Source organism: Oncorhynchus clarkii, chromosome 6 (assembly GCF_045791955.1).
Source record: "Oncorhynchus clarkii lewisi isolate Uvic-CL-2024 chromosome 6, UVic_Ocla_1.0, whole genome shotgun sequence".
NCBI classification, from domain to species: Eukaryota; Metazoa; Chordata; class Actinopteri; order Salmoniformes; family Salmonidae; genus Oncorhynchus; species Oncorhynchus clarkii.
Genome location: NC_092152.1, coordinates 20,586,344 through 20,647,291, shown reverse-complemented (window position 1 = coordinate 20,647,291; position 60,948 = coordinate 20,586,344). Strand labels below are relative to the sequence as shown.

Genomic DNA, 60,948 nt, shown 5'->3' with positions numbered 1-60,948 from the left:
TGATAAATATTTTTTATTAACAAACCATTATTAAATAGTTATAATAAATAACATATTCACAACTTAATATTAACCAACATAGTTTACAAAAAATAAATAATCACAATAGCCTTGACAAATGATGGTTAAATAATAATCTTTGGTTACATGACATGCTTATTGTACAAAAAGAGCAAGATTAATGAACACTTGAATGGACAGACAACAAAAACTATTCCTGTTATCTGTTCACACAATACAGTCCTACAATTGGAACATATTTCAGAGGATTGTCAGTTGTGTTATCATGCAGCTCAATCCTGTCGTCCCAATAAATAGTCAATTAATGTCACGTTCTGACCTTTATTTCCTTTGTTTTGTATTTATTTAGTATGGTCAGGGTGTGAGTTGGGTGGGCAGTCTATGTTTGTTTTTCTATGTTTTGGGGTATTTCTATGTTTCGGCCTAGTATGGTTCTCAATCAGAGGCAGGTGTCATTAGTTGTCTCTGATTGAGAATCATACTTAGGTAGCCTGGGTTTCACTGTGTGTTTGTGGGTGATTGTTCCTGTCTCTGTGTTTTGCACAAGATAGGGCTGTTTTTGGTTTTCCACTTTTATTGTTTTGTAGTGTTCGTGTTTATCTTTTTGCTATTAAACATGAATCAAAGAAACCACGCTGCATTTTGGTCCGCCTCTCCTTCACCACTAGAGAACCGTTACAATTAATGCGTATAACAGCAATGTGTCAATCAATGAATGTGGTCATATTGCAGGATTTTGATAATAATGATTGATTTGCAAATAAGCAAGGTCATAATCAGTCTCGTCATAAAATCGTCATTTGAACAAAAGAAAGTGCCCTTTGCATTTTGTAATTAGATTGCAGTCCTTGGTGAATTGGACAAGACTTTATCTTTCCTGAAATGTCTTTCCCAAATAAATTCCCTTAAATTATAATTTATGGCCTTAATGCATCCTTATTTCTTATTTCAAAACATTCTTTGTTGTTGATGTGGACATCTTTCCCCACCGACAAGATAAAAATACATGTCTGACATGAAGGGGGGAATACATCCAAGCTACATCCATGCAGATTACAGATTACATTTCACAAGGCTCCCATCCTCCCGTGTCATAATGTCAACATCAAGAGTGTAGCTAAATAAATTCATCTCAATCTATTTAATTCAGCAGGAAGGGCATCATCCACAAATATCGTCTGCTTGCCATCACAACCAACACTGTACTCCTCAAGTGCCACAGAACCCAAATGGAGTCTATGAATGGGGGCCTTGTGACAGACCGTTTCACCCAGGGAGTTGTAGATGATCACCCTTCAGAGGAAACTGCAGCAGGAACACTACCAGGCCTCGGTGCTGTCACAGCTTGATCCAGGGGAGAGGGCGTCAGTGTCGCTGGCCAGGCCCCAGGTCTGGGAGGAGGAGTGGAGACGTTCCACGTTGCCCCTGAGGAAGGTGAGCAGGGCTGTGGGGGAGTGTGAGGCAGGCTGTCCACTCTGGCTCTCCAGCAGCTGCACCAGGAAGTTGATGTAACGCATTGCCAGCCGCAGGATCTCGTTCTTGCTCAGCTTCTTCTCTGGTGGGTGGGTGGGGATGAGCTTGCGGAGCTCAGCGAAGGCAGTGTTGACGTTGTGCTGCCGCCAGCGCTCCCGTGTGTTGGTGAACACCTTTCTGGTCATGGTGCGGCTCTCCTGGAGGGAGGAGAAGAGGAGAGTGTTTTAGAGAGAAATGTACACACAATTCAAACTCCCATGGGGCTGTTCTAATAGAAGGCAGGTGTTGTTCAGTAGGGTGCCATTTCTGGCGCAGACCCTAGACAGAAACACTATATGGTGGTATCACATAAAATGTGGCACCAGAGAATCTAAATCTCAACGATAACTGAAATATGACGCATTAACACTGTAATGGAAAGTAATAGATGTAAAATATAGTTTAAGTATGACAAATACAATGCATTTGACATTGGAATTCAGTTTCATCTTTAGAAGATGAAAAATACCATAATGAAAATAGATGTTTGTGGAAAATGTCTGACCTTCAGTCAATGCATAGAGGATGCTTGTGCTATTGTGTTACGGCATTATTAGCGTACATACAAGTAATTACACTTTGGCTGTATTGAAGAACTATCTATTTCTAATATGGTACACTCATGAATACAAACTGATAATCATTTATTTTATCTTAACAACAATTAGGTTTCTTAACATTTCATGAGAATTGTAATTCCACCAGTTCCTTACTCCAACAATTCCACAACATGAAATTCAACAGAGGAAAAAAACCGAATCCACTTATTGTCCGTGATCTCACCTGTTAAGTGCTTTAGCGTGCAGACAGAGGTATCAGGTAGTAGAAGTGTGTACTCCTGCTGCAGTAACCCAGTCCTGTGTATAGTCCGTCCAGTCAGTCCAGCCTTCTCATACACTCTGATGACTGTGTGTGAGAGGGAGGGATGGAGAGAGGGGAAAGGCTAGCGCACGCTTCTCACATTTTATAGCAGAGTGAGCCCCTATTGTGTGACGTGTGCTGTCGTTGAGCCTCTCCTTCAGTCTGCTGCATTGTGTGAGGTGTTCAACTCAAGAGAGATGTTTCCAGTCACAGACCGCTGTGTTGGATGTTCTATTCTGTCTGTAAACAAATAGATGACCAATGGGTTAGAAAAATGAGGTTAGGGGTAAACAAACAAATACATAATATCATACAATAATGTTTAACAATTTGAAAGAGTATTTGGAAACTTTGCTTTCATATCATCCACAACTTTTTGTTGAGTCATTTCTAGGGTTGCAAAGCTACCGGTAATTTACCAAAGCTACCAGAATCTTCAGTAATTTTGGTAATCAACAGAAAATCTATGGCAATCAATCGTAACTTTGGTAATTTGTACTTGAATCATTTAAAAAAAAAGATATCGATATATAGTATTAATTTTTTATATGAGTTTCTATTAGATAGACCATATGGTTCAAGAGAAAATAGCCTAATTAATGACAAAGCATCAAATCAACAATGCCATTTAAAAAAAAAAAACTCTTCCAACGATTTACATTTTTCACAACTGCCACCAGTCCTACACCAAAACATTGACAACAAACACATATTGATATAGTAAAATTAATAAAACGGTGTAAAAAAAATGGAAAGCATATTTCATGCTGAAAACTTAGCATTCACTAAATTGATGGTTTATATTTAGGATGTTCACAGCTTTCTCATTCTATTTTCTATTTTAAAATCATCTTATTCAATTATTTCATATATTTTACATGTGATAAGGCCACACAGAGGACAATAGATAATTACAGACACCTGTGATAATCTGAGGTACCCAAAAGTGCCATTAGATGTCTTGTGATAGATTATATAAAATCCTTGAAAGATACCAACATTCTGGTAGTTAACTGGTAAACTCTGAAAGTTTCCAATAATATAACCTAACTTTGCAACCCTGGTCATTTCATTAAATTATTAATAATTTTAACACATAACGTGACTATTAAAGGTTACATTTACACTTACAAATAAATTCCTATTGAGATGAAACTGAGATGTTTCCCTGCCTGATCCTACCCTTACAATTCTCGACACTTGTTACGGTTGGTTAAGCATCAACCATGGGTAGCCAGTTCAGTAAAACTTTGATATCGCCAGTCCTGCTGCCATTTAATTCACTCTGATTGGGCCAGAAATACCATATCCAGATTGACAGTTTAACAATGTGGGTTTTGTTATGACTATGGTAATCTTGTTGATCCATTCCAGGGGCCACACATAAATTACAAAAGGGAGCATGGGGAACGAGCCAGGCGGGTGAAAGTAGAGTCCTTCCCTGGGTCACAAGCATGAGCGCATGCCAAACCATCTCTCTAAAACCATTCTTCCTCGCCACTCCTCTTCCATATCCCCTCTCTCTGCCTCCCACTTTCAACCTCAGTTTCAGATGTTTTTTTATTTAACGATGTCTAGTTTAACCAATTGCTGCTGTTCTTTTTACATCCTTCAAGTGTTTTTTCAAAGATGCAGCTTTCCATAAAAGTATCTCTGTGTGGAGTAGAAATTTACATAATCCGATTAGGGCCTGGGATTAGCGCTGGGTCCTGGAGAACAGGCCCAATGGGGCTGGCCCTGAATTGCTGCCATTCATGGGCCTTGCTGCACTTCCAAGGGGCTGCACCTGCAGTGGTGGGTCCCCACTCCCCTGCTCTCTGCACTCTACTTGGCCTCAGGTCTGCAGACACACTCACAGCAGGCAGCAGGCCCCTTCAGCCAGCCCCTTCCCTCCATCCCCTTCTCATACACACACCAGGGCCGCATTCAGCAGGGCCAGATCGTTTTGAACTTGTTTTTTCCTGTCACAGAGGGTAGTGTGTGGGGGCATAGAGCCGAGCAGCTTGACAACCCTGACGAAAACAACAACATAAAGAACCTATGGAGAAGCGAGGAAAAATACCTTAGTCAGTACAGCAAATGAAGTAAGAGAGCCATACTGTAGTGCTGTCAACATTATAAAAACATCTGTGTAGCTAAAGAAACAACTATGCAGAGACTACAATTACAAAGGTACATTTTAACGTCTCTTTTCAACTGATGTCCCCATCGAGAGCTTGTCCAATCAAAGTATTGAATCTTGTTGAACAGAGTGATATAAAAAATAACAGTAGTAGCCTGACCTTTGAAGCAGTGGTAAGGAAATAATTCTGCTCTAAAGGTTGGGTTTGAACAGCCTGTTAATTTTCACAATATGTCTGCTATTCACTCAAGGGCTAAAGTATGGCAGGCAGGACCAATTACTGGACCATTACACAGATGTTGATTTAGCCACCACGTGTTGGACTTTTTTAACAATTTTCTCACTCAGCTTTTGTTTCGCCTGCCATTAAAAACACACCCTTTTGGCTCTTTTGTTAGGCTTGTTGTTAAGGCAATGTGGCAGGAGACATATAACCGAAACAAAAGGTTAGCTAGGTGGTTATTTATGGTGTGTGTGCGTGTGTGTCATTGTGTTAGCTTATGGACATAGTAGGTTTGCTGCTGGCAGGAACCTATGCCCTGGGGGGCTCCTTGTCTGAGGCTAATTCCTGCGGGAGAAAGCTTCAGACTGCTGGCTCGTGAAGATAGGCACTCTCTCCACACTCTGAGAGACTGTGATAAGGGGATTGCTGCGCTAAATGAAAAACAACCTTTTGAGCTCTGAAATGGAGGGAGACTATCCGTTTTAGCTGGAAAAATAAAACCTCCATAAATTTTTTACAGTTTGATTATGAAATATTGAGAGTGTTCTATGTAAAATGTTGTATTCGTTAATAATAATGTATCTGGGTTTTTCCATCTACCCTTGCTCGTAAACAGACACATTTTAGACTGTAAAATTATTGATGTATCAAGGACTAAATTGCAGGTCAATTACAGAGTAAAGGGTATACTTTTTTTCATTGCAGGGACAATCCAAATCAACCTGAATTCCCAGCAAAAGCAAAAACAAAGCATGTTTTGCTTTACCATTGGTTACTTCACTCACATCTTCCAAATGTTTAAGATATCAAAACCAAATGTTATTTTTTAAGTCTAAATATTTATTTGTATGTAATATTTATTTTCGGCATTCTCGCTCTAACCCTGCGAAACGTTTCTCTCAGCACCCATTCTGCATTGGAATGCAGTGTCGGTAGGACTACGTAATAGAGCCTTTTTAGAAGTTGTAACTGAGGTATTTGGGACCACTATAGTCTTAGGGAAATGTCCCTCATTGTTGGTAAACACAGTGGCCATGATTGTGAATGGAGCTTTTACTGCAGTCCTGATGTTCAGTCTACCTGCTGTTTCTCACACAGCACAGACACACTAACATGGAGACACAGGACTGCTAGGTCACAGGATGATAGCATTAGACTAGACCAGGGGGTGTTAAACGTACCGCCAGGGTCCAATAGGGCCAGCGTGAGGTTTGAGTAAAAAAAAAAATATACATTTAAAACTCAATATACTTAATATGACTAACACCAAATCGAAACTGTGTATAAATGACAATGGAACTACATTAATACAGTTCCTACACCTGGCTTCACCAGCATTGCAGTCCGCAGGTGGTTTTATTTGTTTATTTAAAATGTTAATTGTTGTATATAAGATCGTTTAAACACCAGGAAATCAGATCCAATTGGAAATCTGTTACCAAGTTTTCCCACGCATAAATATTATATCTGTTTGGGATTCTTGTGGTCAATTTGCAGTCTACAAATGATTTGAAATGATGTTCCGCCCCCGACCATCCACTCAAGAAAATAAATTGTCCCGTGGCTGAATAGTTGCTGATCCCTGTTCTAGACTGTGTCTGACTCTCTAATGATCACCGAAATGAAAGTTAGACAGTCAGCGAGGATCATAATTTCAAAAAAATATTTTTTTGATAGGCGGGAATTATAACACAGTTTAAGTGTGGCCCTCTGGACCTCTTTGAAGACCGAATGTGGCCCCCGGGGAAAAAGGAATGAGTTTGACACCGCTGGACTAGTCGGAAGAAGATATGCACTAAGTGAACATTTGAATTCATGGAAATTACTGTCATTCATTCATTTGAGTTCAGAAATATGAATCCTGTCTGATACAATTCCTAACACATTCTGGCAAAAGCTACAAAAGATGGACAACATTTCAGATTGGCTTTAATTTAAAAAGTATTTGTCCTAGCATAACTTACAATTATTTATCTTTAGAATTATGTGTTTTATATGAAGTCAAAACCGTCTATTTAGTCTTATCCTTCCTGGAAAAATATTAACAAAAATAATTATTTTAAAAAACCTTAACACACATAAATTGACAAATATTTTCCCAACAACAGTTAAACATTAATAGTGTCTTTCAAACACTCAATAACCTATGGCATACTGCATGTATTTCTTACATACCAAATATCTGTAGTTGTTGACAGGGCAAGGGACTGACAGGATACTGTTCACTTTTCAGGCAAATCTTAATATCTCAGTATTTCACAGATATGAGACATTTTAGAAAAAGGTTAGTCTCATCTGTCCATCCCTTCAGCCTAACACCTTCTCATAACTAAGCTTTCCCCTCTTCAATGGCCTTTAAAACTGAAAAGAATACATGAAAACAGAACAATATAATCTCGTAATTGCTCACATTTACCTCAATAATGATATAATTTCCACACTAGAAGCTATACTGGAACTTTCCCAAACCACTAAAGGAGATCTCTAAAAAATATATTTAAATGAAAACTTGCTTCATCAGCAGTCTAACATGTTACTCTCATTGTTCATCTTTGGGGCCTCTGCTCTCCTCTTTCTCTCTATGCCCGTCGTGTAACTGGTCCCATAGTCCGGTGTCTCACTCATGTCACCCCTCCCCTGAGTTGTGCTGTAGGGGCCACTGCCACTGCTACTGCCCCCCATGGCAGAGCTCCTCTAGGCGAGGCCCGGCTGCCATCAGGGTACTGCTGCTGTTTACTGTAGCCTACTGTAGAGAACGAGTACATCTGGTTGTCGGAGTACGCTGGTCTCTGTGTGTTGGTGCTGTAGCTGAATGATAACAAGGGGTCTGTCTGAACAGGGTTCTCTGGCGTGTAGTCTCTGGGGGAGCCACGGGGCTCCTGGTGTAGGGATGATCTGGATGTCCACTCCTCTCCTCGTCCTCCTCTATTCCAGCCTACAAATTTCACCTCATCTGTCTCCCATGGGTTGTGGCTCCAGGTGTGCTGGAAAGGGGCCTGACTCAAGTCTACCTGGAAGTCTGCACTGTCCTCATTGGTAATGAGAGAGCTCTCTACATATAAACTCCTAGCGAAAAAACTCTCAGCACTGGGGGAGCCAGCGAGGCAGCTGTTGGGGATAGGCTTGAATGGTTCTCATCGCAGTGTGTGTGTGGGTCGCGGTGTGTGGGTGTTGGTTGTCTCTGCTGTGGCACAAGGGTCGGTGGAGCTACTGTGGTCTTTCTGATGAGTGGACTCAGTGTGAGACTCTGGAGAGTAGGCTGCTGCAGTCAGCTTGTACAGAGACCTGGTGTCACTGAAGAGCTGGAATAAAAACAAGATATTGTATTACTGCAAGTATTATCAATATAGCACCACCAGAGTTTGACTGATAAACAAAGTTGGCAAATTTCGTAATGAAGAGGATGCAGCTGCTCTAGTGTATATGGAAACACAACACAATATACAACCCCATATTGTCTTCCCAGTGAAGGCAAGGTGTATGACAAGACCAGGACACTAAATTGAGAAGAGGTGACTGGCCAGGTCACCTTGATGACTTTGTGAGGGACCTCAGAGAGCAGCTCCTGCAGCTGGGAGAGGGAGGTCCCCAGGAGCCAGTCGCGAGAGGGGCCCCTCCTCAACATCAGCTGAGCCGCTAGAGGGTTCATGGGGGGAAGACAGGGGGAGAGCAAGGGGTGAAACCTAACAAACAAACATATACACACATGTATGCACATACACACTCACATATACAAATATACATTTGCAAATACACATGCAAACACACACGCACATACACACGCACAAACCATCCACTGGGACAACTCATTCTCTCTGTGTAACCTGTATCCTTCCATCAGTAATGAATTTAATGATGACACTGCTACTATTACACAATAGATAATGAAATTAAAGGGAAGGTTCACCCATTTTGAATGTTTTTGTGCATCTCTGAGTGATGTTCTATCGATTCCCTGGGTAATTTCATGTTTATCTGAGTTATTGGCATTCCAGCAGGCAGAAATCCGTCTGGTATTACGTAGCACCGTGATAAAGTCACTCACTACACCGGAAGCTAATAGGAATATGATTTTAAGATTGCCGAAAACATCTATCATACATGTCAGTTTTAAAATCTGGCCGATGTCATAACTCGGGAGGATGTCTTCTCTCGAATGAGCCATTGATCATATTTTTTGCTGTATTCCTACCTCGAGAAATGCGTAATTTAACGGAGGGTCTAGCACACAAATCAAATCAAATTGTATTAGTCACATGCGTCGAAACCAACAATAGCGAGACTATACACAGGAGGCTACCGGTATTTAGACCTTACAGTGAAATGCTAACGAGCCCCTAACCAGCAATGCAGCTAAAAAAAATGAGTAAGAATAAGAAAGAAAAGTAACAAGTAATCAAAGAGCAGCAGTAAAATAACAATAGCGAGACATACACAGGAGGCTACCGGTACGGAGTCAATGTGCGGGGGCACCGGTTAGTTAGTAATATGTACATGTATGTAGAGTTATTAAAGTGACTATGCATAGATGATAACTATAGCTATTTATAGCCATCAAATGGCCATTTGATTAGATGCTCCGGAGTCTTATGGCTTGGGGGTAGAAGCTGTTTGTTTATTTATTTATTTATTTATTTTTATTTTTTTTTACCCCTTTTTCTCCCCAATTTCGTAGTATCCAATTGTTGTAGTAGCTACTATCTTGTCTCATCGCTACAACTCCCGTACGGGCTCGGGAGAGACGAAGGTTGAAAGTCATGCGTCCTCCGATACACAACCAACCAAGCCGCTGCTTCTTTAACACAGCGCACATCCAACCCGGAAGCCAGCCGCACCAATGCGCCGGAGGAAACACCGTGCACCTGGCCACCTTGGCTAGCGTACACTGCGCCCAGCCCGCCACAGGAGTCGCTGGTGCGCGATGAGACAAGGACACCCCTACCGACCAAGCCCTCCCTAACCCGGGCGACGCTAGGCCAATTGTGCGTCGCCCCACGGACCTCCCGGTCGCGGCCGGTTACGACAGAGCCTGGGCGCGAACCCAGGACTCTGATGGCACAGCTGGCGCTGCAGTACAGCGCCCTTAACCACTTCGCCACCCGGGAGGCCCAGAAGCTGTTTAGAAGCCTCTTGGACCTAGACATTGCGCTCCGGTAACGCTTGCCGTGCGGCAGCAGGGAGAATGGTCTATGACTAGGGTGGCTGGAGTCTTAACTAGGGTGGCTGGAGTCTTAACTAGGGTGGCTGGAGTCTGACAATGTTTAGGACCTTCCTCTGACACCGCCTGGTATAGAGGTCCTGGATGGCAGGAAGCTTGGCCCCAGTGATGTACTGGGCCGTACGCACTACCCTCTGTAGTGCCTTGCGGTCGGAGGCCGAGCAGTTGCCATACCAGGCAGTGATGTAACCATGCTCTCGATGGTGCAGCTGTAGAACCTTTTGAGGATCTGAGGACCCATGCCAAATCTTTTCAGTCTCCAGAGGGGGAATAGGTTTTGTTGTGCCTTCTTCAAGACTGTCTTGGTGTGCTTGGACCATGTTAGTTTGTTGGTGATGTGGACACAAAGGAACTTGATGCTCTCAACCTGCTCCACTGCAGCCCCATCAATGAGAATGGGGGCGTGCTCAGTCCTCCTTTTCCTGTAGTCCACAATCATCTCCTTTGTCTTGATCCCGTTGAGGGAGAGGTTGTTGTCCTGGCACCACACGGCCAGGTCTCTGACCTCTGACCTCCTCCCTAAAGGCTGCATCGTCATTGTCGGTGATCAGGCCTACAACTGTTGTGTCATCTGCAAACTTAATGATGGTGTTGGAGTCGTGCCTGGCCGTGCAGTCATGAGTGAACAGGGAGTACAAGAGAGGACTGAGCACGTACCCCTGAGGGGCCCTGTGTTGAGGATCAGCGTGGCGAATGTGTTGTTACCTACCCTTACCACCTGGGGGAAGCCTGTCAGGAAGTCCAGGATCCAGTTGCAGAGGGAGGTGTTTAGTCCCAGGGCCCTTTGCTTATTGATGAGTTCAGTGCGGATGTTGCCTGTAATACATGGCTTCTGGTTGGGGTATGTACGTACTGTCACTGTGGGGACGACACCATCGATGCACTAATTGATGAAGCCAATGACTGATATGGTATACTCCTCAATGCCATCGGAGGAATCCCGGAACATATTCCAGTCTGTGTTAGCAAAACGGTCCTGTAGCTTAGAATCTGCTTCATCTGACCACTTTTTTATTGATCGAGCCACTGGTGCTTCCTGCTTTAATTTATGTTTGTAAGCAGGAATCAGGAGGATAGAATTATGGTCAGATTTGCCAAATGGAGAGCGAGGGACAGTTTTGTACACGTCTCTGTGTGCGAAGTAAAGGTGGTCCAGAGTTTTTTCCCTCTGGTTGCACATTTAACATGCTGATAGAAATTTGGTAAGATGGATTTAAGTTTCCCTGTATTAAGGTCCCTGGCTACTAGGAGCGTCACCTCTGGGTGAGCGTTTTCCTGTTTGCTTATAGCGGAATCCAGCTCATTCAGTGCTATCTTAGTGCCAGCATCAGTCTGTGGTGCTCTGTAGACAGCTATGGAAAATACAGATGAAGACTTTCTAGGTAGATAGTGTGGTCTACAGCTTATCATGAGATACTCTACCTCAGACGAACAAAACCTCGAGACTTCCTTAGATATCGTGCACTAGCTGTTATTTATAAAAATACATAGTCTGCCGCCCGTTGTCTTACCTGACGTCGCTGTTCTGTCCTGCCGATACAGTCTATAACCAGCCAGTATGCTGATAATGTCATCGTTCAGCCACGACTCCATGAAGCACAAGATATTACAGTTTTGAATATCCCGTTGATTATCTATTCTTCAGCGTAGGTCATCTATTTTATTTCCCAAAGATTACACGTTTGCTAGCAGAATGGAAGGAAGTGGGGGTTTATATTCGATCGCCTATGAATTCTCAGAAGCCAGCCCGCCCTCTGGCCCCTTTTTCTCTGCCTTCTCTTCATGCAAATCACGGGGATCTGGGCCTGTTCCCGGGGAAGCAGTATATCATTCACGTTGGGCTTGTCGGACTCGTTAAAGGAAAAAAAAAATGCTGTGTAAGGGTCCTGTGTGTAGCTGGTGTAGAGAGTCAGGTGCAGGGCAGCAGATATGAGTAATCAACGTACTTTACTCAAAAGACAAATATACAAAGTAACATCACAAGCCCACAAAGACGGACCGAATTACAATTAACAATCACTCACAAACACAACATGGGAAACAGAGGGTTAAATAATAAACATGTAATTGGTTGAGTGAATCCAGGTGTGTAAGACAAAGACAGAACAAATGGAAAATTAAAAGTGGATCGGGGGTGGCTAGAAAGCCGGTGACGTCGACCGCACAATGCCGCCCGAACAAGGAGGGACCTACTTTGGCGGAAGTCGTGACATTCTGCTAGTCCGTGGTGAGTAATCGCAGTTATGATGCCCAGAAGTTATTTTCAGTCATAAGAGACAGTAGCAGCAACATTACGTACAAAATACGTTAAAAAAAAGAAGTTACAAACAAAGCAAAGAAACAAACAAAAAATTGGTTAGGAATATGTAAAACGTCAGCCTTGTTCTCCGGCGCCATCTTATCTGGCAGATCCATTTGGCAATGTACACAACTTCTGATACAATCAGCAATTGGTATTGAGAGACGTAGGTCAGCAAAAAAAACATTTGTTAACATTTCGTATCAGAGTGAATTGAAAGACTCAGTTTTATTTTGAAGAGAGCTGAAATGTATGTTACCTTGACATCCAGATCTTCACTCTTGAAGCCAAACAGAACCAGAGAGGAGTAGACTAACAACAAGTTGTTGAAACCCTCACTGGTCAAACTGCACCCACCGAGACAACCACAAGGACGGTTCAAACATGTAATCTGGGGGAAATGTGTGTGTGTGTGTGATGAGTACTAACCCTGAGTCCTGCAGGTAGTGCAGGATGAGTCAGCAGCAGTTGTACCACAGAGAGAGTGGTCAATCTCATCACTATACTCCCACAGGCCCTCTCCTGGCACAGCTCCTTCTGCAGTTATTGGGACACAACTAGGGTTACAAAATTCTGGGAACTGTCAATAAATTCCCTAGTTTTCCAGAAATCCTGGTTGGAGGGTTCCGGATGTCCTGCTTATTTCCTCCTGGTTCTGGGATCCTTCAACTGGAAAACCATGGAATTTATTTAAAGTTCTTGTAATGTTGCAACCCTAGACACAACTAGACGAAGGATAAGATCCTTCTAAAGACAAACAGAGCAAGGCCCTCTCCTCACTGTGACTGACTATGACCTACCTGAAAGACAAGTGACTATGACCTACCTGAATGATGACTGGCTAGGAGGACCTACCTGCATGATGACTGGCTAGGAGGACCTACCTCACTGATGACTGGCTAGGAGGACCTACCTGCATGATGACTGATTATGAGGACTTACCTGAATGATGACAGGCTAGAATCTACCTGAATGATGACTGACCATGAGGACCTACCTAAACGATGACTGGCTAGGAGGACTTACCTGACTGATCATTGACTATGGCCTACCTAAATGATTACTGACTATGGCCTACCTGAATGAAGACTGACTAGGATGACCTACCTGAACGATAACTGGCTAGGAGGACCTACCTGAATGATGACTGGCTAGGAGGACCTACCTGAATGATGACTGGCTAGGACCTACCTGAGAGATGACTGACTAGGAGGACCTACCTGAATGATGACTTGCTAGGAATACCAGAATGATGACTGATTAGGGTCCACCTGAAATATGACTGACTAAGACCTACCTTAATGATGACTGACTAGGAAGACCTACCTGAATGATGAATGACTAGGAGGACCTACCTGAATGATGACTGACTAGGGCCTACCTGAATGATGACTGACTAGGAACTACCTGAATGCTGACTGACTAAGAGGACCTACCTGAATGATGACTGACTAGGAGGACCTACCTGAATGATGACTTACTAGGAGGACCTAACAAAATGATGACTTACTAGGAGGACCTACCTAAATGATTGACTAGGAGGACCTACCTGAATGATGACTGACTAGGAGAACTTACCTGAATGATGACTGGTCGAATGATGACTGGCTAGGACCTACCTGAATGATGACTGACTATGAGGAACTATCAAAATGATGACTGACTTGGAGGACCTACCTGAATGATGACTGACTAGGAGGACCTACCTGAATGATGACTGGTTGACTGACTAGGAGGACCTACCTGAATGATGACTGACAAATGTTCTACTTTTAACCTAGGACAAAACAGAGATCCTTGTTCTAGGTCCCAAGAAACAAAGAGATCTTCTGTTGAATCTGACAATTAATCTTGATGGTTGTACAGTCGTCTCAAATAAAACTGTGAAGGACCATGGAGTTACTCTGGACCCTGATCTCTCTTTGACAAATTGCAAAAACCAGAAACTTTCTGTCCAAAACGGATGCAGAAAAATTAATCCATGCTTTTCTGACTTCTAGGTTAGACTACTGCAATGCTCTACATTCAGGTTACCTGAATAAAGCACTAAATAAACTTCTGTTAGTGCTAAACACGCTTGCTAGAATCTTGACTATAACCAAAAAAATTATAATATTACTCCAGTGCTAGCCTCCCTACACTGGCTTCCTGTTAAGGCAAGGACTGATTTCAAGATTTTACTGCTAACCTACAAAGCATTACATGGGCTTGCTCCTACCTATCTTTCTGATTTGGTCCTGCCGTACATACCTACATGTACGCTACGGTCACAAGACACACGCTACGGTCACAAGTTGATGGTTGAAGATAACCCTCTAGTGGTGTGGGGGCTGTGCTTTGGCAAAGTGGGTGGGGTTATATCCTGCCTGTTTGGCCCTGTCCGGGGGTATCATGGGACGGGGCCACAGTGTCTCTCGACCCCTTCTATCTCAGTCTCCAGTATTTATGCTGCAGTAGTTTATGTGTCGGGGGGCTAGGGTCAGTCTGTTATATCTGGAGTGTTTGTCCTGTCTTATCTGGTGTCCTGTGTGAATTTAAGTATGCTCTCTCTAATTCTCTCTCTCTTTCTCACCTTTTCTCTCTTTCTCTCTTCCTCTCTTCCCCTCTTTCTTTCTTTCTTTCTTTCTTTCTTTCTTTCTTTCTTTCTTTCTTTCTTTCTCTCTCTCTCTCTCGGAGGAACTGAGCCCTAGGACCATGCCTCAGGACTACTTGGCATGATGACTCCTTGCTGTCCCCAGTCCACCTGGCTGTGCTGCTGCTCCAGTTTCAACTGTTCTGCCTGCGGCTATGGAACCCAGACCTGTTCACCGGACGTGCTACCTGTCCCAGACCTGCTGCTTTCAACTCTCTAAAGACAGCAGGAGCGGTAGAAATACTCTGAATGATCGGCTATGAAAAGCCAACTGACATTTACTCTTGAGGTGTTGACCTGTTGCACCCTCGACAACCACTGTGATTATTATTATTTGACCCTGCTGGTCATCTATGAACATTTGAACATCTTGGCCATGTTCTGTTATAATCTCCACCCGGCACAGCCAGAAGAGGACTGGCCACCCCTCAGAGCCTGGTTCCTCTCTAGGTTTCTTCCTAGGTTCTGGCCTTTCTAGGGAGTTTTTCCTAGCCACCATGCTTCTACACCTGCATTGCTTGCTGTTTGGGGTTTTAGGCTAGGTTTCTCTACAGCACTTTGTGACATCAGCTGATGTAATAAGGGCTTTATAAATAAAATTGATTGATCGATTGACCATGAGGAACTACCAAAATGATGACTGACTAGGAGGACCTAACTAAATAATTGAATAGGAGGACCTACCTGAATGATGATTGACTAGGAGGACCTACCTGAATGATGACAGCAGTGTTCTCGTCTACTGTAATCACAGCATTGTGGTAAGTCCCTCTAAGCATCTGTAAGGACTGAGAGTGGCTTTGTCACGCCCTGACCTTAGAGATCCTTTTTATTTCTCTATTTGGTTAGGTCAGGGTGTGATTTGGGTGGGCATTCTAGTTTGTCTGTTTCTTTGTTGGCCGGGTATGGTTCCCAATCAGAGGCAGCTGTCTATCGTTGTCTCTGATTGGGAATCATACTTAGGCAGCCTTTTCCCATGTGTTTGTGGGTAATTATTTATTTTTCGTGAGTGTTTGTGTGAAGGTTTCCCTTCAATTAAAGATGTGGAATTACATGCACGCTGCGCCTTGGCTCATTTATGACAGGGAGTTTGAAGACAGTGAACGTGACAGGCTTCTCTCAAGTAAAGTCATATTATACAGTTACAGTCAAAAGTTTGGACATAGCATTTTTGTATGTTCTCTATAGTTATGCAATTGACCAATTCGAAACATTTGGTCAAACTCCTGGCAGACTTCATACAAAATATTGTGTAGTGATGTAATTCTTCACTGGATCAGTATGAAATGCTAACTGGCTAGGAGGACCTACCTGAATGATGACTTACTAGGAGGAACTACCAAAAGGAGGAACTAGGAGGAACTAGGCAACAGACTTTATCTAATCCAGGTCTTGGTTCTGTGGTGGGTGGCTGTGGTGCATGCTGCTTCACCTGTGACACTGAAAAAACACAGGTACCCATCACTCACAGACCTATTAAATATGTAAAATGCTTTCAGGGCCTAAAATCATTTCGCAAACCCCTGTTGTGGTGAAAAACTGGTTGCCACCAATGAGTTTAGCGTATTGTATCGTATCTCTACATAATACTCTGTCTGGGTGCTCGAGCCACTGTCTGTTCTCCCCGCTATCATCCAGAAGGCGAGGTCAGTACAGGTGCATCAAAGCTGCGACCGAGAGACTGAAAAACAGCTTCTATCTCAAGGCCATCAGACTGTTAAACAGCCACCACTAACATTGAGTGGCTGCTGCCAACACACTGACTCAACTACAGCCACTTTAATAATGGGAATTGATGGGAAATGATGTAAAATATATCACTAGCCACTTTAAACAATGCTACCTAATATAATGTTTACATACCCTACATTATTCATCTTATATGTGTACGTATATACTGTACTCTATATCATCTACTGCATCTTTATGTAATACATGTATCACTAGCCACTTTAACTATGCCACTTTGTTTACATACTCATCTCATATGTATATACTGTACTCAATACCATCTACTGTATCTTCCCTATGCCGCTCTGTACCATCACTCATTCATATATCTTTATGTACATATTCTTTATCCCCTTACACTTGTGTCTATAAGGTAGTAGTTTTGGAATTGTTAGCTAGATGACTTGTTGGTTATTACTGCATTGTCGGAACTAGAAGCACAAGCATTTCGCTACACTCGCATTAACATCTGCTAACCATGTGTATGTGACAAATAAAATTTGATTTGATGATTTGATTTGTATAGCTCTGAGGTGACACAGAGACGGAGGTTCTCTGCTGGGACCGTAACATCATGAAAGTGGACAGAGGGTCTATGTCCTCCTCAGATTTAGCCATTGTGAGACTCCTGTGACTGTCTCTCACACCAAGCCTGGGGGTTGGGTGTTTGGATTCATTAGCTCTTTGGTCAGGTAAGCCCTCCTTCTTCTGAGGTCTAACTGCATGGTTCAATTTCTCCAGGTAAGTAGTGGTGGTAGCCTGTGCTGCTGTGATAGCCATACCAAGTAGTGGTGGTAGCATGTGCTGCTGTGATGGCCATACTTCCAGCCTTCTCTGTGGCCCTACTCTCTTGGGAAGAAGTAGAGGGGGCCAGAACTTTGTTGCAGCCACATTAGACACCTTTTCAATGGTTTTTATGAGGCGCTGCGGAAGATAGTGGCAGCAAAGTACTTATAATATGGTAATAAACTGATTCATATCTCGGCCTGATCTCTGCATGATGAAGAACTGATCTGACGCTTACCAGGGTCATCTACAGTACAGGTTCACTCAAGTTATCTGCAAACAATATTACACAACTTTCATTCTTTGAAGGAATGAACTAAGTTAACTAGACAGGTAGCTAGCAACACTGCAGTGGGACAATAGGTAATATTGTTTTATTATTTTGTATTTTACCCTCTTTTTCCTCCCCAAATTCGATCTTGTGTCATCGCTGCAACTCCCCAACGGGCTCGGGAGGTGAAAGTCGAGTCATGCGTCCTCCAAAACATGACCCGCCAAACCGCACTTCAAAATGCCCACTTAACCCGGAATTCAGCCACACCAATGTGTCAGAGGAAACATCTTCCAACTGACGACTGAGGTCAGCCTGCAGGCGCCCGGCACAAGGAGTCACTAGAGCGCTTGAGCCAAGTAAAGCCACTCCGGCCAAACCCTTACATGCGTCGCCCTATGGGACTCCCGATCACGGCCGGTTGTGATACAGCCCGGGATCATACCCGGATCTGCAGTGACACCTCTATCACTGCGATGCAGTGCTTTAGATCACTGCGCCACTTGGGAGGCCAGGGACAATAGGTTTTATATGTCAGTCACACTCTGTCCATCTGGCAGGGTGATAGTGGTGTGAAGTCCTCTATCTTACTGCTCAATTCCTCCATAATGTGGGGTTGCTCCGAGCTCGTCATACTCTCATTTATCCCTGTCAGTCCTGGTGAGCTTGTACCTTCATCGAGTGTCACAAAGTTGTCCCGACCAATCAGTAATAACTTCAAGGCTTCGGTCAAAGGCTGGAACTGCACAAATTATTCTGACTTCTGGGGCTCTGTTAGCATTTAGCAAAGAAAGGAATATGGCTTTTTAGTAATTCAATGCAGCTAAGAATGCACTGTGCAAAATGCAGCATGAATGCAGGAAAAGGACAAGTGTGACAGAGGAAACATAGGTAACAGTAAACTGGTAAGTGCATATTCTAATTTATGATTAGTCTTGTTATGTCAAACACTTCATACAACTACAGGACTACGCTCTTCTTACCTGCTAAAAGAAAGCCCAGTACAAAGTGAGGGTGCTTCTCTGTCCTCCAAAGTGCCTGTTCCATCTCTTCCTGATCTTTCTCGGACACTAAATAACTACAAGACAATCACCGGCCCCATGAGCCTGCACCACTTAGTGGCACATTTACAGAGCCATACTGTATATAGAGATATACTATACTATGAATATAGGGCTGCACACTTAGTGATGAAACCTCAGAACACACACTATTGCAGGTTGCTGTGTCTTGTAACCTGATACAAGTACTGTAGCATCTGTAGTGGTAGAAAATGTCAAGGAATGTACCTTTCATGTACCTATGAAAAGTACATGACATTATCTCTACTCTTACCCCCACACTGGTCATAGGCCAAGAGTTGACTTACTGTCTGTAGACTGGAGAGATCTGCTCTGCTGGGAGATGGGAGGAGACCAGACTGAGCTGGGTCAGGCTGAGCTTGGGAGAGTGGGTGAGGGGCAGGTCCATATCCATCTGAGTTGGCAACATTCAATTATCTGAGAGGAGAGGGGGGACATTCAAATAATTCACATATAGATTTGTTTACACCGTATGTCGATAATACACTGTACAGTGTAAGTAGCCATTTTTTTTATTCACTGACTCTCGACACATGAGAAACAGTGAGATCTACAGTAAATTGCCAGTATTGTACCTGATGACTTGATATCCATCTCACAGTGAGAGTCATTGACTGTCAGCCTTGGCACTTCAAACTGGGATATGTCCACTTACACCAGTGCATCTGAGAGAGAAGCTGAAAGAACATATAAAACAGGTTGTTATTGGAAATGCTAATTTCTTCTCAATGACTTACCTGGCTAAAGGTTAAATAAACAAATGACTCGGGACGACTTCCGCTGAAGTCGGTCCCTCTCCTTGTTCGGGCGGCGTTCGGCGGTCAACGTCACTGGACTTCTAGCAATCGCTGATCCAGCTTTAATTTTCCATTGGTTTTGTCTTTGTTTTCTACACACCTGGTTTTCATTCCCCAATTACATGTTCATGTATTTAGCCCTCTGTTTCCCCCATGTTTTTGTGTGTGATTATTTCTATGTTCATTTCGGTTCATGATGGCTGGTTTTTCGACGGGTGCTGTTTTTCACCCATGCATAATATTCACCGTTTGTATTTGGTCAAGTGTATTTGTTACCTTGTGCCTTTATTTTTGAGTAAAGTACGTTGCTCACTCATTTTGCACTACTCCGCCTGACTTCATGCATCAGCTACACTCACCAACTGACAGAATCACGCACCAAAATATGGAGTCAGCAGGAGCAGACACCCCCGGATTAGGGGTCGAGGAGCGCGTCCAGCAGCATGCGGCCATGATACAACATCTCGGCATCGCCATGGATCGCGTCCTGCAAAATATGGATCGCTGGGAGAGAAGAGGAGTTCCTCCAGCGCCTCCACCAGCACCACCAGGGGCACCACTACTCACCCCTCCTTTACCCGGTTCAGTGGGATTCAGCTTGATCTTCCGAGGGAGTATGATGGGACGGCTGCGGGATGTCAGGGGTTCCCACTCCAGCTGGGGCTCTACCTAGCAGCCGTCCACCCGGCTCCTTTGGGCCGTGAGAGCGTGTCCGCCCTCGTCTCCTGTCTCTCAGCCCTGGAGTGGGCCAACGCCGTAAGGGAGGAAGGAGAAGCGGTGTTGGACCAATTCGAGGTAAACGTCTCGTCCAACTTAGCCAGGGGACGAGGAGAGCACAGGAGTTCTCTCTGGACTTTTGGACCCTGGCTGCCAGCGCGGGATGGAACGACAGGGTCCTGATCGATCACTACCGTTGTTGTTTGAGCGAGGACGTCCGTCTGGAGTTGGCCTGCAGGGACACCACTCTCACCTTTGACCAGCTGGTGGACCTGTCCATCCGGTTGGATAACCTGCTGGCTACCCGCGGGCGTCCAGATGGGGGTCTGTCGATTCCATCCCCCAGCACCACAGGTCCTACGTCCATGGAGCTGGGAGGTGCTGCACGTAGGGTGACCGGAGGAGGGGCCGGTCCATGCACCATCTGTGGCCGCAGAGGGCACACTGCCGGTCGGTGCCGGAGAGGTTCCTCTGGGAGTCGAGGCAGCAGAGGGCACACTGCCGGTCGGTGCTGGAGAGGTTCCTCTGGGAGTCGAGGCAACAGGCAGGGCATTCTTGTGTAACCCCAGGTGAGTCGGCACCAGGCTCACCAAGAGCCCTCTGTTTCACACGTTTGTGTATATTAATTTTCCTGAGTTTTCCCCGCATTCCCAGCATAAGGTGCTGATAGATTCAGGTGCAGCTGGGAACTTTATTGACAGATCATTTGAACATAGTTTAGGATCCCTATTGTTCCAGTGGATATGCCATTCCCAGATCACGCCCTAGATAGTCGACCATTGGGGCTAATTAGGGAGGCCACCGCTCCACTGGGCATGGTGACGCGGAAGGATCACAAGGAGAAAATCAGTTTTTTCCTTATTGATTCTCCTGCGTTTCCCATGGTGCTGGGCATGCCCTGGTTGACCTGTCATGACCCCACTATTTCTGGGCAACAGAGGGCTCTCACGGGGTGGTCACGAGAGTGCTCGGGATGTGTTTAGGGGTTTCCGTTGGTGCGACTACTGTGGAAAGTCCAGGCCAGGTCTCCACCGTGCGCATCCCCTCTGAATATGCCGATTTGGCTCTCGCCTCCTGTAAAAAGAATGCGATTCAATAACCACCCCATCGACGTGGGGATTGTGCGATAAATCTCCAGGTAGACGCAGCACTTCCCAGGAGTCCCCTATCCCCTGTCACAGGAGGAGATGGCGGCTATGGAAACATATGTCTCCGAATCCCTGCGTCGGCTTTCCACTTCACCTGCCTCCTCAAGTTTCTTTTTTGTGAAGAAGAAGGATGGAGGTTTGCGCCCGTGTATTGACTATCGAGGTATCAATCGGATACCTCGTACAGTTACCCGCTACCTCTCATAGCCAGTGCGATTGAGTCAATGCACGGGGAGCGCTTCTTCACCAAATTGGATCTCAGGAGCGCTTACAACCTGGTGCGTATCTGGGAAGGAGACGAGTGGAAGACAGCTTTCAGTACCACCTCAGGGCATTATGATTACCTCGTCATGCCGTACGGTTTGATGAATGCTCCATCAGTCTTCCAGGACTTTGTAGACAAGATTTTCAGGGACCTGCACGGGCAGGGTGTAGTGGTGTATATTGATGACATCCTGATATACTCCGCTACAAGCGCCGAGCATGTGTCCCTGGTGCGCATGGTGCTTGGTCGACTGTTGGAGCATGACCTGTACGTCAAGGCTGAGAAATGTCTGTTTTTCCAACAGTCCGTCTCCTTCCTAGGGTACCGCATTTTCACTTCAGGGGTGGAGATGGAGAGTGACCGCATTTCAGCTGTGCGTAATTGGCTGACTCCCACCACGGTAAAGGAAGTGCAGCAGTTTCTAGGGTTTGCCAACTACTACTAGAGGTTTATCCAGGGTTTTGGTCAGGTAGCAGCTCCCATTACCTCACTGCTGAAGCAGGGAGCGGTCCGTTTGCGGTGGTCAGCTGAGGCGGACAGGGCTTTTGGTCAGCTGAGGGCTCTGTTTACCTCGGCTCCCGTGCTGGCCCATCCGGATCCCTCTTTGGCGTTCATAGTGGAGGCTGGGATAGGAGCCGTGCTCTCTCAGCGCTAGGGTACACCTCCAAAGCTCCGCCCCTGTGTCTTATTTTTGAAGAAGCTCAGCCCGGCGGAGCGAAACTATGACATGGGGGACCGGGAGTTGTTGGCTGTCATCAGGGCCTTGAAGGCGTGGAGACATTGGCTTGAGGGGACTAAACACCCTTTTCTCATCTAGACTGACCACCGCAATCTGGAGTACATCCGGGCTGGGAGGAGACTGAATCCTCGCCAGGCAAAGTGGGCCATGTTTTTTTGCCCGTTTTGTTTTCACCCTATCCTACAGACCAGGTTCCCAGAACGCGAAGGCAGACGCACTGTCCCGGATGTATGACACGGAGGAGCGGCCCATGGATCACACTGCCATACTCCCGGCCTCTTGCCTGGTGGCACCGGTAGTGCTGGACGCGGACATTGAGCGGGCGTTACGTACAGAGCCCACTCCCCCCCAATGTCCAGCTGGGCGTCTGTACATTCCGTCTGCTGTCTGCGACCGTTTGATTTATTGGGCCCACACGTCACCCTCCTCTGGTCATCCGGGCATCGGTCGGAGAGTGCGCTGTCTTAGTGGGAAGTACTGGTGGTCCACTTTGGCTAAGGACGTGAGGGTTTATGTCTCCTCCTGCTCTGTGTGCGCCCAGTGCAAGGCCCCTAGACACCTGCCCAGAGGTAAGTTACAACCCTTACCCGTTCCACAACGGCCGTGGTCGCACCTGTCGGGGGATTTCCTAACGGATCTTCCCCCATCACAGGGTAACACCATGATCCTGGTCGTTGTGGATCGGTTTTCTAAGTCCTGTCGTCTCCTCCCTTTGCCCGGTCTCTCTACGGCCCTACAGACTGCGGAGGACCTGTTTACACACGTCTTCCGGCACTACGGGGTGGCTGAGGACATAGTATCTGATCGAGGTCCCCAGTTCACGTCAAGGGTCTGGAGGGCAGTCATGGAACGTCTGGGGGTCTCGGTCAGTTTTCACCCCGAGAGTAACGGGCAGGTGGAGAGAGCGAACCAGGATGTGGGTACGTTTCTGCAGTCCTATTGCCAGGACCAGCCGGGGGAGTGGGCGGCGTTCGTGCCCTGGGCAGAGATGGCCCAGAACTTGCTCCGCCACTCCTCCACTAACCTCTCCCCCTTCCTGTGTGTACTGGGATACCAGCCGGTTCTGGCGCCTTGGCATCAGAGCCAGATCGAGGCTCCTGCAGTGGATGACTGGTTTAGGCATGCTGAGGAGACATGGGACACCGCTCATGTGCACCTTTAGCAGGCCGTGAGGTGCCAGAAAACATGCACAGATCGCCACCGCAGTGAGGCCCCGGTGTTCGCAAGAGGTTTGGTCCTCTATCAATTCTGATAAAACATTCAATAGTTTATGAATATTTGAAAAGGGGTTCAAATCTTCCCTCTTGAGTGTGCAGGTGTCCAATTCAACAGGTAACATCAGAGACTGTAAGAAAGGAATAACATTGTAGAAATAAATCATTAGATCTGGTAAATATTTCCTAAACAGATGTGTTATGTCATCTTCCTCCTCAGTGTCCCAGTATTTCCCTATATTAATTTGCAGTGGCAGGCCGCCGCTGCTAAATTGTTGCTGCCACTCCAAGATGTACTTATTTTTTTGAAAAAAAATGTTGGTTATGGTAAAAATTTGGTAGTGTAAACTTAAATGACTAAAACTAGATATAAAGTATATAGAAAAGATAAAGGAGCAATATATTTTTTTAATGAGATCATCTTGGAGAACTAACAATCCCCAATAAAAACTAGACAAGTCAGAGAGAATCAAAAATGTTAAAAATGTCATGGCAGGGTGATAGGGATTTTGTTATAATGTTTGAGTCACTTAGATAGCATAAGGAGATGGAAAAAAACATGGCAAAATGTGTACAATTCAGGAAATGTGCTTTAAAACCGCAAAATGTTGTCTCTGCTGCCAAGAGGGCCTTCAAAATCTTTGGTCGGAGACCAGGCAATTGGCCACACCCACTACCATGCCCCCCAGGCTAACTTTTCCACCACTGCTTCATTCAACAATGACTCTTTGCTCAGCTCCTCGTCAGTGTTTGAACAGGTGTTTGAGCTGTCTGTCTCTGTGTCAAGGGGTACCTCATATGCCGCACAGTGCTTGAAAGCTCCATAAGACATGGAATAGTTTACAAAACAATAACTAATTATTAAAACCTCTTAAGGATCCAACCCTTTTTTCAATTTTAGCCTAAAATGATTTAAAGTGCCTTTGAACAGGGTATGGTAGTAGGTGCCAGGCGCACCGGTTTGTGTCATGAACTGCAGCGCTGCTCGATTTTTCACTCTCAACAGTTTCCTGTGTGTATCAAGAATGGTCCACCACCCAATGGACCTCCAGCCAACTTGACACTGCAGGAAGCAATGGAGTCAACATGGGCCACCATCCCTGTGGAACGCTTTTAATACCTTGTAGAGTCCATGCCCTGAAGAATTGAGGCAGTTCTGAGGGCAAATTGGGGGGGTGTGCAACTCAATATTAGGAAGGTGTCCTAATGTTTTCTACACTCAGTGTAACTCATGAATTGATTATTGCCTATTGATTTCTATTTGGATTTTTTCACTTAACTACATTTCAAGGAGGGCAGACTTTTCTTGAGCTGTGACAAGTGATCGAAAAACAGCACCTCCTCTGGTATGACAAGATCTGAGACAAAAATGCAGGTTTGGTTAGATCAGCACATGTCTACATAGTTATTGTGCCACTTGTTTCTTTTAACTTACACCTATTGACATAGACACATCTTATATCAGGTACCTTAGGAAAGGATATCGCTGGATATGTCATGTATGTTTGAGTACACAATAAAGACAAATCAAGATATTTTTATCGTTATTCATCCAATAACAGGGAAATTACATTGACTGATATACAGTGTAGGAATATTTGCATCGAAACATTGTCCTATGATCTGACCCTCATGCCTTGGGCTCTTTCGCTCTTGCTAAAGTATTCATTGCAGACAAAGTGTCCCTTGTCCTTCCTAGCCTCTCTTGGAAGCCACAATGCTTAATCTACATCAAGCTGTGAGTTGGGGTTGGAGCTCCCCTCCAGAGGATCCCCTCTCACCTGGGTCAGACTAAAACTGAAAAATGACATCATGAAAACCCTGTCAGATATCTGAAGCACGTTCAAGTCCTTCAGCAACTTCCCAGCTGTCAACTCCATTGAACTTCAAGCATTCTGATTCTATTTAAACACACATACTGTAGGTGTACAGTAGCCTAGGTACATAAAATGTTTACTTTTCAAGAGAGTATGTTGGTTGTCCTTTAGTCCACAAGTCATCTAGTACAGATCCAATGACAAACAGTTTGCAGGAGGAAATTACATTTCCTGTCAAAACAAGGAATAGGAAACAATTGTCTTTGAGTCCTTATCTAACCACTGCTGATGCGATTAAATGAATGTTTAGACTCATTCCTATAGATAATCTTAATATTTCAAATCTTTGTTGAGCTATATACATTGAAATTTATTTATATCTACATTTAAAAATACTTGGAATAGGGTAAACTGCTGGCCAGCTGGGTAGAACTGCTGGGTAGTCAGGTAGATTTGGGCAGATTATGTCAATTAAAAGAGTCACTCATCCTACCTCTGCTCCATGGTTTCCTGTAGGTGACCTCAGGGGGGTTACCAGTGTGAGGGTAAAGGTCACTGCAGCAAAGATGGTAGGGCATCGGCAAGGCCAGCCAGTTTATGGTCAACTTGAGACTAGTAGAAGCCTATAGACTGAGACAAGAATGCAATATAACAGCCAGGTTTAAATAATACTATACTTTAGCTGTGCTAGATTGAGTTTGGTTGTAGTGTATTGTTTCCAAACCCTGCCCACCTGGCACTCCAGGCAGGATAAAGCAAAATATTTCATAGAGCATTTGAACCCAGGGTTGGTAACAATACACAACACTAATTTATGTTTACTAGAAATAATAAACTGTGGATAAATCATTGGCTAACACACAGGCTTTAGACAGAGGGGAAAGGCCTAAGTAGCCAACTCGCCCCAAAAGTATAGTCGAGAGCTTTGTATTTGACTGCTGCGAAAATATGACTTGAGAAAGTGCACCCATCTTCAGACCTGGAGGGGGACAAACAAAAGTAGAGCACGACTGTAGAGTCAAGATCCAAGTAGTACTTGCTATGTATAATTGTAATAATTTTAATACATTGGTCACATCAGAGAAGCAGCCTTAAAGTATGGATATTGGTCATGTAATGCTGTATTTGCATGACTAAATAGCCGACAGTATTGGGTGACATAATGCTTTGCACTTATGTGAGCCAGTTGCTGCAGGAATATAAACACACAAACTAACACAGGTGTTTGGACTCTGTGTCGAATACAACAGATAAAACAAAGGAAAAGTTTTTCATCACTACTAAAGAGAAGAACATTCCGTCAGCCAAGGTTTGTTTGAGTTTATTTTCAAATAATTAATGATTAGTGCGAGACAAATGGAGTATATTGCTGTGTCATGGCTCGTCATTGTATTTTTTCTTCAACATTTTCCTTTGTTTCACTTCTGAAATGCTCGCCAATTCAGAAATGATTGACATATTGGACAAGTTTGAGGACAAAGTACAGTATGTTGTCGTAAATTAGGAGAAATTGACTTTTGAGAGCCATTTTATTTAAAAAGAAGGTGCATAATTCAGCCATATAGTCTAACAACAGATTTGAATTAATGTCATCAATATCCACTGAAAATGTCTGTGATGGAAATCTTTGAGAACACAGTCAGGGACACAAACGGAAGCAACGTGGGTGGTGTTCCAGCTGTAATGGGGTTGAAACCTATAATATGATTTAAATCACATTTCAGGGGCTATAAAATCCTGGCCACCATTTTGATTTCATGTCCACAGATACTCCAAATGTCATTTTTCAGACGAACCAGACTACAACCAAAGAGGAAATGAACACCACTGACAATGAACACCTTGCAGTCCCCAACCTCTCCTATAGCAACTCAACTGGACTGGACTACTCTTCAATGTATATTTTTTCAGTTTTCCATGTCACCAACTTTGTGGTTGGCCTTCCTGTTAACAGTTGGGTGGTGTGGCTGATTTTGACTGGGTCTGGGGTGGCTGCGGATATCTTCCCCCTTAACCTGAGCATGACTGAGATCCTCTACTGCATAGGTACCCCACTTACGATTGTATACACCTACATCCCTGAGGTGGCTCTTGGAAAAGTGGTGGCCTTCATGTGGGGCTTTATCTGGATTTGTCGTCCCCTGTTCCAGTGCTGTGTCTGTGTAGAGCGCTACCTGGCGGTGGTCCACCCTGTGGTCTTCTTAAAGTACAGACCCCTAAGATACAGAGTGAGATGTAGCGGTTTAGTCTGGTTTGTAGTTTTGGTTTCTTCTGTGGTCTTTGGAATCTTCTATCCTCGTGTACCACACTATGGGATCTTGGTCTTGTTCCTGATTCCCTTTTTGGTAATGTTGTTCTGCTGCCTCTCAATTCTCAGAGCTCTTAAAAAGCCTGGGCCGGGGGACGGTGAAAAGGAGTCTGGAAATAACTTGAAGATGAAGGCCTTTAAGATCATTTTGATTCTCATGACGTCTGTGGCAGTAAACTATATCCCATTACTAGTGGTTGTCATCCTGATTGATCAATCGAATAGGGTGGAATTAATTGCTCCCAGTATTTGCATCAACATGGCTGTGTTGTGTGGGTTGGTGCAGCCCCTTCTCTACCTCCACAGGGCTGGGAAACTGCCCTGTACCAGGAGTCCAACAGATGATTGAGGTGGAAATGTAGCCCCTCCATTCTCTCTCTCTATTTTTTTTCAGTCGCTAAAATCACAAATACACATATCTTCACTCACATGCACACGCACACACACCACAAGTGTTCAGGCTGTGGGTGGATTTGCTTAATTGACATATCAGTCCTCTCGGTCAGACAGATGTAAATTTGACACTCCTCATAGGAGAGACAATTTTCAACACCACAGGTCAGACCCAATTTGGGTTGTTTAAAGCTACAGTCTGGGATTAGAAAAACAACAAAACAGCCACCCTGCCACTGGTATACAGCTGATAGTCCATGGCATCCACATGATAGTTTCAAACATAATTAGAAGAGCAATGTATAGCTCTTTACATCGGTTTGTTTACGATTAATAAAAAACATTTTCTGCTATGAAAGGGTATGACAGTTGTGCTTAGCTAAAATGTAGCTATGTTATATTATTCTTCTAGAGTCAATGGATAGGCCTATATAAATAATTTAAATGACAATTGAACAGATTCCCAGGCTGTATTTTTAAAACCCTGATATTGGGCTTTGTTGTGCTTTGAATAGACCCGCTTTCTGTGTTTACAAACATTTTCGCATGAGGGTGAAGCGCGCAAATTGGTGGGAGGACAAGGGGGTGTTCTTATAGAACGCCAGCAAAAAAATCCTCTATGTACATGTTGCTTATCAGTGCACTTGATTACAATTTGATTTTAAGGCCTCCCTTAATCTAAAAATAAATACATGCAGAACCTCTTCACTTCAGTCTCACCTTTCGATGCTCTCGTGACATTCACTTGACAGAAAATCATGACATCACAAGTAGGACCTCCCATCCATAGAATGACATATTTCCATCTGGAACTCTCATGTTGTTTAGAGGTGTAACCAGACCTCACCTTCTTGACTGACCTACCCTCGCTTAATCCAGTTGACTCTCCAATAGGGAAAATGTGTTTCTCATTGCTCCCTCAGAACAACAGATCTATATGTGCTTTATTTCAAAGGGATATTGTATCCATTCCTTATGTCACAAGTTACTGGAATACATTTGTTAATAATATCTGTTGGAAAAAAGTCTGGTTATAACCACACAAATAGCTGCTTGTTAACAAGGTCAAAGAGGCCTCTTTCAGAATGATCCATAAGTATTACCCAGCGAATAATTTTACCTCATAAATCGAATTGAATTGTGCTAATGGAAAAATGTCATATTCATAAATGTAAATTCACAAATAAAAAAACTCTTCTGTGTTTTCTATAATTTCAAACAGTACATTAAGACCATTCTACATTCTTCTAAAAAGAAAGCTGTTAAAACAATCAATATGTGTGCATCTTTTAAGGTCTTTGTATAATCTGTCATTTGCATATGTTATCATTGTCTGTTTGTATACTTCTTGTATGTAAACAGTTTTTTTCTGCAATATTTAAAATAAAATAGAATGACATATTAACTATACTCGTTATTACCATCCTTCTTCACTTATAATTATATTTTTATGCTTCCTTGAGCTCAATGATTTGATTATTCTAAGAAGTATGACTGAATCACTGAAAGCTGATCTTTCCTTCATGAAATATTGTAGTTTTGTGCATAATAGAAAACCTATAAGACTATGCAGTGGTGGAAAAAGTACCCAATTTTCATACTTGAGTAAAAGTATAGATATCTCAATAGAAAGTTACTCAAGTAAAAGTGAAAGTCACCCAGTAAAATACTACTTTAGTAAAAGTCTAAAAGTATATGGTTTAAAATATACTTAAGTATCAAAAGTAAATTCAATTGCTAAAATATACTTAAGTATCAAAATAATTTCAAATTCTTTCTATTAAGCAAAGCAGACAGCAATATTTCCTTGTTTTTAAAATGTATGGATAACCAGGGGCACACCCCAACACTCAGACAATATTTACTATATATGCATTTGTGAGTCCTCCAAAACATAAGCAGTATGGATGTATTCTCTTGATAAGTCTATGAATTTCACAATGTTCCTGTCCTGCTAAGCATTCAAAAGGTAAGGAGTACTTTGGGTGGGTTGTCAGGTAAAATGTATGGAGTAAAACGTAAAAGTAAAAGTTGTAAAAAAATATATAAATAGTAAAGTAAAGTACAGATACCCCCCCAAAAATACTTAAGTAATACTTTAAAGCATGTTTTCTTAATTACTTTATTCCACTGAGCCTATGTTCAAAATTCTCATCTATTATAAGATACTGTATAGCACTTGTATTGCATTTATTTAATTGTCCCCTACGATTAAATCGGGACGGGACTGTGGATCTGTTCGTTCTGTCTGTCCTTCCGTTCGTCCCATTCGTACATTCACACGCGATATCTCAGCACTTGCCCTATTTTGATTTTGACGAAACTTGGGCGAATGATGCGTCTTGCCATTGGATCCGGCATTTGAACGACATTACAGTCATTGGCCAGATGGTGGCGCTACAACAAGCGATTGAAAATATAAATTTAGAAAGGTCACGCTCCTCATCCCTTTTAACCTAGTCATGAAATTCGGTACATTGGTCCCTCTCCTCCAGAGCCGCAGATGTGGTAATATTGATGATTTGTCACCACTTATGGTTTGTTTACATAGCAAGTTGGAATAACTAATGTGGCAGGTTAGGAAAACGAATGCACCAGGTTATGTTAATTAACATGGCAGGTTAGGAGAATTGAGGTTAAGGTTAGGACATTTTGGCTTAGGCTTTGCTACAACGTTACAGTTGTCGACAACTGTTGCCTCCGACGCGACCGCTAGATGGAGCTGTCTAGTCACAATGGTAGAAAGGTGTGGAACGCTGTTTGGGTCTTTGCCTGTCAAAAAAGATACACGTCAAATAACACAATTCTATTATAGAATGGTTTGTGTGCTGAATTTGCACGTGCAAGCCAATCGCCACCACTACTATAAGCTGTACAAAAAAAGTCAGTAAACAAGCACACACCAGCCACGAACGATGTGTTTACAATACCGCGTTGGTAATAAGGCATTATTTGTTCGACCGCAATTTATTGGGTAGCTAGCTTTAGCTTTGTACCTACCTAGCACCAACACAATCAGCCTGAAAACTGACCAGTAGAAACTGCAGTCATTTTCATTATTCTTAGCAATGATTTAGGAATCCAATTGTTGTTCGCCTATTGACATTTAACTTAACCCTGTTGCCCAGTAGGCACACTAGTGGAATTTGCGGTTTGCCATCAAAATAAAAGTACCTATTTGAAAGTGATGCAGAAGGTTACAATTGGTGGAATCATGCTATATTTAGACTAGATAATGTAAAACAAGGTTGGAATGTGAAACAATGAAATGGGGTATCAGTCTTCTCGGTGACACCCACAGAACACAAGAGTTAAGAATTTACACAAATATTAGCGTTGTAGCTCTTATCGCGGGACAGTGACTGTGAAATCACCTCCCCAGTCAGCATATTGTGTGTATTGACATTCATATTGCACTACAGCTTTACCTAAGGATTGGGGATCAATGAAATGGGGTATCACTCAATACCCAATATATTTTTTTCCCAACGTCCTCCTCAGAGTTATCAGACTCCAAAACATCCACGCAGTATTGTTTTTCCTCGGGAATAGTGTTTAATACACATAGTCGTTCTTTGATTCTTTTTTATTTCACCTTTATTTAACCAGGTTGGCCAGTTGAGAACAAGTTCTCATTTACAACTGCGACCTGGCCAAGATAAAGCAAAGTAGTGCGACACAAACAACTCAAGAGTTACAGATGGGATAAACAAACGTACAGTCAATAACACAATAGATAAATCTATATACAGTGTGTGCAAATGAAGTAAGATTAGGGAGGTAAAGGCAATAAATAGGCCATAGTGGTGAAATAATTACAATTGAGCAATTAAACACTGGAGTGATAGATGTGCAGAAGATGAATGTGCGAGTAGAGATACTGGGGTGCAAAGGAGCAAAAAACAAAAAAGCAATATGGGGATGAGGTGGGCTATTTACAGATGGGCTGTGTACAGGTTCAATGATTGGTAAGCTGCTCTGACAGCTGATGCTTAAAGTTAGTGAGGGAGATATAAGACTCCAGCTTCAGTGATTTTTGCAATTTGTTGGCAGCAGAGAACTGGAAGGAAAGGCGGCCAAATGGAGAGTTGGCTTTGGGGATGACCAGTGAAATATACCTGCTGGAGTGCGTGCTACGGTTGGGTGCTGCTATGGTGACCAGTGAGCTGAGATAAGGTGGGGCTTTACCTAGCAAAGACTTATACAGTGGCTGCAAGTCATCTACAGTGGGGAGAACAAGTATTTGATACACTGCCGATTTTGCAGGTTTTCCTACTTACAAAGCATGTAGAGGTCTGTAATTTTTATCATAGGTACACTTCAACTGTGAGAGACGGAATCTAAAACAAAAAATCCAGAAAATCACATTGTATGATTTTTAAGTAATTAATTTGCATTTTATTGCATGACATAAGTATTTGATCACCTACCAACCAGTAAGAATTCCGGCTCTCACAGACCTGTTAGTTTTCTTTAAGAAGCCCTCCTGTTCTCCACTCATTACCTGTATTAACTGCACCTGTTTGAACTCGTTACCTGTATAAAAGACACCTGTCCACACACTCAATCAAACAGACTCCAACCTCTCCACAATGGCCAAGACCAGAGCGCTGTGTAAGTACGTCAGGAATAAAATTGTAGACCTGCACAAGGCTAGGATGGGCTACAGGACAATAGGCAAGCAGCTCGGTGAGACGGCAACAACTGTTGGCGCAATTATTAGAAAATGGAAGAAGTTCAAGATGACGGTCAATCACCCTCGGTCTGGGGCTCCATGCAAGATCTCACCTCGTGGGGCATCAATGATCATGAGGAAGGTGAGGGATCAGCCCAGAACTACACGGCAGGACCTGGTCAATGACCTGAAGAGAGCTGGGACCACAGTCTCAAAGAAAACCATTAGTAACACACTACGCTGTCATGGATTAAAATCCTGCAGCGCACGCAAGGTCCCCCTGCTCAAACCAGCGCATGTCCAGGCCCGTCTGAAGTTTGCCAATGACCATCTGGATGATCCAGAGGAGGAATGGGAGAAGGTCATGTGGTCTGATGAGACAAAAATAGAGCTTTTTGGTTTAAACTCCACTCGCCGTGTTTGGAGGAAGAAGAAGGATGAGTACAACCCCAAGAACACCTGCAAAAACCTGCAAAATCGGCAGTGTATCAAATACTTGTTCTCCCCACTGTAGATGACCTGGAGCAAGTGGGTTTGGCGACGAATATGAAGCGAGGGCCAGCCAACGAGAGCATACAGGTCGCAGTGGTGGGTAGTATATGAGGCTTTGGTGACAAAACGGATGGCACTGTGATAGACTACATCCAATTTGCTGAGTAGAGTGTTGGGGGCTATTTTGTAAATGAGATCGCCGAAGTTAAGGATTGGTAGGATAGTCAGTTTTACGAGGGTATGTTAGGCAGCATGAGTGAAGGATGCTTTGTTGCGAAGTTTTTGTAGTTTTGTAGTCCACATATTCTAAGTCAGAGCCGTCCAGAGGCGTAATGCTAGACGGGCGGGTGGATGCAGGCAGCGATCGTTTGAAGAGCATGCATTTAGTTTTAATTGCATTTAAGAGCAGCTGGAGGCCACGGAAGGAGTGTTGTATGTCATTGAAGCTCGTCTGGAGGTTTGGGCTGAGTTCAGTATGTTTTTACATCCTGAAACATTAAATTGAACGGAAACAGTGCTGTACTGAATGACCAGTTGTAAACAGGTAGAGGTTGGGGAACGCTGTCAGCATGGCCACTTCCCTTTAGATATGTCAGTCAATGCTTCAAGCCACACCCACCAAACGGGAGCAAACCTACCTCAAAGTCTGTTCAAGAACGTTTTGGGGAAACGTATAGTTCAGTACGAACCGTTCTGCAAAGTAGCAAACGTTCAAGCGAACTGATGGTTATTTCTTTTGGAACACATTTCTCTTAAAGGGGAAGCATGCTATTTTGACATGTAAAAAATAAAAAATAATAATAATCTAAAAATGTATCAAATGAATGCAATGCAATTCTTAAGAATAGAGTAATGACTTACATTTTTTTATTATATTAAACAGCTCTTTAAAGGTGGTGGCAGGTAGTCTAGCGGTTAGAGCTTTGGGCCAGTAACCGAGAAGTTACTGTTTCAAATCCATGAGCTGACAAGGTGAAACATCTATCAATGTGCCCTTGAGCAAGGCACTTAACCCCTAATTGCTCCAGGATTGCCGTTAATAATGGCAGACCCTGACCGTAATCCCACTCTCCAAAGGTGTCTCAGGGAGAGCTGGGATATGCAAAAATCACATTTCCAATTCACAAGTGTGCATTAATGCACACTTGCACATGTGTGAAATAGGGCAAATATAAGCACCGACCAAATTATTTTGTATTTATTTATTATAAATATAGGCTATTAATAGCTGCATATACAGAGAAAGCATGCCAAGCTATAGGCCCTGCATGACCCCAATGCATTTAAAATGTACACCATGTCCGGGCCAGTAGAAATTTTGTTCAGGCCTGTAGACTTTTGGCCAACTGGCCCAATTGGATCAACTGGCCAAAAAATATAATTGTGGACTACAAATTAGTCCACATTGTAGGCTACAAATTACCTGACCAGGTCATGAGATAAGGGAAAACTCCAGGCCACAGAAAATACACTTTTGAACCCGTGGTGCCACGTCTGCTCTCCTCACAATGAACAAATTCCCTTCTGGGACCCATAAGGTCCGCCATTTTGCATTTTGTGAAAAACACTTAAAACGCTACTCTTCTGGCAACGAATTACCGATATGCATGAAACTTGATATTTGTTATCTATGGACAATGGTCTCTCGATTAAATATTTTTCAGACTATTACCTAAAATAAAATGGCTGCTATTGACCAATAAACATTCACGCGGGTGTGGTCTGGCACATAAACATATATAAATAAGTCAAGGATATTCATATTGTCACACAATTTGGTACACATGTTGCAAACACTGTCAAGACTCACCATATTCAAGAACATTCACATTGATCACATGGTAGCACTATAATGGGCACATATTTAAATCTCTTGATCTGTTTGACTCAGAGTGCTGAAATGTGGCAGACATGCTCAAGGATATGAGTCTAGCTAACCCATGCGATATCTCAGACACCACTGGCCTGATTTTGATGAAACTTGGGTGAATGATGTGTCTTGCCACAGAGATCCGGCATTAGCAAAATTACACTGACTGGCCCAAGCGGGGTGCTGCATCATTTGTGGATGACTACATGTTTACTGTTGCCTTTTTAAAATGTACTTAAACAAGGAATCACATTGAGACCAAGGCCTCTCTTTCATATAAATCATAGAACATTCACAATATTTAGAAATCCAACACAATAAGGTCATCTTAGGTCATCTTAGATTTCATTACATACAGTCGAGAAGAACTACTGAATATAAGATCAGCGTCAACTCACCATCAGTACGACCAAGAATATGTTTTTCGCGACGCGGATCCTGTGTTCTGCCTTACAAACAGGACAACGGAGCGGATCCTATGCAGCGACCCAAAAAAACGACTCCGAAAGAGAGGGAAACGAGGTGGTCTTCTGGTCAGACTCCGGAGACGGGCACACCGTGCACCACTCCCTAGCATTCTTCTTGCCAATGTCCAGTCTCTTGACAACAAGGTTGATGAAATCCGAGCAAGGGTAGCATTCCAGAGGGACATCAGAGACTGTGACGTCCTTTGCTTCACTGAAGCATGGCTCACTGGAGAGACTCTATCCGAAGCGGTGCAGCCAACGGGTTTCTCCACGCATCGCGCTGACAGAAACAAACATATTTCTGGTAAGAAGAGGTGCGGGGGCGTATGCCTCATGGCCAACGTGACATGGTGTGATGAAAGAAACATACAGGAACTCAAATCCTTCTGTTCACCTGATTTAGAATTCCTCACAATCAAATGTAGACCGCATTATCTACCAAGAGAATTCTCTTCGATTATAATCACAGCCGTATATATCCCCCCCCAAGCAGACACATCGATGGCTCTGAACGAACTTTATTTAACTCTCTGCAAACTGGAAACGATTTATCCGGAGGCTGCATTCATTGTAGCTGGGGATTTTAACAAGGCTAATCTGAAAACAAGACTCCCTAAATTTTATCAGCATATCGATTGCGCAACCATGGGTGGAAAGACCTTGGATCATTGTTACTCTAACTTCCGCGACGCATATAAGGCCCTGCCCCGCCCCCCTTTCGGAAAAGCTGACCACGACTACATTTTGTTGATCCCTGCCTACAGACAGAAACTAAAACAAGAGGCTCCCACGCTGAGGTCTGTCCAACACTGGTCCGACCAAGCTGACTCCACACTCCAAGACTGCTTCCATCACGTGGACTGGGAGATGTTTCGTATTGCGTCAGATAACAACATTGACGAATACGCTGATTCGGTGTGCGAGTTCATTAGAACGTGCGTTGAAGATGTCGTTCACATAGCAACGATTAAAACATTCCCTAACCAGAAACCGTGGATTGATGGCAGCATTCGTGTGAAACTGAAAGCGCGAACCACTGCTTTTAATCAGGGCAAGGTGTCTGGTAACATGACCGAATACAAACAGTGCAGCTATTCCCTCCGCAAGGCTATCAAACAAGCTAAGCGCCAGTACAGAGACAAAGTAGAATCTCAATTCAACGGCTCAGACACAAGAGGCATGTGGCAGGGTCTACAGTCAATCACGGACTACAGGAAGAAATCCAGCCCAGTCACGGACCAGGATGTCTTGCTCCCAGGCAGACTAAATAACTTTTTTGCCCGCTTTGAGGACAATACAGTGCCACTGACACGGCCTGCAACGAAAACATGCGGTCTCTCCTTCACTGCAGCCGAGGTGAGTAAGACATTTAAACGTGTTAACCCTCGCAAGGCTGCAGGCCCAGACGGCATCCCCAGCCGCGCCCTCAGAGCATGCGCAGACCAGCTGGCCGGTGTGTTTACGGACATATTCAATCAATCCCTATACCAGTCTGCTGTTCCCACATGCTTCAAGAGGGCCACCATTGTTCTTGTTCCCAAGAAAGCTAAGGTAACTGAGCTAAACGACTACCGCCCCGTAGCACTCACATCCGTCATCATGAAGTGCGTTGAGAGACTAGTCAAGGACCATATCACCTCCACCCTACCTGACACCCTAGACCCACTCCAATTTGCTTACCGCCCAAATAGGTCCACAGACGATGCAATCTCAACCACACTGCACACTGCCCTAACCCATCTGGACAAGAGGAATACCTATGTGAGAATGCTGTTCATCGACTACAGCTCGGCATTCAACACCATAGTACCCTCCAAGCTCGTCATCAAGCTCGAGACCCTGGGTCTCGACCCCGCCCTGTGCAACTGGGTACTGGACTTCCTGACGGGCCGCCCCCAGGTGGTGAGGGTAGGCAACAACATCTCCTCCCCGCTGATCCTCAACACTGGGGCCCCACAAGGGTGCGTTCTGAGCCCTCTCCTGTACTCCCTGTTCACTCACGACTGCGTGGCCACGCACGCCTCCAACTCAATCATCAAGTTTGCGGACGACACAACAGTGGTAGGCTTGATTACCAACAACGACGAGACGGCCTACAGGGAGGAGGTGAGGGCCCTCAGAGTGTGGTGTCAGGAAAATAACCTCACACTCAACGTCAACAAAACTAAGGAGATGATTGTGGACTTCAGGAAACAGCAGAGGGAACACCCCCCTATCCACATCGATGGAACAGTGGTGGAGAGGGTAGCAAGTTTTAAGTTCCTCGGCATACACATCACAGACAAACTGAATTGGTCCACTCACACAGACAGCATCGTGAAGAAGGCGCAGCAGCGCCTCTTCAACCTCAGGAGGCTGAAGAAATTCGGCTTGTCACCAAAAGCACTCACAAACTTCTACAGATGCACAATCGAGAGCATCCTGGCGGGCTGTATCACCGCCTGGTATGGCAACTGCACCGCCCTCAACCGTAAGGCTCTCCAGAGGGTAGTGAGGTCTGCACAACGCATCACCGGGGGCAAACTACCTGCCCTCCAGGACACCTACACCACCCGATGTCACAGGAAGGCCATAAAGATCATCAAGGACATCAACCACCCGAGCCACTGCCTGTTCACCCCCTGTTCTATCATCCAGAAGGCGAGGTCAGTACAGGTGCATCAAAGCTGGGACCGAGAGACTGAAAAACAGCTTCTATCTCAAGGCCATCAGACTGTTAAACAGCCACCACTAACACTGAGTGGCTGCTGCCAACACACTGACACTGACTCAACTCCAGCCACTTTAATAATGGGAATTGATGGGAAATTATGTAAATATATCACTAGCCACTTTAAACAATGCTACCTTATATAATGTTACTTACCCTACATTATTCATTTGATTTGATTTGATTTGACAATAAAAAACATACAATATTTACAAGCAATTTAAGAAAAGTTACTTACAAAACATGCTCATGAAAAACAACACATTCCTCAGTAAAAAAGTAATCAACCAGCCGTCTGAACTGCGGCACCAAAACATCCAGCCTTAGAGAGTTCTGGAGATCATTCTACAAGGTGCAAAAAAACGAAACCCAGATCTACCTAAGGGGCCTAAAGGATCTCCAGAGTTAGTCATCCCTTTGATTGGGTCTGGTGATGTCTGTAATTGTCCCCCGCGATGAATTCGGAGAGGGAAATATGGATCTGTCTCTTTCCTTCCGTTTGTACTTTAGTCACACACGGTATCTCAGACACCACTAGCCCGATTTTGACAAAACCTGGGTGATTGTTGTGTCTTGCCATAGAGATCCGGCATTTACAAAATTACACTGATATGCCCAAGGGGAGCGCTATAGTGTGTGTGTGGGGGGGCGACATGTTTACTGTTGCCTTTTTCGAAACTTGTAATTAAAAATGTAGCAAACCAACAGAGTAAAAAGTTTAAATGCATTGTATTGCATGTGTTTCTGTGTATTTTAAGAACATATTATTTATGATATTGCTGATAATAAAACTCTATAAACAATGATCAACATTTTTTTACCTTTATTTTAGTACAGAAAACAACTACAATACAAAACACATTTTTACACAGTTACAATATTACAGGTAAATGTATAATATATATAAACCAAGTGTGACCCAACTTAAAAAGTCAGTCCTCAGGATGACTGTCATGTCTTCTTACAACACCTGAAAAGGGGATACAGAAAGTTAAGTAGGCAATGTATTAAGTCAGATTTTATCAGTATACTGAAAATGAATTCCACATACAGTCGGAAGTTTACATACACTTAGGTTGGAGTCATTAAAACTCGGTTTTCAACCACTCCACAAATTTCTTGTTAACAAATTATAGTTTTGGCAAGTCGGTTAGGACATCTACTTTGTGCATGACACAAGTCATTTTTCCAACAATTGTTTACAGAAAGATTATTTCACTTATAATTCACTGTATCACAATTCCAGTGGGTCAGACGTTTACATACACTAAGTTGACTGTGCCTTTAAACAGCTTGGAAAATGCCAGAAAATTATGTCATGGCTTTAGAAGCTTCTGATAGGCTAATTGACATAATTTGAGTGAATTGTAGGTGTACCTGTGGATGTATTTCAAGGCCTCCCTTCAAACTCAGTGCCTCTGTGCTTGACATCATGGGAAAATCAAAATAAATCAGCCAAGACCTCAGAAAAAAATTGTAGACCTCCACAAGGTTCATCCTTGGGAGCAATTTCCAAATGCCTGAAGGTACCACATTCATCTGTACAAACATTAGTACGCAAGTATAAACATCATGGGACCACGCAGCCGTCATACAGCTCAGGAAGGAGACACGTTCTGATGAACGTATTTTGGTGCGAAATGTTCAAATCAATCCCAGAACAACAGAAAAGGACCTTGTGAAGATGCTGGAGGAAACAGGTACAAAAGTATCTATATCCACAGTAAAACGAGTCCTATATCGACATAACCTGAAAGGCCGCTCAGCAAGGAAGAAGCCACTGCTCCAATACCGCCATAAAAAGCCAGACTATAGTTTGCAACTGCACATGGGGACAAATATTGTACTTTTTGGAGAAATGTCCTCTGGTCTGATGAAACAAAAATAGAACTGTTTGACCATAATGACCATCGTTATGTTTGGAGGAAAAAGGGGGAGGCTTGCAAGCCGAAGAACACCATCCTAACCGTGAAGCAAGGGGGTGGCAGCATCATGTTGTGGGGGTGCTTTGCTGCAGGAGGGACTGGTGCACTTCATAAAATAGATAGCATCATCAGGCAGGAAAAGTATGTAGATATTTTGAAGCAACATCTCAAGACATCAGTCAGGAAGTTAAAGCTTGGTCGCAAATGAGTCTTCCAAATGGACAAGCATACTTCCAAAGTTGTGGCAAAATGGATTAAGGACAACAAAGTCAAGGTATTGGAATGGCCATCACAAAGCCCTGATCTCAATCCTATCGAAAATGTGTGGGCAAAACTGAAAAAGCGTGTGCGAGCAAGGAGACCTTCAAACATGACTCCGTTACCCCAGCTCTGTCAGGAGGAATGGGCCAAAATTCACCCAACTTATTGTGGGAAGCTTGTGGAAGGCTACCTGAAACGTTTGATCCAAGTTAAACAATTTAAAGGCAATGCTACCAAATACTAATTGAGTGTATGTAAACTTCTGACCCACCGGGAATGTGATGAAAGAAATAAAAGCTTAAATAAATCATTCTCTCTACTATTATTCTGACATTTCACATTCTTAAAATAAAGTGGTGATTCTGCCTGACCTAAATCAGTGAATTTTTACTAGGATTAAATGTCAGGAATTGTGAAAAACTGAGTTTACATCTATTTGGCTAAGGTGTATGTAAACTTCCGACTTCAATTGTACCATAAATGTCATATGTAGGCATACACACTAGGATAGGATAGATCTTACCAAGTGTAACAGTGTCCCAGAAAAATGGCCAAAGCAAAGACTCCAATTGATCCCCCAGCAAAAAGTGATGAAACCTTCATTATGTAGGATATGTCTGCCAAACAAGAGAAAGCAACATCAATACAACAATCTGATTAAACCAAAACAGTGGGCTAAATATGAGAAAAGGAACCCTTACCTCTCACTTTTGCCCAAATAACACAAGAGTGCTTGAAAGCCTAGAAAATAGTTCAAATGGCACATAAAGAATGACTAATTATTAATGCAGGAGTTCTATAAGATCAACAAGCACGATCAATAATCATTTGTTAAAGATGACCTTCAAAACTGTCCTTCCTTTTATATGAATAAACTCCACATATCATTTATTTCCAATGCATAGCAGTTAGTCTTACCCCTCCCCATTGACTGACAGCTCGTAATATGATGTAATAGTCTCTGCCGTTCTGTAAAGGAGCATTGTAGAACCCTCCATAGTAGTGTCCATCGCCCAAAGTCAGGTTAATCTCTTTCCCTATATCCCTCAGATAGAGCTGGGCAGTGATGTACTGTCCATGGGGCTTCCTCTGACTGGAGAAGTCTGGGGTGTTAAGAGAGCTGCAGTCAAACACAAGAGTCCCCTCCAGTGGCAACACAAACACCTGGTAGAAACTGTAAACCCAGGAACAAAAGAGAAAAGGGTTTGTGTCGTAATAGCCAGACCTCAGTGGGCAAATTTCAAGATACAAAATCAGCTTTTAGTACGGGAGAGCGTTGGAGGTAAAATGATGAATTACCTAATTGGGTCCAGAGTGTTAGCTGATCTGCGTAGCCACAAAGTGGGCAATGGAGCCTCAATTTCTCTGTATAAAATCTCTGGGGCTTGAGGCACTATAAGATTAGAAGGTATTGACACATTTAATAACATTGGGTTTCATATCCAAGTCAAAGTCAATATTCTCCTCCATGTTTCTCATAATATCTTCAAATATTTATTAATCAAATTGTCATTGTTAGTCAAGGGGGTTTGTAGTGTACCTTGTAGGCTGGTGTTTGTTGTGAGTGTGGAGGTGAACCTGGCAGACAGTGCAGTGATGCTGATGGTGTAGTTGGTAACAGGCAGCAGGTTCAGGCAGATCTCAGGGTGGTCTGAAGTGGAGCTGAGGAGCTTCTTCCTCTTGTCATGGAATGACCTTTGATAGGCCCTGAATCCCACAAATACTACCTGTTACATACAGATAGACAGATCAAATAATGATGGTCAAGGTGTAGGAAGTTCAGAGAGCACTTTTTATAATCAATAATATTATCATATTTTAAGGTCCTTGTTATTAAGGTAAACTTACTCTGTAATTCTCTGTGTCTTCTTCATACTTGTCTGCTTTCCAACGCAAACATTTTTCATTAAAGACAACCAAGTCGCTGATGGCAGGCTTGATTTCTGGTAGTCACAAGGGATGAGAAACAATGTGTTAAAAAAGAGTGAAATGAAAAAAATCACTGATCTACACTAATTCCTTCCACATACTAAAAGGTTTTTCAAATGAACTTTAGTTCACAGATTTATGAATGCATACCTCTGCATCGCATTGTGGCAGCTTGCCACTTCCCAGTGATGTCACAAACAGAGATGTTTCTTCCTCTCCAGCTGTGGAATCCTTCCAGACAACGATGGAACACAACACTTGTGTTCTGCAGCACCACCTCTGTGTTGGCCAGAGCAGGGGCCGGTCCACATGTAGCTGTCAAAACAAGGTGGATCAATTGAATTATGTGAGGATTACCATAAATATTAGATTACACTGCACAGTATACACAAATACTAGTCTTGATTATTTTGTTGCATCATACTCATGATCATGATTAAACATGAATTTACAACCCATTACCCAATACAACATTACCCCCTTCTGGTACAGAATAGTAAGTGCTGAAAGCACATCTACTAGAATAGGTTGGCGCATTCATGATAGACATACAACATCAATTTGAATGTGAGCACTTTGACACAATATAATGAGTTCACGGCAGTAACTGTTACAGTGTGCCCGCACAGACAATTGATCACGCAGCAGAATAGGGTTTGCTTCAGAGTGAGATATTGTTACCGTACCTTTGCATATTATTGAAACAATTCCCCACTGTCCTGATGATATACATGTTGAGAGACTATTTCCTCCCTCCTGGTAAAATCCATCCTTACATACATACTCAATCACACTGCCCAGGACAGTTGTATTGTTCCACAGCATGTTAGTATGGGGAAGGGTTAGTGGAGCCCCACAGTTTAACTCTGTTCACAGAAATCAGTTGAGGTTTGTTTGGTTAAACATAAAGAGACAAAAACATTACTGTACATGTTTAAGTTATTCAGTACAATAACAAAGCAAATGTGCATTTGAATATAAATGAAAACACATGTCTTTGAAAGACCTTCATTATATTGCTGGTAATAGAAATGCACCTTCACATTGAATTGCTATATCCTCCCAAAGTCCATTCTCTCCACACTCAGTATAACATTTCCCACTCGTAGAGTAATATCCTTCAACACATTGGTAATAAACCACACTACCAATCAACGATGTCCGGTCCCATAGCATCTTAGCATGGGATATAAATACTGGCTCCCCACAGTCAATCTCTATAATATGAAAAGGGGATAGTGGTTATATAAGAGTTGGTATCATATGTAATTGTTATTAATGTGTCATGACCACACAGAAATGACTAATGTAATACCTTCACATAGAAAAGATGTCTGGTCCCACTGTCCATTGGCAGTGCATACTGATACATTTCCCTCTCCCACATTGTAATATCCAGAGTTACACTGATAAACCACCTCAGAGCCTATCCTGGTGCTCTGATCCCACAACATTACTGAGTGAGGGAGGGCAGGGGGCAAGCCACAGTCAACCTCTGATAGGCAAAGCAATGACATTGACCAGTGACCATTCCTAGACGCAGTACATGATAACATTTTTCTCTACAAAAAAAGCACTCATCCATCCACATGTTAAATACATGAATGAATGCAAAAATCTAAATGAAACAATGCTAGGAGGGAAAATGTAATTCATTTTACCTTCACAAACAAGACTTGGGCCCTTCCACACACTTTCTGCCCCACAAACGGAGGAGTTCTCCCCGCTTTTCCAGAAGAATCCCTCAGAGCAGCCAAATTTAGCGACGCTGCCGTAATGTGTTCCTGTGGCTGATAACTGGACTGCATTCAGAGCCGAGGGAGGCTGCCCACAATCAATGGCTACACATGGAGAAAAGGACAACACTACAGATACCATCGTTTTTGATAACACTACTGTCATTCTGCAAATTTTCTATAAATCATTTAATTATCCAGGTGCTCTGATCTCACAACATTACGGAGGGAGGGAGGGCAGGGGGAGAACCACAGTCAACCTCTAGAGAGAATGAGAGAATGGTTGAGATAACAGATTGTTCACCAGGATATTTGTATAGGAAGGAGATTTGGCCTCACTGATATGATTCATACATACATTACACAAAATCTCAAAGGAGGTTTAACTAGAGAACATGTGACAAAGTCATATACATTACCTTTACATGACAATGTTGCCTTTGTCCAGTTACCGTCTTTAGTGCATTGGGAAATATCCCCCCCTCGCTCTCTATGAAATCCCTCTTTACAGTAAAATAGAACAGTGCTGCCAGGGTTTGTGCTGCCATTCCACACCTGTCCAGTGTGGGGCAGTATAGGGGGACCGCCACACATTATTTCTAAGGGGGAAAGCAGTATGGAATTGATTATGTGTATCCTGGATGTAAAGCATAAGGAACATTTAGATTTGACTTTCAACACTTTCATTTCAACCACAGGTCTTATCTTATGAAGACATGTAGCTATTTATCAATAATGCTTTGTTTCTACTACTGTATCAGGGGGCTAAAAACCATGTATTTCTCATCATTTAATCTCTGTCAGTGTACGTAAGAAATGTTCAGTTACCTTTGCATGATAATGTTGCCTTTGTCCAGAAACCATTTTCTGTACAGTAGGAAATATTACCTCCTCCCTCTCTATGAAATCCCTCTTTACAGTAAAACAGAACAGCGCTGCCAGGGTTTGTGCTGCCATTCCACACCTGTCCAGTGTGGGGCAGCATAGGGGGATCACCACACGTTATCTCTACAAAGAGAAAGCATTACAACAGTGTGCAATTTCTGCACATTTCCATCAAGCAGACATTAATATCTTACATTTTGCACACACAATATTGTTCAATGGTATGGTCAACATGACCTCTGAGGTATTTGTTAAAGCACTTGGGTAATTCAGTTATGGGTTAGTTATGGATGTAAGGTAGTGATTCCAGATGGTAATGCTGAGAGAGAAGATTTATTTTACCTGCACATAGAAAAGATGTCTGGTCCCACTGTCCATTGGCAGTGCATACTGATACATTTCCCTCTCCCACATTGTAATATCCAGAGTTACACTGATAAACCACCTCAGAGCCTATCCTGGTGCTCTGATCCCACAACATTACTGAGTGAGGGAGGGCAGGGGGAGAACTACAGTCAACCTCTACACAGAGAATGAGAGAATGGTTGAGATAACAGATTATTCACCAGGATATTTGTATAGGTAGTAGATTTGGCCTCTCTGATATGATTCCTACATGACATATAGATTACAGAAACTCTCAAACGAGGTTTCACAAGAGAATATGTGAGAAAGTATTACGTGGCAAAACTGTTACCTTTACATGACAACGTTGCCTTTGTCCAGTAACCATCTCTAGTGCATTGGGAAATATTCCCCCCTCCCTCTCTATAAAACCCCCCTTTACAGTAAAACAGCACAGTGCTGCCAGGGTTTGTGCTGCCATTCCACACCTGCCCAGTGTGGGGCAGTATAGGGGGATCACCACACATTATCTCTATAAAGAGAAAGCATTACAACAGTGTGCAATTTCCATCAGGCAAACATTCATGTCTGATATTTTGGACACACAATATAATTCATGGTATGGTCAACATGGCCTAGGAGGTATTTGTTAAAGCACTTGGTTAATTAAGTTCTGAGTTAGTTATGGATGTAAGGTAGTGATTCCAGATGGTAATGCTGAGAGAGAAGATTTATTTTACCTGCACATAGAAAAGATGTCTGGTCCCACTGTCCATTGGCAGTGCATACTGATACATTTCCCTCTCCCACATTGTAATATCCAGAGTTACACTGATAAACCACCTCAGAGCCTATCCTGGTGCTCTGATCCCACAACATTACTGAGTGAGGGAGGGCAGGGGGCAAGCCACAGTCAACCTCTGATAGGCAAAGCAATGACATTGACCAGTGACCATTCCTAGACGCAGTACATGATAACATTTTTCTCTACAAAAAAAGCACTCATCCATCCACATGTTAAATACATGAATGAATGCAAAAATCTAAATGAAACAATGCTAGGAGGGAAAATGTAATTAATTTTACCTTCACAAACAAGACTTGGGCCCTTCCACACACTTTCTGCCCCACAAACGGAGGAGTTCTCCCCGCTTTTCCAGAAGAATCCCTCAGAGCAGCCAAATTTAGCGACGCTGCCGTAATGTGTTCCTGTGGCTGACAGCTGGACTGCATTCAGAGCCGAGGGAGGCTGCCCACAATCAATGGCTACACATGGAGAAAAGGACAACACTACAGATACCATCGTTTTTGATAACACTACTGTCATTCTGCAAATTTTCTATAAATCATGAAATTATTGCAGTGGCTACAGTATAGTATAAGGCAGCAGGCAAAGAGATTCTGAAACATGCATTTTTGAAGCATTGGGCTCTCTGATTATTATCCATTATCTTAGAATTGTACCTATAATTTAACTGAAAAGTCTTACAATACTGAGCCCAAGTGGTTGATGTTATTTACCTTTGCACAAGGCCTTGTCCTGGTGTGGGTGAAATGGCTCTGCTCCATTGTGAACCTGGTATCCCACTTGGCAGAGGCAGTTAAAATACCCCTGCATGTTTGTGCACTTACCCCCCTCACCACAGATCCCTTGGACTCTACACTCATTAATGTCTAGATAGAACCAACATGAATGTTGTGTTAGTGGTTGGGTAATGTACCCAGTTATTAGGCACCAATATGTGCGTGACTGTAGCACATTCACTCATTCTAAATTAGCATCAAGTTAATGTCCATAAAGCTTAAGAAGACTCACAATCATATATCATATCTGCCAAAGTGGCAATGATTTTTATGTCACCCTTCTTTTCATAATGTTACAAAGCTGCTGAAGTATTCAGCATCAGTAATCGCTATAACTTACCCTGACAGCGGGTTCCATCATTGGGGATGAAGATGGCCATGTTGTTGGAAGGGCTGTATCCTGCCAGGCAGGTGCAGTAGAAGCTTCCATAGGTGTTATGGCAGGCAGTATGCTGCCCACAGATCTTATTGGCTCCTATCTGACATTCATTTTTGTCTGTAAGAGATAAGAATAGTGGTAAAATAATAAAATAATCAATAAATACTAGTATAATATGAATACAACTGATACACATTAGATAAAAGATAAGTAATTCCTTCATCTTGAGTTTATACCTGGAGATACACACCTTGACAGTAAGTTCTTCCATTACCAACAAAGCCATACATGCAGTTACAGGCTTTGCCAGTACCATCCACCTTCTCCTCACAGGTGGCGTTAGGGTGACAGGTGGCACACACATCCAACGTTTGACCAGTCACTCGCATTTCTAAGACAAAGAAAATATACACTACTAAGAGACATCTTTGTTTGATGAAACCGTCACCTATAACTGTTAATTATTGAAATAGATGCTCTATGTAAGAGCTTCACCATTATGATTTACAAAGGTTCTGTCAATATTCATTTGAATATATTACCAATGTGATTGATTTGTTTTGATCCACTCACCTGTAATGGCTTGAGTAAGAAAGGCCAGGATCACAAGTGCTGTTCTCCAATACATCCTCTCAAAGTATGTCCATTTCCCTCTCTTAGATATTGCAAAGACGCATCCTTTGTAAACACATCTTTATTTATTTTCGTCTTGCAGAACTCATGGTGCTGAGCGGATTTGATAACCAGGATGGAAAGAAGGGTATAAGAGTTAGCTGAGGTCACAATGAAATCCAACCGCCGCTCTCTCTTCTCAATGGTGATGTTGGCACTAGTGGTTTGGGGACATGTCTGTCATCATCAGCATTTTGACACATTCAGTTATACTTCACGTGTGATAATGTACTCTACGCTTTGGGAGACATCTGAAACACATTTTCAAATTGCACGGTCATGCTGTGTATGCTGATAAGAGCTATATTTGGCTCAGCAAACCTGCCTGGGGTTGATAATGAACATAACATTATGAACTAAAAAAGTAAAAACTAGGTAAATTAACAGACTCTAGATGATAACCATGGATATAAGAGTGACATTAACAATTGGTGATTGTTAACAATTAACAATTTATTAAAGTAAATTAACTAGGCCAACCTAGTTGTTTATACATCCTACCTTTTCTTGAATCAACTTTATCCCGTGTTTGTGAGACCCATCATAACTACAATCCACACTAGGTGCTCTGTCACATGAATTAAAGGAAAACCCTGTCCATGAAAATGCACAAAAAAAGGTGTGAAATTGAGTAAAACTGGCTCATCAATGCACCAATAGTGTCAACACAGTGGGAACAGCCATCCACCATTGAGCTGTTTCCAGTTGGTTCTTGGGTAGCGAGTTAATCTAGTATAATGTGGAAGGGGAAGATAAATCCATCATGCTGCTATCGCCCAGCCCACCAGGACTCAGTGGGGTCTCCCTCTATCACTCCTCCAGTGAGCCCACACCTCACACGGCGCCTGCTGGAGAGGCCTGATTAAGCACCAGCCTGTCCCTCAAAACCACCAGACCCTCTGTAACACGCTACACTAGGGTCTCTCCACCAGCAGCACATATGAGGAATGCAACATACGGTAACACAACATTGTAACTAGATAGACATAGAATGTCTAGAGCAGGCATAGGTCTCTATTTATTGGTTCACAATGAAGCTGTGAAACCTATTGTTAATCTCTGTATTCTGCTCATAGTCAAATAACTCAAGGATAGATTGGTAACGTTTTTCTAACTTGGCAAACAGAAACCACTGGCCATGATTAACTTGGTAAAAAAATAATGGCACTGGTTGGCCTATAGGCGGCGCTGTTATAAAGTCTCACTTAAAACCTCATATCCGCCACCCTGATTGACCTAGACTTGAAACGTTGAATGTAGTTGTCTTTACCCATACTGACCAAATTTGCATCAAGGACCCATAAGGTCTGGATAGATTTTCCTCCATTTTGGAAATTTCAGAAAACATTTAAAAAACGTATCATGAACCATAAGTCCATATAGCAACTCCAAATGTAGGCCCATAGTACATCCATAGTACATCTCTTAATGTAGTTAGAGAAATGCCTAGAGATGCCTGAGTGGATATTTTATTTGGGTAAAAGAGAAACCAGAATTCCTGCTGTTTGCCCAGTCAATGTATATATAAATATATACATTAAGTAATGATTTTAATAATGATTACTTGTTGCATTCAAAGATAACCAACCTAGAGCACAATACTAAACTTCACATCCTTGTGGTATTGAGAGATAAACATGGTAATGCTATCACTAATTGGACATAAAAGGTAGATAGATCCTACATGATAGAATGCTTGCTTTGTTATCCAACTGATCTTGCGTCCTTTGTCATCCTGTGAACCCCGTTTATTGCTGCTCGCAGCTATATTTCTGATTACTTTTCAGATTTCTGATTACTTAACATTTGAAAATAATATTTAGAAATTCTAAAAATGTGAAGTTTATTAATTGTACAATAAAAAAAGGACAAAGATTTGTACATACAATTCAAGTAAGAAAAGTTTATCTGAAGTGAAGAAGAGAAAGCAGAACACGAATGGAAAATGAATAGAAATCAACACCTGATCACTCAAGGCCTTTCTGTGCAGAGAACATATCATTCAGATAACAGTGTTCGTTTCAAGAAGCATTCGAAGTATTCAAAGTTACTGTGAGAAATGCTGATTATTTACTATGCACCTTTACTACTATATTACCCAACACTATAAAGAATGCAAAATCGATACAAAGACTGTGCAGTGACACATACTGTAAGTGAGACATGACAACATGACAAATAACCATAATTTAAAACCAATACAATTATTTTGTGCAGAATAGTGGGCAGCTTTTGAAGGCGGTGATTGATTCAGGAAGGTCAAAAAGTCCCCCCCGATGGTAACACAAAATTACAAAAACTAAAAATAACTACAGTTTGTGCTCTGCCTCTGTTACAGTGTGAATTGATGAAATGGTCATAAAAAGGAACAGATAGAATGATCATTGAATGGAAAAGAAGCAGCAGGACTGCTTTTTAGTGTCAGTGCAGGGGGTGGAGGTTCCGGGGCCAGACTCTCCTCTTTACACTCAGAGGACGTGTCAGTAGTGATGGACGGTAGTCTGCCACAGACCAGGTCTGCAGCGTTAACATCCATGATGGACATGTCAGTGACAGTCTTCTCTCTTAGGGACATGCCACTGTCATCATCATCATCAATAAGGACAAACTCCTTAATGTGTACCTTCATTACACCCAAAAGGCTGTGCGTCTCAGACGACTCTTCGATGGTGTGTGCATCCACAAAGATCGTAGTTGAAGTCACTGTTAAAGTCTTGTGTGCCTCTGTTGAGTTGTCCTCAGGCCCAGAGCAGGGCTGGCTAATGGAGGCATGACACATCAACATGGAGTTACTGTTATTTCCAGCTTTCTGGTCCTGTAGGTCTTTCTGTCTCTTGCCGTTGGTGACTACACCCGATGGAGAGGGCACGTTTCCTCCACCATCTCTGCTGGTGACCTTGCACAGACCTTGTCTCTGGGAGTGGGCACCATTCTCCATGGTGCAGACATCACCAGGGTCGACCTCATACATCACCTTCACCTTCTAGCCCTCATTGTAAACTGTCAAGCTGCTTCCATCAAGCTTCCTCTGGCCCTGCCACTGGAGAGGAGAGGTGGATGGCGCTGGTCTTACTTTTCATTTTTCTTCATGCACTTCTCTGAGGTGTGCTGCACTGAAATAGCAAAGGAAATTATCATCACCACACTTTGTCATAACATCACTTAGACATCTCTATTTCACTTGAGCTAAAAGAGCTACAGGCTTACCAGCTTTTACGTTGTGATAGTTGTCCTCAGAGACCATGCTTAGTAATTATGAGAAAGACAATAAAACTCAATTACTCAATTTCTGATTAGTAATTTAAAGATTTAAAACAATTGTCTGTACTGGTTAAAACCTTTAGATTAGTTTAGTACATAATACTGTACAAAACAAAACAGTCCATTCATTAGTCTGTGAAATAGTACTCATTATGACAAACTCAGTGGTACAAAGAGGGAACATGTTTCCATTTAGTATTGGCCTTTTAAGATAAATAAATGATGTGAGTTCTTTCAAAATAACTGGAATTCCCATAGGCTCTGAACCCTTTCAGGAGAGGACAGCGTGGAGATTCTCCATTTAAGTGAGTAACAGGGGGACAGTCACTAAAATGATCAGCTCCATAAGACACAACCTTGCCACATGCACGCATTCGCCCCCACACACGCACGCAAGCACACACAGACACGCACACAGTGAGCATTTTTTAGTAGGAGTGACATCTGTGGCATTGTGTTCACATTTTAAAGTGGCCTTTTATTGTCCCCAGCGCAAGGTTTCACTTGTTTAATGAGCATGCTATTTAACCTCTACGGGATCGGTGTCCATATACGGTTGTTGCTAACATGCGCTAATGTGACAAAAATGACATTGCAAGTAACATCCAACTTTCCAGGACATAGACATGTCTTATATGTGCAGAAAGCTTAAATTCTTGCCAATCTAACTGCACTGCCCAATTTACAGTTGCTATTACAGTGACAAAATACCATGCTATTGTTTGAGGAGAGTGCACAACAACAACAAAAACTTTTATCACGGCACTTGGTTTGATACATTCACCTCTGAAGCTAAAATATGTACTTACATTCAGTAATCTTGCCCTGATTTGTCATCCTGAGGGTCGCAGCGATAAAAGTTTTCACATTTTTGTTTGATAAAATCTATTTTTATATTCAAATGTAAAAACTGGGTTCTAAAGTTTGAACCCTTGCTGTTTCTGGCCCCACACACACCGTCTAGATGTGTGAAGGTTAATGTCTTTTCTGTAGGGAAGCTCATTTTCCATCATTTATGACCTCCCTGGGAGTGTGTAAACTTACATTTTTGTATTCCCATATCATTTTGCATGATCTCTATAGTTATGTACTTCAAAATGTACATTTGTGCAGTATTGCAATGCTTCACTGGATCAGTCTGAAACGTTGCACATACCCCACTGCCATCTAGGGGCCAAAATCTAAATTGTGCCTAAACTGCAAAAGTATATTATGGCATTTCTCGTGCAACTCAAAGATAATGAAAAAAACAAAGATTTGAAAACACATGTTTTTTTGTTTGTATTATCTTTTACCAGATCTAATGTGTTATATTATCCTACAATAATTTCAAATTTCCACAGTGTTTCCTTTCAAATGGTATCAAGAATATGCATATCCTTGCTTCAGGTCCTGAGCTACAGGCAGTTAGATTTGGGTATGTATTTTTAGGCGATCCTTGTTAACTTGAGGATCTCCCCCTTTTTTCCCCCCCAATTTTCGCCTAAAATGACATACCCAAATCTAACTGCCTGTAGCTCAAGCAAGGATATGCATATTCTTGATACCTTTTTGAAAGGAAACACTTTGACGTTTGTGGAAATGTGAAAGGAATGTAGGAGAATATAACACATTAGATGTGGTAAAAGATAATACAAAGAAAAAACAATATTTTTTTGTATTTTTTTTTGTACCATCATCTTTGAAATGCAAGAGAAAGGGCATAATTAATTATTCCAGGCCAGGCGCAATATAGACTTTGGCCACTAGATGTAGCATTATATATGCAAAGTTTTGGAGTGATCCAATGAACCATTGCATATCTGTTCAAAATGTTGTATCAAGACTGCCCAAATGTGCCTAATTGGTTTATTCATACATTGTGCACTCTCCTCCAACAATAGCATGGTATTCTTTCACTCTAATAGCTACTGTAAGAAGAAATGCTCACTAACAGGGATGAAAAAAAATTGTGCACAAAATCGGAGAGAAATAAGCTTATTGTGCGTATGGAAAGTTTCTGGGATCTTTTATTTCAGCTCATGAAACATGGGACCAACACTTTACATGTTGAGTTTATATACATACGCTTGCACCCCTATTCTGAAAGTGGGGATGCAGTTGTTGCAGATTGTTCAGGCACCTATGGTCTTGCCCATTCACCCTCTGAATGGCACACATACACAAGTCATGTCTCAATGCTTAAAAATCATTCTTTAACCTGTCTCCTTCCCTTCATCTACACTGATTGAAGTGGTTTTAACAAGTGACATCAATAAGGGATCATAGCTTTCACCTGAAGACTTTACATGTTCTGTTCATATTTTTGTTTAGTGAAGTTTATCCCCTAAAAGTTAGTTTGTTAAGTAGTCATACTGACGTGATCTGTTATTAGCTAGCTAGCCAATTTGACGTGGTTCATCAATCAATATAGCCTATCATGTCTGTCAGCAGTAATTGTGATTAAACACTATTAAAAACAATGTTTAAAAGAGGATAATGTAGCTAACATCGCTAGGTAAGCCTATACTGGATGGAGAAAAAAGTACATTAGGTCTACTTATCACTATGTTTAGCTAACTGTTCAAAGTTTCTACCAGTATCTTGCAAAGTAAACATCATCAGCTAGTACATCAGCACCACCACCACTCATACTTGTCAGGTATAGTTGACTTTTATATCACTTAAATATCCAATTAATGGGGGCAAATATTGAGAGATATCGTGAGGCTACCCTAACATATCTGAAACGGCATGATCAATTGATGTTTACTGATCATGTAAAGCATGTAGTTACTTGCTGTAGAAAACTGATAGAGCTAGATGTGCGCAATTGTTTTGCATGGAATAATCGGAAGTTTGTAGGTCTGACTATGTTCTTCAAAAGGTGATGATACTCTGTTCTTTAAAGTACTTAAGTAAAAATACTTTAAAGTACTACTTAAGTTGTTTTTCTGAACTTTACAATTGATATTTTTGACAACTTTTACTTCACTACATTCCTAATGAAAATAATGTACATTTTACTCCATACATTTCTCGAAACCCAAAAATATTTGTTACATTTGGAATGCTTACCATGAAAGAAAAATGCTCCAATTCACACTTCTCAAGAGAACATCCCTACTGTCTCTGATCTGAAAGACTCACTAAACACACTTGCTTCTTTTGTAAATGGTGTTGGAGTGCAACCCTGGCTATCCATACGTTTAAAAAATAAGAAAATGGTGCTGTCCAGTTTACTTAATAAGGAATTTGAAAATATTTATATTACTTTTGAAACGTAAGTATATTTTGGCAATTACATTTACTTTTGATACTTAAATATATTTAAAACCAAATACTTGTAGACTTTTACTTTAATGAGCGACTGACTCCCTTTTACTTGAGTCAATTTCTATAAAGGTATCTATACTTTTACTCAAGTATTACAATTGGGTACTTTTTCCACCACTGATGATTTTACAACCAAATAGTTAACATTTATTTATCAATCCCAAGGGGTCTCATTTCCCCCCAGCAGGCAACTGGAACGTTGTGCACGTTCTTGCAACATTTTATTGATAACAACCTATAAACTTTGATGAGTACAAATTTGCAGTGATCGAGGGAAAATACATAAATAATGAAAATATGATTTTTAAATGACACATTTATTGCATTATATTGTTGGGGGTATGCTGTGAAAAAGAGCTTGGTTGGTGACAGTTTTTGATGTTGCACACACAGCACAGTAGTTGAACAATAGGTTCTACTATCCTGCTATCCACAGAAGAGCGAGTTATTTCATGATAGAAACAGTTGCAAAAAATCTGATTGTGTTTAACTAAATCAAAGCTAATTTGCTTAGATAACACAAATGGAATTTAGATTATTTTTCATTTGGGAAATGTCTTTCAGTGCATTCTAAAAGTATTCAGACCCCTTGACTTTTCCACATTTTGTTACATTACAGCCTTATTCTAAAATGTATTCAATTAATTATTTTCCTTATCAATCTACACACCATACCCCATAAGGACAAAGCGAAAACTGGTTTGTATCAAATCAAATCATCAAATCAAATTTATTTATATAGCCCTTCGTACATCAGCTGATATCTCAAAGTGCTGTACAGAAACCCAGCCTAAAACCCCAAACAGCAAGCAATGCAGGTGTAGAAGCACGGTGGCTAGGAAAAACTCCCTAGAAAGGCCAAAACCTAGGAAGAAACCTAGAGAGGAACCAGGCTATGTGGGGTGGCCAGTCCTCTTCTGGCTGTGCCGGGTGGAGATTATAACAAAACATGGTCAAGATGTTCAAATGTTCATAAATGACCAGCATGGTCGAATTATAATAAGGCAGAATAGTTGAAACTGGAGCAGCAGCACAGTCAGGTGGACTGGGGACAGCAAGGAGTCATCATGTCAGGTATTCCTGGGGCATGGTCCTATGGCTCAGGTCAGTTGAAACTGGAGCAGCAGCACAGCCAGGTGGACTGGGGACAGCAAGGAGTCATCATGTCAGGTAGTCCTGGGGCATGGTCCTAGGGCTCAGGTCCTCCGAGAGAGAGAAAGAGAGAAGGAGAGAATTAGAGAACGCACACTTAGATTCACACAGGACACCGAATAGGACAGGAGAAGTACTCCAGATATAACAAACTGACCCTAGCCCCCCGACACATAAACTACTGCAGCATAAATACTGGAGGCTGAGACAGGAGGGGTCAGGAGACACTGTGGCCCCATCCGAGGACACCCCCGGACAGGGCCTTGTACAGGGTTTGTATAAATTTTGTAAATGTATTTAAAAAATTGAAATACCTTGTTTAAGTAAGTATTCAGACCCTTTGCTATAAGACTAAAAATTGAGCTCAGGTGCATCCTGTTTCCATTGATCATCCTTGAGATGTTTCTACAACTTGATTGGAGTCCACCTGTGGTAAATTCAATTGATTGGACATGGTTTGTAAAGGCACACACCTGTCTATATAAGGTACAACAGTTGACAGTGCATGTCAGAGCAAAAACCAAACCATGAGGTTGTTGGGAAGTTCCTCTGTGGAGATGGAAGAACCTTCCAGAAGTACAACCTTCTCTGCAGCACTCCACAAATCAGGCCTTTATGGTAGAGTGGCCAGACGGTAGCCACTCCTCAGTAATGCGCCAATCCAGAAGTGTTGGTCATTTACTGAGACATGGTTAAGAAATAGTGTTTTGAACTGTGATGTTAACCTTTCTGGTTAACTTTTTTCGGCAAGACAGATCTTCCAAAGGTGGTGGAATGGCAAACTTTACCAAGGAACACCTTCAGTGGTCTGTGTCTCCACCAAGTCTGTCCCCAAACAATTTGACTTGATGGTGTTATCATCCACAATCATCACTGGCCTGTACACTAAACGCACTAAGCTCTCTCCTGGCCCCTTACACTCTAAGTCTGATTTTTTACTGCTAGGTGGCCTAAACTGGGACATGACTAAAACACCTGTCCAAGTCCTAAAGCAATGGGACTCCCTAAATCCCACAAGGTATGAATCCAAACACCCAGAAAAAGCTACTCTGGTGTTTTCTGCAATGACCTTAGTGATCACTGTTTTGCAGCCTGTATTCGTAATGGCTGTTCAGTGAAACAACCTGTCCTGATTTGTCATAGAAGCTTGCTAAAAAAAAAATAATGAGCAAGCCTTCATTTTATTTATTTAACTAGGCAAGTCAGTTAAGAACAAATTCTTATTTACAATGACAGCCTACTGGGGAACAGTGGGTTAACTGCCTTGCTCAGGGGCAAAACAAGATTTTTTTTACCTTGTCAGCTCCGGGATTTGATCAAGCAACCTTTCGGTCACTGGCCCAACGCTCTAACCACTAGGCTACCTGCCGACCTGGCCTCTGTAAATTGATATGCAATCCGCTTGATCACCTCTGTCGAAGATGCTTGGACCTTCTTTTTTGATATTTTCAGTGGTATTGTTAACAAACACACCCCAATAAAGAAAATTAGATTTAAAAACAGGTTCAGCTGTGATCTGGCAAAGTGACTCCACCTCAATAATTCAATTTGGCGAAAGGCATAAGTATACTCAGGCTGACTGGCTCTCGTTCAGGCAAATGAGAAACAAGTGCACTCAGGCTATCCGGAAGGCCAAAGTTAGTTACTTTGAGGAACAGTTCTATCTCTTGGGTCTAACCTAAAGAAGTTCTGGAAAAGACCTGGAGAATAAACCGTCCTCCTCACAGCTGCCCATGCCCCTTCATGTTGATGATGTGCTTGTGTTACGGATACAGGTATCCTGTGTGTGTATTTGTTTTCTCTCCTTCTGCCCTAGTCACAGGTGTCACTCATCAGTCGCCAATCAGAAGACACACCTGCTCCTTTTCCCTTACCCAATCACATCCCCTTTCCCTTGGTTTTAAAACCCAGTCAGTTGTTTTCCCAAGCTCTCTCTCTTTTTTTTCTTCGATGGAGCAATCTCTTTGTTTTGCTCCTACATGTCACATTTGTCTGTAATTATGTGAGTATGTACTGTTGCTTTCGACTCTGTCAATCACCACATTCCTATTGGCAGACTCGACAGCCTTGGTTTCTCAAATGACTGCATCGCCTGGTTCACCAACTACTTCTCAGACAGAGTTCAGTGTGTCAAATCGGAGGGCCTGTTGTCCGGACCTCTGGCTTTCTCTATGGGTGTGCCACAGGGTTCAATTCTTGGACCGACTCTCTTCTCTGTATACATCAATGATGTTGCTCTTGCTGCTGGTGATTCCCTGATGCACCTCTACGCAGACGACACCATTCTGTATACTTCTGGCCCCTCTTTGGACACTGTTCACTAACCTCCAGCTTCAATACCATACAACTCTCCTTCCGTGGCCTCAAACTGCTCTTAAATGCAAGTAGAACTAAATGAATGTTATTCAATTCATCACTGCCCGCACCTGCTCGCCCGTCCAGCATCCCTACTCTGGACAGCTCTGACTTAGAATACATGGACAACTACAAATACCTGGGTGTCTGGTTAGACTGTAAACTCTCCTTCCAGACTCACATTAAGCATCTCCAATCCAAAATTAAACCTAGAATCGGCTTCCAAACATACCCCCGTAAAACTGACCATCCTACCGATCCTCGACTTCGATGACGTCATCTATAAAATCGCCTCCAACACTCTACTCAACAAACTGGATGCATCCAATCACAGTGCCATCCGTTTTGTCACCAAAGCCCCATACACTACCCACCATTGCGACCTGTACGCTCTCGTTGGTTGGCCCTCGCTTCAAACTCGTCGCCAAACCCTCTGGCTACAGGTTATCTACAAGTCTCTGCTAGGTAAAGCCCCTCCTTATCTCAGCTCACTGGTCACCATAGCAGCACCCACTCGTAGCACGCGCTCCAGCAGGTATATCTCACTGGTCACCCTCAAAGCCAATTCCTCCTTTGGTCATCTTTCCTTCCAGTTCTGTGCTGCCAATGACTGAAACGAACTGCAAAAATCTCTGAAGCTGGAGACTCATATCTCCCTCACTAGCTTTAAGCACCAGCTGTCAGAGCAGTTCACAGATCACTGCACCTGTACATAGATGGGCTGTTTACAGATGGGCTATCTACCTACCTCATCCCCATATTGTATTTATTTACCTTGTTCCTTTGCACCCCAGTATTTCTACTTGCACATTCATCTTCTGCACATCTACCATTCCAGTGTTTAATTGCTATATTGTAATTACTTCGCCACCATGGCCTATTTATTGCCTTAATTTACCTAATTTGCACTCACTGTATTTGCACCTTTTGTTCTACTGTATTATTGACTGTGTGTTGTGTTTGTTCCATGTGTTGTATGTGTCGAATTGCTATGCTTTATCTTGGCCAGGTCGCAGGCTAGTTGAGAACAAGTTCTCATTTGCAACTATCTGGTTAAATAAAGGTGAAATAAAAAAATAAAATTGTGGTTCATGACGTTTGTTGATGGGAAAAGGGGGTACAAAGCCAAGTCGCCCATGGGCATACCTTACCCGTAGGAAAACTAAGTACCCTAGTTCCGCTCTAGGTTTCTTCCTAGGTTTTGGCCTTTCTAGGGAGTTTTTCCTAGCCACCGTGCTTCTACACCTGCATTGCTTGCTGTTTGGGGTTTTAGGCTGGGTTTCTGTACAGCACTTTGAGATATCAGCTGATGTACGAAGGGCTATATAAATACATTTGATTTAATTTGACTAACTGTTCAGATTATTATTTTTTTGTCTCTCTCTGTTCCCTGGCTTGTTATCGCCAAGGGATATTTCATAGGAACTTGTTTTCAGTTCCTACCGCTTCCACTGGATGTCACCAGTCTTTGGAATTTGGTTGAGGTTATTCCTTTGTGCAATGAAGAAGTAGGCCAACTCGGAACTGGGTTGACTTTTGTTAGTTGCGCAAGACGTGAAAAGTGGAGCTGGTTTGTTTTCTTTCCTGTATTGAACACAGATTGCCCCGTCTGCAATTTGATCGATTATTAACGTTTAAAAATACCTAAAGTTGTATTACAAAAGTAGTTTGAAATATTTTGGCAAAGTTTATAGGCAACTTTTGAAATATTTTGTAGTGACGTTGCGTTTTTTGTAAGCTGTTCAAACGCGCTTTATAAATGGACATTTTGGATATATATGGACGGAATTAATCGAACAAAAGGACCAATTGTGATGTTTATGGGACATATTGGAGTGCCAACAAAAGAAGCTCGTCAAAGGTAATGCATGTTTTATATTTTATTTCAGCGTTTTGTGTAGCGCCTGCAGGGTTGAAATATGCTAACTCCTTTGTTTACTGCTGGTGCAGATGGTGTAGGCTATCAGATAATAGCTTCTTATTCATTCGCCGAAAAGCCTTTTTGAAATCTGACATGTTGGCTGGATTCACAACGAGTGTAGCTTTAATTGAGTATCTTACATGTGTGATTTAATGAAAGTTAGATTTTTATAGTATTTTATTTGAATCTGGTGCTCTGCATTTTCCCTGGCAATTGTCTAGTTGAGACATTTGCGTCCTGCCTATCCCTAACTAAATCCTTAGAGATACTGGTGCGGCGCAGTCGTATATATTGTCTGATGTGTTGCCCTTTTCCGACGATACCTACTGTGGTTCCAGTGTGTTAGTTCAGGGTATTGAAATGGGTTTTCAATACGCAATATGAGATATGTTACGGGTCTCGTTTCCATCCCCCCTAGACTGCAGGGCCAAAGGGGTTCGTAACAGCTTGTAACGGACAAGGAGCACATGGCTGAGCTCTTTAATCACCACCTCATTAAGTCAGGATTCCTATTTGACTCAACCATGCCTCATCGCCCATCCAACATTTCCTCATTTCCCACCCCTTCAATTGTGACTAGCCTGATGCTCCTCCTTTTCCCCCTGCCCCGCTACAAAGTTTCCCCCTGCATTCGGTCACTAAGTCCGAGGTGCTAAAGGAGATCCTTAAACTTGACCAAAAAAAACATCTTGGTCAGATGGTTTAGACCCTTTCTTCTTTAAGGTTGCTGCCCCTATCATCGTCAAGCCTATCTCTGACTGGGGAGAACAAGCTGATCCTCTGTTATAGGCCAATTTCTATTTTGCCCTGTTTATCAAAAGCGTTGTAAAAACTTGTCAATAATCAACTGACTGGCTT

General features: G+C 42.6%; 3 protein-coding genes across 10 annotated transcripts; all 3 read right to left on the bottom strand.

Annotated features, from left to right (window-relative positions):
- Positions 1 to 1,083: 1,083 nt before the first annotated feature.
- Positions 1,084 to 7,269, bottom strand: LOC139411945 (T-cell acute lymphocytic leukemia protein 2-like). The gene is made up of 3 exons (XM_071158709.1): positions 7,156 to 7,269; positions 2,317 to 2,630; positions 1,084 to 1,691 (listed from the first exon to the last, which is right to left on the bottom strand). The coding sequence occupies exon 3, from the start codon at positions 1,677 to 1,679 to the stop codon at positions 1,341 to 1,343; it is 339 nt and encodes a 112-aa protein (XP_071014810.1). The 5' UTR covers positions 1,680 to 1,691; positions 2,317 to 2,630; positions 7,156 to 7,269; the 3' UTR covers positions 1,084 to 1,340.
- Positions 7,270 to 39,178: 31,909 nt separating this feature from the next.
- LOC139410743 (sushi domain-containing protein 1-like) lies at positions 39,179 to 48,984 on the bottom strand. Of its 8 annotated transcripts, XM_071156198.1 has the most exons (20): positions 48,588 to 48,822; positions 47,988 to 48,140; positions 47,665 to 47,805; positions 47,376 to 47,531; positions 46,973 to 47,125; positions 46,538 to 46,717; positions 46,192 to 46,371; positions 45,804 to 45,983; positions 45,449 to 45,628; positions 45,050 to 45,229; positions 44,641 to 44,820; positions 44,147 to 44,326; positions 42,636 to 42,800; positions 42,405 to 42,499; positions 42,097 to 42,283; positions 41,856 to 41,949; positions 41,475 to 41,730; positions 41,258 to 41,297; positions 41,080 to 41,173; positions 39,179 to 39,340 (listed from the first exon to the last, which is right to left on the bottom strand). In XM_071156198.1, the coding sequence occupies exons 2-20, from the start codon at positions 48,040 to 48,042 to the stop codon at positions 39,322 to 39,324; spliced, it is 2,715 nt and encodes a 904-aa protein (XP_071012299.1). In that variant the 5' UTR covers positions 48,043 to 48,140; positions 48,588 to 48,822; the 3' UTR covers positions 39,179 to 39,321. The 8 variants fall into 8 exon arrangements, with proteins under 8 accessions (XP_071012299.1, XP_071012300.1, XP_071012301.1 ...); XM_071156199.1 differs by lacking the exon at positions 48,588 to 48,822 and having other exon boundaries at positions 45,449 to 45,589; positions 47,988 to 48,290; XM_071156200.1 differs by lacking the exons at positions 46,192 to 46,371; positions 48,588 to 48,822 and having other exon boundaries at positions 47,988 to 48,290.
- LOC139410745 (sushi domain-containing protein 1-like) lies at positions 42,971 to 44,115 on the bottom strand. The gene is made up of 3 exons (XM_071156206.1): positions 43,801 to 44,115; positions 43,523 to 43,702; positions 42,971 to 43,351 (listed from the first exon to the last, which is right to left on the bottom strand). The coding sequence occupies exons 1-3, from the start codon at positions 44,039 to 44,041 to the stop codon at positions 43,023 to 43,025; spliced, it is 750 nt and encodes a 249-aa protein (XP_071012307.1). The 5' UTR covers positions 44,042 to 44,115; the 3' UTR covers positions 42,971 to 43,022.
- Positions 48,985 to 60,948: the final 11,964 nt, after the last annotated feature.

What these genes read in the sequence shown, in the direction of transcription:
- LOC139411945 (XM_071158709.1), bottom strand. Translation starts at nt 1,679, where the DNA reads ATGACCAGAAAGGTGTTCACCAACACACGGGAGCGCTGGCGGCAGCAC.
- LOC139410745 (XM_071156206.1), bottom strand. Translation starts at nt 44,041, where the DNA reads ATGTTATCATGTACTGCGTCTAGGAATGGTCACTGGTCAATGTCATTG. An exon ending in GACATCTTTTCTATGTGAAG is followed by an intron (nt 43,703 to 43,800) that starts GTATTACATTAG and finishes TTCATATTATAG; the next exon opens with AGATTGACTGTGGGGAGCCA. An exon ending in TATAGCAATTCAATGTGAAG is followed by an intron (nt 43,352 to 43,522) that starts GTGCATTTCTAT and finishes TTCTGTGAACAG; the next exon opens with AGTTAAACTGTGGGGCTCCA.
- LOC139410743 (XM_071156198.1), bottom strand. Translation starts at nt 48,042, where the DNA reads ATGTATTGGAGAACAGCACTTGTGATCCTGGCCTTTCTTACTCAAGCC. An exon ending in GGACAAGGCCTTGTGCAAAG is followed by an intron (nt 46,718 to 46,972) that starts GTAAATAACATC and finishes CTCCATGTGTAG; the next exon opens with CCATTGATTGTGGGCAGCCT. An exon ending in GGCAACGTTGTCATGTAAAG is followed by an intron (nt 45,629 to 45,803) that starts GTAACAGTTTTG and finishes TTCTCTGTGTAG; the next exon opens with AGGTTGACTGTAGTTCTCCC.